Source organism: Phalangium opilio, unplaced genomic scaffold (assembly GCF_054372755.1).
Source record: "Phalangium opilio isolate 3A_F unplaced genomic scaffold, DU_Popi_V2 ptg000019l_1, whole genome shotgun sequence".
NCBI lineage: Eukaryota > Metazoa > Arthropoda > Arachnida > Opiliones > Phalangiidae > Phalangium > Phalangium opilio.
Window position 1 is genome coordinate 4,360,372 of NW_028324152.1, and position 71,789 is coordinate 4,432,160.

Here is a 71,789-nt window from a genome sequence, read left to right on the forward strand (position 1 = left end):
ATACTCAAAGGACATCCCCGTATCTCCAGTGGAAACAGAGTTACGAGCCTGCAAAATATAGTCTAACTCATTTCCTATGGAGGGGGTTTGTTTCTTTACGTTTTGCTTAAGTACTCGGCCCCTGTTTGTCATAGCCCAAAGTTTTTAGTATGGTTAGATGAAGGACAATTTGGACTATAACATATCCTAAGGACATCCCCGTATCTCTAGTAGACACAGAGTTATGGGCCTGCAAAGTATAGTCTAATGCATTTCCTATGGACGTTTTGTTTGTTTACGTTTAGCTTAATTACTCGGCCCCTGTTTGTCGTAGCTCAATGTTGTTAGTATGGTTAGATGAAGGACAAATTGGACTATAACATATCCTAAGGACATCCCGGTATCTCTAGTAGACACAGAGTTATGGGCCTGCAAAGTATAGTCTAATGCATTTCCTATGGTCGGGTTGTTTGTTTACGTTTAGCTTAATTACTCGGCCCCTGTTTGTCGTAGCTCAATGTTTTAAGTATGGTTAGATGGGGGACAAATTGGACTATAACATACTCAAAGGACATCCCCGTATCTCCAGTGGAAACAGAGTTACGAGCCTGCAAAATATAGTCTAACTCATTTCCTATGGAGGGGGTTTGTTTCTTTACGTTTTGCTTAAGTACTCGGCACCTGTTTGTCATAGCCCAAAGTTTTTAGTATGGTTAGATGAAGGACAATTTGGACTATAACATATCCTAAGGACATCCCCGTATCTCTAGTAGACACAGAGTTATGGGCCTGCAAAGCATAGTCTAATGCATTTCCTTTGGACGGGTTGTTTGTTTACGTTTAGCTTAATTACTCGGCCCCTGTTTGTCGTAGCTCAATGTTTTTAGTATGGTTAGATGGGGGACAAATTGGAATATAACATACTCAAAGGACATTGCCGTATCTACAGTAGAAACAGAGTTACGAGAATGCAAAGCATAGTCTAATGCATTTTCTATGGAGGGGTTTGTTTGTTCACGTATTGCTTAATTACTTGACCCTGTTCTTTCGATTAAAAATAATAGCATATCTTTAGTGTAGCGGTTATCGCATCCGCCTCACTCCCGGAAGGCCACAGGTTCGAAACCGCGAAGTTTTTTTTTTGCTTGGAACATGCAAAGACCTTTATAATTATCCGAACATTTGTGTCAAGGTCACATTATTTACATCCCCGTATCTCTGGTAGAACCAGAGTTACGAGCCTGCAAAGTTTATTTTCAAAAATCAAAAGTAACCTTCTAACAATAAGTGAGACAAAAAATAAGTTGACGACGATATTGAGGTAGCCTCAAGTTTAAAGTATCCTTGTATGGGGAGCAAAGAGTACTATAACATATCCAAAGGAGATCCCAGTATCTCTTGTAGAACAAGAGTTATGAGCCTCCAAAGTTTAGTGCAAAAATCATAAGTAACATAATAAAAATAAGTGAGACGATACCAAAGTTGACGAACATTTTGCTTAATATCTCGGCCCCTGTTTGTCGTAGCTCAATGTTTTTAGTATGGTTAGATGGGGGAGAATTTGGACTATATCACATCCTAAGGACATCCCCGTATCTCTAGTAGACACAGAGTTATGGGCCTGCAAAGTATAGTCTAATGCATTTCCTATAGACGTTTTGTTTGTTTATGTTTAGCTTAATTACTCGGCCCCTGTTTGTAGTAGCTCAATGTTTTTAGTATGGTTAGATGGGGGACAAATTGGACTATAACATACTCAAAGGACATCCCCGTATCTCCAGTTTAAACAGTTACGAGCCTGCAAAATATAGTCTAACTCATTTCCTATGGAGGGGGTTTGTTTCTTTACGTTTTGCTTAAGTACTCGGCCCCTGTTTGTCATAGCCCAAAGTTTTTAGTATGGTTAGATGAAGGACAATTTGGACTATAACATATCCTAAGGACATCCCCGTATCTCTAGTAGACACAGAGTTATGGGCCTGCAAAGCATAGTCTAATGCATTTCCTTTGGACGGGTTGTTTGTTTACGTTTAGCTTAATTACTCGGCCCCTGTTTGTCGTAGCTCAATGTTTTTAGTATGGTTAGATGGGGGACAAATTGGAATATAACATACTCAAAGGACATTGCCGTATCTACAGTAGAAACAGAGTTACGAGCCTGCAAAGGATAGTCTAATGCATTTTCTATGGAGGGGTTTGTTTGTTCACGTATTGCTTAATTACTTGACCCTGTTCTTTCGATTAAAAATAATAGCATATCTTTAGTGTAGCGGTTATCGCATCCGCCTCACTCCCGGAAGGCCACAGGTTCGAAACCGCGAAGTTTTTTTTTTGCTTGGAACATGCAAAGACCTTTATAATTATCCGAACATTTGTGTCAAGGTCACATTATTTACATCCCCGTATCTCTGGTAGAACCAGAGTTACGAGCCTGCAAAGTTTATTTTCAAAAATCAAAAGTAACCTTCTAACAATAAGTGAGACAAAAAATAAGTTGACGACGATATTGAGGTAGCCTCAAGTTTAAAGTATCCTTGTATGGGGAGCAAAGAGTACTATAACATATCCAAAGGAGATCCCAGTATCTCTTGTAGAACAAGAGTTATGAGCCTCCAAAGTTTAGTGCAAAAATCATAAGTAACATAATAAAAATAAGTGAGACGATACCAAAGTTGACGAACATTTTGCTTAATATCTCGGCCCCTGTTTGTCGTAGCTCAATGTTTTTAGTATGGTTAGATGGGGGAGAATTTGGACTATATCACATCCTAAGGACATCCCCGTATCTCTAGTAGACACAGAGTTATGGGCCTGCAAAGTATAGTCTAATGCATTTCCTATGGACGTTTTGTTTGTTTATGTTTAGCTTAATTACTCGGCCCCTGTTTGTAGTAGCTCAATGTTTTTAGTATGGTTAGATGGGGGACAAATTGGACTATAACATACTCAAAGGACATCCCCGTATCTCCAGTGGAAACAGAGTTACGAGCCTGCAAAATATAGTCTAACTCATTTCCTATGGAGGGGGTTTGTTTCTTTACGTTTTGCTTAAGTACTCGGCCCCTGTTTGTCATAGCCCAAAGTTTTTAGTATGGTTAGATGAAGGACAATTTGGACTATAACATATCCTAAGGACATCCCCGTATCTCTAGTAGACACAGAGTTATGGGCCTGCAAAGCATAGTCTAATGCATTTCCTTTGGACGGGTTGTTTGTTTACGTTTAGCTTAATTACTCGGCCCCTGTTTGTCGTAGCTCAATGTTTTTAGTATGGTTAGATGGGGGACAAATTGGAATATAACATACTCAAAGGACATTGCCGTATCTACAGTAGAAACAGAGTTACGAGCCTGCAAAGTATAGTCTAATGCATTTTCTATGAGGGGTTTGTTTGTTCACGTTATGCTTAATTACTTGACCCTGTTCTTTCGATTAAAAATAATAGCATATCTTTAGTGTAGCGGTTATCGCATCCGCCTCACTCCCGGAAGGCCACAGGTTCGAAACCGCGAAGTTTTTTTTTTTGCTTGGAACATGCAAAGACCTTTATAATTATCCGAACATTTGTGTCAAGGTCACATTATTTACATCCCCGTATCTCTGGTAGAACCAGAGTTACGAGCCTGCAAAGTTTATTTTCAAAAATCAAAAGTAACCTTCTAACAATAAGTGAGACAAAAAATAAGTTGACGACGATATTGAGGTAGCCTCAAGTTTAAAGTATCCTTGTATGGGGAGCAAAGAGTACTATAACATATCCAAAGGAGATCCCAGTATCTCTTAGAACAAGAGTTATGAGCCTCCAAAGTTTAGTGCAAAAATCATAAGTAACATAATAAAAATAAGTGAGACGATACCAAAGTTGACGAACATTTTGCTTAATATCTCGGCCCCTGTTTGTCGTAGCTCAATGTTTTTAGTATGGCTAGATGGGGGAGAATTTGGACTATATCACATCCTAAGGACATCCCCGTATCTCTAGTAGACACAGAGTTATGGGCCTGCAAAGTATAGTCTAATGCATTTCCTATGGACGTTTTGTTTGTTTACGTTTAGCTTAATTACTCGGCCCCTGTTTGTCGTAGCTCAATGTTGTTAGTATGGTTAGATGAAGGACAAATTGGACTATAACATATCCTAAGGACATCCCGGTATCTCTAGTAGACACAGAGTTATGGGCCTGCAAAGTATAGTCTAATGCATTTCCTATGGTCGGGTTGTTTGTTTACGTTTAGCTTAATTACTCGGCCCCTGTTTGTCGTAGCTCAATGTTTTTAGTATGGTTAGATGGGGGACAAATTGGAATATAACATACTCAAAGGACATTGCCGTATCTACAGTAGAAACAGAGTTACGAGCCTGCAAAGTATAGTCTAATGCATTTTCTATGGAGGGGTTTGTTTGTTCACGTATTGCTTAATTACTTGACCCTGTTCTTTCGATTAAAAATAATAGCATATCTTTAGTGTAGCGGTTATCGCATCCGCCTCACTCCCGGAAGGCCACAGGTTCGAAACCGCGAAGTTTTTTTTTTTGCTTGGAACATGCAAAGACCTTTATAATTATCCGAACATTTGTGTCAAGGTCACATTATTTACATCCCCGTATCTCTGGTAGAACCAGAGTTACGAGCCTGCAAAGTTTATTTTCAAAAATCAAAAGTAACCTTCTAACAATAAGTGAGACAAAAGATAAGTTGACGACGATATTGAGGTAGCCTCAAGTTTAAAGTATCCTTGTATGGGGAGCAAAGAGTACTATAACATATCCAAAGGAGATCCCAGTATCTCTTGTAGAACAAGAGTTATGAGCCTCCAAAGTTTAGTGCAAAAATCATAAGTAACATAATAAAAATAAGTGAGACGATACCAAAGTTGACGAACATTTTGCTTAATATCTCGGCCCCTGTTTGTCGTAGCTCAATGTTTTTAGTATGGTTAGATGGGGGAGAATTTGGACTATATCACATCCTAAGGACATCCCCGTATCTCTAGTAGACACAGAGTTATGGGCCTGCAAAGTATAGTCTAATGCATTTCCTATGGACGTTTTGTTTGTTTACGTTTAGCTTAATTACTCGGCCCCTGTTTGTCGTAGCTCAATGTTGTTAGTATGGTTAGATGAAGGACAAATTGGACTATAACATATCCTAAGGACATCCCGGTATCTCTAGTAGACACAGAGTTATGGGCCTGCAAAGTATAGTCTAATGCATTTCCTATGGTCGGGTTGTTTGTTTACGTTTAGCTTAATTACTCGGCCCCTGTTTGTCGTAGCTCAATGTTTTTAGTATGGTTAGATGGGGGACAAATTGGACTATAACATAATCAAAGGACATCCCCGTATCTCCAGTGGAAACAGAGTTACGAGCCTGCAAAATATAGTCTAACTCATTTCCTATGGAGGGGGTTTGTTTCTTTACGTTTTGCTTAAGTACTCGGCCCCTGTTTGTCATAGCCCAAAGTTTTTAGTATGGTTAGATGAAGGACAATTTGGACTATAACATATCCTAAGGACATCCCCGTATCTCTAGTAGACACAGAGTTATGGGCCTGCAAAGCATAGTCTAATGCATTTCCTTTTTACGGGTTGTTTGTTTACGTTTAGCTTAATTACTCGGCCCCTGTTTGTCGTAGCTCAGTGTTTTTAGTATGGTTAGATGGGGGACAAATTGGAATATAACATACTCAAAGGACATTGCCGTATCTACAGTAGAAACAGAGTTACGAGCCTGCAAAGTATAGTCTAATGCATTTTCTATGGAGGGGTTTGTTTGTTCACGTATTGCTTAATTACTTGACCCTGTTCTTTCGATTAAAAATAATAGCATATCTTTAGTGTAGCGGTTATCGCATCCGCCTCACTCCCGGAAGGCCACAGGTTCGAAACCGCGAAGTTTTTTTTTTTGCTTGGAACATGCAAAGACCTTTATAATTATCCGAACATTTGTGTCAAGGTCACATTATTTACATCCCCGTATCTCTGGTAGAACCAGAGTTACGAGCCTGCAAAGTTTATTTTCAAAAATCAAAAGTAACCTTCTAACAATAAGTGAGACAAAAAATAAGTTGACGACGATATTGAGGTAGCCTCAAGTTTAAAGTATCCTTGTATGGGGAGCAAAGAGTACTATAACATATCCAAAGGAGATCCCAGTATCTCTTGTAGAACAAGAGTTATGAGCCTCCAAAGTTTAGTGCAAAAATCATAAGTAACATAATAAAAATAAGTGAGACGATACCAAAGTTGACGAACATTTTGCTTAATATCTCGGCCCCTGTTTGTCGTTGCTCAATGTTTTTAGTATGGTTAGATGGGGGAGAATTTGGACTATATCACATCCTAAGGACATCCCCGTATCTCTAGTAGACACAGAGTTATGGGCCTGCAAAGTATAGTCTAATGCATTTCCTATGGACGTTTTGTTTGTTTACGTTTAGCTTAATTACTCGGCCCCTGTTTGTCGTAGCTCAATGTTGTTAGTATGGTTAGATGAAGGACAAATTGGACTATAATATATCCTAAGGACATCCCGGTATCTCTAGTAGACACAGAGTTATGGGCCTGCAAAGTATAGTCTAATGCATTTCCTATGGTCGGGTTGTTTGTTTACGTTTAGCTTAATTACTCGGCCCCTGTTTGTCGTAGCTCAATGTTTTTAGTATGGTTAGATGGGGGACAAATTGGACTATAACATAATCAAAGGACATCCCCGTATCTCCAGTGGAAACAGAGTTACGAGCCTGCAAAGTATAGTCTAATGCATTTTCTATGGAGGGGTTTGTTTGTTCACGTATTGCTTAATTACTTGACCCTGTTCTTTCGATTAAAAATAATAGCATATCTTTAGTGTAGCGGTTATCGCATCCGCCTCACTCCCGGAAGGCCACAGGTTCGAAACCGCGAAGTTTTTTTTTTTGCTTGGAACATGCAAAGACCTTTATAATTATCCGAACATTTGTGTCAAGGTCACATTATTTACATCCCCGTATCTCTGGTAGAACCAGAGTTACGAGCCTGCAAAGTTTATTTTCAAAAATCAAAAGTAACCTTCTAACAATAAGTGAGACAAAAAATAAGTTGACGACGATATTGAGGTAGCCTCAAGTTTAAAGTATCCTTGTATGGGGAGCAAAGAGTACTATAACATATCCAAAGGAGATCCCAGTATCTCTTGTAGAACAAGAGTTATGAGCCTCCAAAGTTTAGTGCAAAAATCATAAGTAACATAATAAAAATAAGTGAGACGATACCAAAGTTGACGAACATTTTGCTTAATATCTCGGCCCCTGTTTGTCGTTGCTCAATGTTTTTAGTATGGTTAGATGGGGGAGAATTTGGACTATATCACATCCTAAGGACATCCCCGTATCTCTAGTAGACACAGAGTTATGGGCCTGCAAAGTATAGTCTAATGCATTTCCTATGGACGTTTTGTTTGTTTACGTTTAGCTTAATTACTCGGCCCCTGTTTGTCGTAGCTCAATGTTGTTAGTATGGTTAGATGAAGGACAAATTGGACTATAATATATCCTAAGGACATCCCGGTATCTCTAGTAGACACAGAGTTATGGGCCTGCAAAGTATAGTCTAATGCATTTCCTATGGTCGGGTTGTTTGTTTACGTTTAGCTTAATTACTCGGCCCCTGTTTGTCGTAGCTCAATGTTTTTAGTATGGTTAGATGGGGGACAAATTGGACTATAACATAATCAAAGGACATCCCCGTATCTCCAGTGGAAACAGAGTTACGAGCCTGCAAAGTATAGTCTAATGCATTTTCTATGGAGGGGTTTGTTTGTTCACGTATTGCTTAATTACTTGACCCTGTTCTTTCGATTAAAAATAATAGCATATCTTTAGTGTAGCGGTTATCGCATCCGCCTCACTCCCGGAAGGCCACAGGTTCGAAACCGCGAAGTTTTTTTTTTTGCTTGGAACATGCAAAGACCTTTATAATTATCCGAACATTTGTGTCAAGGTCACATTATTTACATCCCCGTATCTCTGGTAGAACCAGAGTTACGAGCCTGCAAAGTTTATTTTCAAAAATCAAAAGTAACCTTCTAACAATAAGTGAGACAAAAAATAAGTTGACGACGATATTGAGGTAGCCTCCAGTTTAAAGTATCCTTGTATGGGGAGCAAAGAGTACTATAACATATCCAAAGGAGATCCCAGTATCTCTTGTAGAACAAGAGTTATGAGCCTCCAAAGTTTAGTGCAAAAATCATAAGTAACATAATAAAAATAAGTGAGACGATACCAAAGTTGATGAACATTTTGCTTAATATCTCGGCCCCTGTTTGTCGTAGCTCAATGTTTTTAGTATGGTTAGATGGGGGAGAATTTGGACTATATCACATCCTAAGGACATCCCCGTATCTCTAGTAGACACAGAGTTATGGGCCTGCAAAGTATAGTCTAATGCATTTCCTATGGACGTTTTGTTTGTTTACGTTTAGCTTAATTACTCGGCCCCTGTTTGTCGTAGCTCAATGTTGTTAGTATGGTTAGATGAAGGACAAATTGGACTATAACATATCCTAAGGACATCCCGGTATCTCTAGTAGACACAGAGTTATGGGCCTGCAAAGTATAGTCTAATGCATTTCCTATGGTCGGGTTGTTTGTTTACGTTTAGCTTAATTACTCGGCCCCTGTTTGTCGTAGCTCAATGTTTTTAGTATGGTTAGATGGGGGACAAATTGGACTATAACATAATCAAAGGACATCCCCGTATCTCCAGTGGAAACAGAGTTACGAGCCTGCAAAATATAGTCTAACTCATTTCCTATGGAGGGGGTTTGTTTCTTTACGTTTTGCTTAAGTACTCGGCCCCTGTTTGTCATAGCCCAAAGTTTTTAGTATGGTTAGATGAAGGACAATTTGGACTATAACATATCCTAAGGACATCCCCGTATCTCTAGTAGACACAGAGTTATGGGCCTGCAAATCATAGTCTAATGCATTTCCTTTGGACGGGTTGTTTGTTTACGTTTAGCTTAATTACTCGGCCCCTGTATGTCGTAGCTCAGTGTTTTTAAAATGGTTAGATGGGGGACAAATTGGAATATAACATACTCAAAGGACATTGCCGTATCTACAGTAGAAACAGAGTTACGAGCCTGCAAAGTATAGTCTAATGCATTTTCTATGGAGGGGTTTGTTTGTTCACGTATTGCTTAATTACTTGACCCTGTTCTTTCGATTAAAAATAATAGCATATCTTTAGTGTAGCGGTTATCGCATCCGCCTCACTCCCGGAAGGCCACAGGTTCGAAACCGCGAAGTTTTTTTTTTTTGCTTGGAACATGCAAAGACCTTTATAATTATCCGAACATTTGTGTCAAGGTCACATTATTTACATCCCCGTATCTCTGGTAGAACCAGAGTTACGAGCCTGCAAAGTTTATTTTCAAAAATCAAAAGTAACCTTCTAACAATAAGTGAGACAAAAAATAAGTTGACGACGATATTGAGGTAGCCTCAAGTTTAAAGTATCCTTGTATGGGGAGCAAAGAGTACTATAACATATCCAAAGGAGATCCCAGTATCTCTTGTAGAACAAGAGTTATGAGCCTCCAAAGTTTAGTGCAAAAATCATAAGTAACATAATAAAAATAAGTGAGACGATACCAAAGTTGACGAACATTTTGCTTAATATCTCGGCCCCTGTTTGTCGTAGCTCAATGTTTTTAGTATGGTAAGATGGGGGAGAATTTGGACTATATCACATCCTAAGGACATCCCCGTATCTCTAGTAGACACAGAGTTATGGGCCTGCAAAGTATAGTCTAATGCATTTCCTATGGACGTTTTGTTTGTTTACGTTTAGCTTAATTACTCGGCCCCTGTTTGTCGTAGCTCAATGTTGTTAGTATGGTTAGATGAAGGACAAATTGGACTATAACATATCCTAAGGACATCCCCGTATCTCTAGTAGACACAGAGTTATGGGCCTGCAAAGCATAGTCTAATGCATTTCCTTTGGACGGGTTGTTTGTTTACGTTTAGCTTAATTACTCGGCCCCTGTTTGTCGTAGCTCAGTGTTTTTAAAATGGTTAGATGGGGGACAAATTGGAATATAACATACTCAAAGGACATTGCCGTATCTACAGTAGAAACAGAGTTACGAGCCTGCAAAGTATAGTCTAATGCATTTTCTATGGAGGGGTTTGTTTGTTCACGTATTGCTTAATTACTTGACCCTGTTCTTTCGATTAAAAATAATAGCATATCTTTAGTGTAGCGGTTATCGCATCCGCCTCACTCCCGGAAGGCCACAGGTTCGAAACCGCGAAGTTTTTTTTTTTGCTTGGAACATGCAAAGACCTTTATAATTATCCGAACATTTGTGTCAAGGTCACATTATTTACATCCCCGTATCTCTGGTAGAACCAGAGTTACGAGCCTGCAAAGTTTATTTTCAAAAATCAAAAGTAACCTTCTAACAATAAGTGAGACAAAAAATAAGTTGACGACGATATTGAGGTAGCCTCAAGTTTAAAGTATCCTTGTATGGGGAGCAAAGAGTACTATAACATATCCAAAGGAGATCCCAGTATCTCTTGTAGAACAAGAGTTATGAGCCTCCAAAGTTTAGTGCAAAAATCATAAGTAACATAATAAAAATAAGTGAGACGATACCAAAGTTGACGAACATTTTGCTTAATATCTCGGCCCCTGTTTGTCGTAGCTCAATGTTTTTAGTATGGTAAGATGGGGGAGAATTTGGACTATATCACATCCTAAGGACATCCCCGTATCTCTAGTAGACACAGAGTTATGGGCCTGCAAAGTATAGTCTAATGCATTTCCTATGGACGTTTTGTTTGTTTACGTTTAGCTTAATTACTCGGCCCCTCTTTGTCGTAGCTCAATGTTGTTAGTATGGTTAGATGAAGGACAAATTGGACTATAACATATCCTAAGGACATCCCGGTATCTCTAGTAGACACAGAGTTATGGGCCTGCAAAGTATAGTCTAATGCATTTCCTATGGTCGGGTTGTTTGTTTACGTTTAGCTTAATTACTCGGCCCCTGTTTGTCGTAGCTCAATGTTTTAAGTATGGTTAGATGGGGGACAAATTGGACTATAACATACTCAAAGGACATCCCCGTATCTCCAGTGGAAACAGAGTTACGAGCCTGCAAAATATAGTCTAACTCATTTCCTATGGAGGGGGTTTGTTTCTTTACGTTTTGCTTAAGTACTCGGCCCCTGTTTGTCATAGCCCAAAGTTTTTAGTATGGTTAGATGAAGGACAATTTGGACTATAACATATCCTAAGGACATCCCCGTATCTCTAGTAGACACAGAGTTATGGGCCTGCAAAGCATAGTCTAATGCATTTCCTTTGGACGGGTTGTTTGTTTACGTTTAGCTTAATTACTCGGCCCCTGTTTGTCGTAGCTCAATGTTTTTAGTATGGTTAGATGGGGGACAAATTGGAATATAACATACTCAAAGGACATTGCCGTATCTACAGTAGAAACAGAGTTACGAGCCTGCAAAGCATAGTCTAATGCATTTTCTATGGAGGGGTTTGTTTGTTCACGTATTGCTTAATTACTTGACCCTGTTCTTTCGATTAAAAATAATAGCATATCTTTAGTGTAGCGGTTATCGCATCCGCCTCACTCCCGGAAGGCCACAGGTTCGAAACCGCGAAGTTTTTTTTTTTGCTTGGAACATGCAAAGACCTTTATAATTATCCGAACATTTGTGTCAAGGTCACATTATTTACATCCCCGTATCTCTGGTAGAACCAGAGTTACGAGCCTGCAAAGTTTATTTTCAAAAATCAAAAGTAACCTTCTAACAATAAGTGAGACAAAAAATAAGTTGACGACGATATTGAGGTAGCCTCAAGTTTAAAGTATCCTTGTATGGGGAGCAAAGAGTACTATAACATATCCAAAGGAGATCCCAGTATCTCTTGTAGAACAAGAGTTATGAGCCTCCAAAGTTTAGTGCAAAAATCATAAGTAACATAATAAAAATAAGTGAGACGATACCAAAGTTGACGAACATTTTGCTTAATATCTCGGCCCCTGTTTGTCGTAGCTCAATGTTTTTAGTATGGTTAGATGGGGGAGAATTTGGACTATATCACATCCTAAGGACATCCCCGTATCTCTAGTAGACACAGAGTTATGGGCCTGCAAAGTATAGTCTAATGCATTTCCTATGGACGTTTTGTTTGTTTATGTTTAGCTTAATTACTCGGCCCCTGTTTGTAGTAGCTCAATGTTTTTAGTATGGTTAGATGGGGGACAAATTGGACTATAACATACTCAAAGGACATCCCCGTATCTCCAGTGGAAACAGAGTTACGAGCCTGCAAAATATAGTCTAACTCATTTCCTATGGAGGGGGTTTGTTTCTTTACGTTTTGCTTAAGTACTCGGCCCCTGTTTGTCATAGCCCAAAGTTTTTAGTATGGTTAGATGAAGGACAATTTGGACTATAACATATCCTAAGGACATCCCCGTATCTCTAGTAGACACAGAGTTATGGGCCTGCAAAGCATAGTCTAATGCATTTCCTTTGGACGGGTTGTTTGTTTACGTTTAGCTTAATTACTCGGCCCCTGTTTGTCGTAGCTCAATGTTTTTAGTATGGTTAGATGGGGGACAAATTGGAATATAACATACTCAAGGGACATTGCCTTATCTACAGTAGAAACAGAGTTACGAGCCTGCAAAGTATAGTCTAATGCATTTTCTATGAGGGGTTTGTTTGTTCACGTTATGCTTAATTACTTGACCCTGTTCTTTCGATTAAAAATAATAGCATATCTTTAGTGTAGCGGTTATCGCATCCGCCTCACTCCCGGAAGGCCACAGGTTCGAAACCGCGAAGTTTTTTTTTTTGCTTGGAACATGCAAAGACCTTTATAATTATCCGAACATTTGTGTCAAGGTCACATTATTTACATCCCCGTATCTCTGGTAGAACCAGAGTTACGAGCCTGCAAAGTTTATTTTCAAAAATCAAAAGTAACCTTCTAACAATAAGTGAGACAAAAAATAAGTTGACGACGATATTGAGGTAGCCTCAAGTTTAAAGTATCCTTGTATGGGGAGCAAAGAGTACTATAACATATCCAAAGGAGATCCCAGTATCTCTTGTAGAACAAGAGTTATGAGCCTCCAAAGTTTAGTGCAAAAATCATAAGTAACATAATAAAAATAAGTGAGACGATACCAAAGTTGACGAACATTTTGCTTAATATCTCGGCCCCTGTTTGTCGTAGCTCAATGTTTTTAGTATGGCTAGATGGGGGAGAATTTGGACTATATCACATCCTAAGGACATCCCCGTATCTCTAGTAGACACAGAGTTATGGGCCTGCAAAGTATAGTCTAATGCATTTCCTATGGACGTTTTGTTTGTTTACGTTTAGCTTAATTACTCGGCCCCTGTTTGTCGTAGCTCAATGTTTTTAGTATGGTTAGATGGGGGACAAATTGGAATATAACATACTCAAAGGACATTGCCTTATCTACAGTAGAAACAGAGTTACGAGCCTGCAAAGTATAGTCTAATGCATTTTCTATGAGGGGTTTGTTTGTTCACGTTATGCTTAATTACTTGACCCTGTTCTTTCGATTAAAAATAATAGCATATCTTTAGTGTAGCGGTTATCGCATCCGCCTCACTCCCGGAAGGCCACAGGTTCGAAACCGCGAAGTTTTTTTTTTTGCTTGGAACATGCAAAGACCTTTATAATTATCCGAACATTTGTGTCAAGGTCACATTATTTACATCCCCGTATCTCTGGTAGAACCAGAGTTACGAGCCTGCAAAGTTTATTTTCAAAAATCAAAAGTAACCTTCTAACAATAAGTGAGACAAAAAATAAGTTGACGACGATATTGAGGTAGCCTCAAGTTTAAAGTATCCTTGTATGGGGAGCAAAGAGTACTATAACATATCCAAAGGAGATCCCAGTATCTCTTGTAGAACAAGAGTTATGAGCCTCCAAAGTTTAGTGCAAAAATCATAAGTAACATAATAAAAATAAGTGAGACGATACCAAAGTTGACGAACATTTTGCTTAATATCTCGGCTCCTGTTTGTCGTAGCTCAATGTTTTTAGTATGGCTAGATGGGGGAGAATTTGGACTATATCACATCCTAAGGACATCCCCGTATCTCTAGTAGACACAGAGTTATGGGCCTGCAAAGTATAGTCTAATGCATTTCCTATGGACGTTTTGTTTGTTTACGTTTAGATTAATTACTCGGCCCCTGTTTGTCGTAGCTCAATGTTGTTAGTATGGTTAGATGAAGGACAAATTGGACTATAACATAACAAACGAGTGCGAGAGGGTGGGTTAGCTAAACGAGTGCGACAGGGTGGGGTTAGCTAAACGTGTGCGACAGGGTGGGTTAGCTAAACGAGTGCGACAGGGTGGGTTAGCTAAACGAGTGCGACAGAGTGGGTTAGCTAAACGAGTGCGACAGGGTGGGTTAGCTAAACGAGTGCGACAGGGTGGGTTAGCTAAACGAGTGCGACAGGGTGGGTTAGCTAAACGAATGCGACAGGGTAGGTTAGCTAAACGAGTGCGACAGGGTGGGTTAGCTAAACGAGTGCGACAGGGTGGGTTAGCTAAACGAGTGCGACAGGGTGGGTTAGCTAAACGAGTGCGACAGGGTGGGTTAGCTAAACGAGTGCGACAGGGTGGGTTAGCTAAACGAGTGCGACAGGGTGGGTTAGCTAAACGAGTGCGACAGGGTGGGTTAGCTAAACGAGTGCGACAGGGTGGGTTAGCTAAACGAGTGCGACAGGGTGGGTTAGCTAAACGAGTGCGACAGGGTGGGTTAGCTAAACGAGTGCGACAGGGTGGGTTAGCTAAACGAGTGCGACAGGGTGGGTTAGCTAAACGAGTGCGACAGGGTGGGTTAGCTAAACGAGTGCGACAGGGTGGGTTAGCTAAACGAGTGCGACAGAGTGGGTTAGCTAAACGAGTGCGACAGGGTGGGTTAGCTAAACGAGTGCGACAGGGTGGGTTAGCTAAACGAGTGCGACAGGGTGGGTTAGCTAAACGAATGCGACAGGGTGGGTTAGCTAAACGAGTGCGACAGGGTGGGTTAGCTAAACGAGTGCGACAGGGTGGGTTAGCTAAACGAGTGCGACAGGGTGGGTTAGCTAAACGAGTGCGACAGGGTGGGTTAGCTAAACGAGTGCGACAGAGTGGGTTTAGCCAAACGAGAGAGCCATGTTTGTCGTAGCCGTAAGCTTTTTTTAAGGGTGGATGGGGGACAAATTGGACTATAACATACTCAAATGACATCCCCGTATCTCTAGTAAAACCAGAGTTATGGCATGTTTTGGAACATTTCGCTTAATTACTCGGCCCATGCTTGTCGTAGCACTTAGTTTATAGTATGGTTGGATGGGCGGACAAATTGGATTATAACACACTCAAAGGACATCCCTGTATCTCTTGTAGAACCAGAGGGTAAACGAGTGCGAGAGGGTGGGTTAGCTAAACGAGTGCGACAGGGTGGGGTTAGCTAAACGTGTGCGACAGGGTTGGTTAGCTAAACGAGTGCCACAGGGTGGGTTAGCTAAACGAGTGCGACAGGGTGGGTTAGCTAAACGAGTGCGACAGGGTGGGTTAGCTAAACGAGTGCGACAGAGTGGGTTAGCTAAACGAGTGCGACAGGGTGGGTTAGCTAAACGAGTGCGACAGGGTGGGTTAGCTAAACGAGTGCGACAGGGTGGGTTAGCTAAACGAATGCGACAGGGTAGGTTAGCTAAACGAGTGCGACAGGGTGGGTTAGCTAAACGAGTGCGACAGGGTGGGTTAGCTAAACGAGTGCGACAGGGTGGGTTAGCTAAACGAGTGCGACAGGGTGGGTTAGCTAAACGAGTGCGACAGGGTGGGTTAGCTAAACGAGTGCGACAGGGTGGGTTAGCTAAACGAGTGCGACAGGGTGGGTTAGCTAAACGAGTGCGACAGAGTGGGTTAGCTAAACGAGTGCGACAGGGTGGGTTAGCTAAACGAGTGCGACAGGGTGGGTTAGCTAAACGAGTGCGACAGGGTGGGTTAGCTAAACGAATGCGACAGGGTGGGTTAGCTAAACGAGTGCGACAGGGTGGGTTAGCTAAACGAGTGCGACAGGGTGGGTTAGCTAAACGAGTGCGACAGGGTGGGTTAGCTAAACGAGTGCGACAGAGTGGGTTTAGCCAAACGAGAGAGCCATGTTTGTCGTAGCCGTAAGCTTTTATTAAGGGTGGATGGGGGACAAATTGGACTATAACATACTCAAATGACATCCCCGTATCTCTAGTAAAACCAGAGTTATGGCATGTTTTGGAACATTTCGCTTAATTACTCGGCCCATGCTTGTCGTAGCACTTAGTTTATAGTATGGTTGGATGGGCGGACAAATTGGATTATAACACACTCAAAGGACATCCCTGTATCTCTTGTAGAACCAGAGGGTAAACGAGTGCGAGAGGGTGGGTTAGCTAAACGAGTACGACAGGGTGGGGTTAGCTAAACGAGTGCGACAGGGTTGGTTAGCTAAACGAGTGCGACAGGGTTGGTTAGCTAAACGAGTGCCACAGGGTGGGTTAGCTAAACAAGTGCGACATTGTGGGTTAGCTAAACGAGTGCGACAGGGTTGGTTAGCTAAACGAGTGCCACAGGGTGGGTTAGCTAAACAAGTGCGACAGGGTTGGTTAGCTAAACGAGTGCGACAGGGTGGGTTAGCTAATCGAGTGCGACAGGGTGGGTTAGCTAATCGAGTGCGACAGGGTGGGTTAGCTAATCGAGTGCGACAGGGTGGGTTAGCTAAACGAGTGCGACAGGGTGGGTTAGCTAAACGAGTGCGACAGGGTGGGTTAGCTAAACGAGTGCGACAGGGTGGGTTAGCTAAACGAGTGCGACAGGGTGGGTTAGCTAAACGAGTGCGACAGGGTTGGTTAGCTAAACGAGTGCGACAGGGTTGGTTAGCTAAACGAGTGCGACAGGGTTGGTTAGCTAAACGAGTGCGACAGGGTTGGTTAGCTAAACGAGTGCGACAGGGTTGGTTAGCTAAACGAGTGCGACAGGGTTGGTTAGCTAAACGAGTGCGACAGGGTTGGTTAGCTAAACGAGTGCGACAGGGTTGGTTAGCTAAACGAGTGCGACAGGGTGGGTTAGCTAATCGAGTGCGACAGGGTGGCTTAGCTAATCGAGTGCGACAGGGTGGGTTAGCTAAACGAGTGCGACAGGGTGGGTTAGCTAAACGAGTGCGACAGGGTGGGTTAGCTAAACGAGTGCGACAGGGTGGGTTAGCTAAACGAGTGCGACAGAGTGGGTTAGCTAAACGAGTGCGACAGGGTGGGTTAGCTAAACGAGTGCGACAGGGTGGGTTAGCTAAACGAGTGCGACAGGGTGGGTTAGCTAAACGAATTTGACAGGGTGGGTTAGCTAAACGAGTGCGACAGGGTGGGTTAGCTAAACGAGTGCGACAGGGTGGGTTAGCTAAACGAGTGCGTCAGGGTGGGTTAGCTAAACGAGTGCGACAGGGTGGGTTAGCTAAACGAGTGCGACAGGGTGGGTTTAGCCAAACGAGAGAGCCATGTTTGTCGTAGCCGTAAGCTTTTATTAAGGGTGGATGGGGGACAAATTGGACTATAACATACTCAAATGACATCCCCGTATCTCTAGTAAAACCAGAGTTACGAGCCTCCAAAATAAAGTGTAATGTTAATCCTATGGAGTGTATGTTCACGAACATTTTGCTTAATTACTCGGCCCTGATTTCCCTGAATTTTCCCTGAGGTTTTTGTCAACTATTTATTTCCCTGATTTTTCCCGATTTTCCCGGTTTTTCAGGTTTGTATGAGCCCTGATTCGAAATAAATTTATATTTTTGTTGTGGCTCGTTTTGTGAAGGAAAAATAGGGCAGATTTCAGAAGAATGCTTCGACTAGTGTAGAAGTTGCAGGTGAGTTCTCCTTGTTTGTCATTCAATGGTACTAATTACGTTGTTAGTTTATAATATTGAATATCGGTAATGGTATGGAAATGGTTCTCTGCTATATTTGATTTCGGTAATGGTTGGAAATGAGATAACGTTTCTTAATCGGGAATGGGAATGGTTGGTATTTGGAAACCACGGATCGGTAACGTATGGGGAGGTTGATGAAATCTATGGGTGGAATTGGTAAACAAAAATTTGAACAAGAGTGGTATGGAAATGGTAACGTTTGAAACTGAAATGCAGCTCTCTAAACCTTAGAGTATATCGTAGTGGTATCTATGCTCCTTGGTTTTCCGTTCCAAAACTTCCGTTGGCTGGGATCTCCGTCGAAAAGAAAAATGGCGATATGGTGGACGTAGAAACACGTTGCAATTCTTATATTAAAGATACTGGGAATAAATTTGTCCAAATCGTTTTAATTTAACCACGGAATTCTCACTCACACATATCACAACAAAACATCATTGACGATCGTTTAAATGTTTTGTAGAAAACTAGAAACCCCGACTAAAAGCCAACTTCTTAGCCAAGGCTTAATTTACACCGTTCCGACAGAAGCAGACGTGAGCCATTTTCGCTCCCAAAATCACAAGATAAAAATAGTTCTAAACCGGATGTGTGTAAGTTAATCCGTGTGGGCGCTAAAAAATGGGGTAACTATTTCTTTGGGAGTTAAGCGGTGTATGAATCCGCTGAGCTTTACGGCGAAACTTTGTTGTTACTGGCTTTTTAACCAGTTTCGTACTTCGGGTTATTATGAACTCCTGGTGGGACAAAGTTCAACTCCGGTACTAGCAAACGCAAAAACTAAACGCTAGTTCAGCATAACCAAAAACTAAACAGAAATTCGTTTACTGATCATAAACAAAACTACTAAAACATAGCACCAGCGATAGCGATTAAATGAAATCCAAAACTTATTTACTTGAAAAGTATTAATGTTCATCAAAATAATATCAAAAATAAACATAAGCAAATTATCATCTTAAAAACAGATCAAGAGCAGCGCTATCCAGTTAACTGTAACCTAAACAAAAGTCCACACGAATAATCAATCATTATATGGACTAACAAGATTATGATACTTTGCGAAATCATTTTTTAAAAAAATAGACTCTAGTCTTTAAACATATTAACCACAATACATAAAAAGAATAGAACAAAACACAAAATTTACAGAGCGCTCTAAATTAACTTCGAAGTGAATTCACATTAATCCATTTACTTTTTAATAACCCTACGCGTAACTAGATCTCTAGGTCGTAGTACTCTACTATCAATAAGATCATCACGATCATCCTGATCGTCATTATCGAATGGTTTAATTTCATTGTTTCCTATTAAACCTATACAGGTAAGGTGACTATCATTTTTCCGTTTAGTCGGTACCGAAATTTTGTCACCATTACCCGAATGCGTACTGTCAGCCTCGTAACCCTGCGCAAGGGCTGATACTGCCAGCCTTTGTCTTTCGACGTACGGTTTTAGCTCTGAAACATGATATGTTCCAGGCAATTCTTTGCCATTTGGGTGAGCCAACCTGTACGTTAGTTTTGATAACTTTTTCGAAATTTTAAAGGGACCTTCGTACTTATCCGCTAATTTCTTACTAAAGTCATCCGCAGCGCTGGATAAAAAATGTGTTTTACGTAACACAAAATTTCCATCCTGGAACTCGAAATCACGTTGACTTCGGTCATAGTACGCTTTTTGCTTTTGTTGAGCAATTTTAATGCGGTCTTTAGCCTTTTCAACAGCTTCCTCCACTACCGAAGCTACTCTGAGACCATAAAAACTCTCAGTCTCAGGCACTAAATATTCTTCCGGATTTTTATCTTTCAGAACGCTACTGGCCGTTCTCAGTTCGCGACCAAACATCAAGAACGCAGGGGTGTATCCTGTCGTCTCTTGACGAGCGGTCCTAATAGCCATGGCGAACTGGGAAATGCCTTTGTCCTAATCTTTGTGATTATCCTCTACATAGGATACTACCATAGTTCCTATGATTCTATTAAACCTTTCTGTTAGGTTACCCTGAGATGAATATAAGGACGTATAGCGTTGTTTGACCTGCAACGTCTCGAAAACCTTTTTGAAAATACGAGAAACAAACTGTCGGCCATTGTCGCTTACTACGCAGGTGGGCAATCCAAATCGCGTAAAAATGTCACCGATAAGATGACGCACAATAGGCTTAGTAGTAGCGGGCCTTAACGGGAATATCGCCACCCATTTGGTTAAGGTGTCTGACACCACTTATCATTTTCTAAATATTGAAAAATCGCGCTCATTTCTTTGTCGTTACGCTGTGCTTGTATAATGTCGTCGCGGTCAAACTTGACTAATACCGGGCTAGAATGAGGGGTGCTATATGTTATTGCACTAAGAATACCTATATCACAGTCGGAGTTACGCGTTAATTGTTCAACCCTATTTAGGATCCTTGATTGTTCAACTACCGCTGAAGTTTCGGTATGCTCGTCTTGTTCCGGTACCCGCGAGAGGTCGTCAGCTACAACACTATCTTTGCCGGGTATATGGTTTACGGTGAAATCAAAAGCTTGTAGCCTTGCGTTTCACCTGGCAAATTTGCCGGTGGGGTCTCGCGCGCGGTAAAGCCAGCGTATTGCACTGTGATCGGTAAAAACTTCAAATTTTGACCCTTTATGTATGGGCGGAACTTTTCTACTGCCCAGACGACAGCTAAACATTCCCGCTCAGTCGTGGAATATTTTCTTTCCGTGTCGCTAAGTGAGCGGCTAGCGAATTGGACGACGTGTCGCTTTCCCTTTATTTTCTGCGACAGCACTGCTTCCAATCCAAGGTAGGAAGCGTCCGTGTGTAGTATGAAGGGCTGTGTATAGTCCGTTGAACTTAACACTGAGGCCGACGATTAAAATAGTTAATTAAATTAAAACGATTTGGACAAATTTATTCCCAGTATCTTTAATATAAGAATTGCAACGTGTTTCTACGTCCACCATATCGCCATTTTTCTTTTCGACGGAGATCCCAGCCAACGGAAGTTTTGGAACGGAAAACCAAGGAGCATAGATACCACTACGATATACTCTAAGGTTTAGAGAGCTGCATTTCAGTTTCAAACGTTACCATTTCCATACCACTCTTGTTCAAATTTTTGTTTACCAGTTCCACCCATAGATTTCATCAACCTCCCCATACGTTACCGATCCGTGGTTTCCAAATACCAACCATTCCCATTCCCGATTAAGAAACGTTATCTCATTTCCAACCATTACCGAAATCAAATATAGCAGAGAACCATTTCCATACCATTACCGATATTCAATATTATAAACTAACAACGTAATTAGTACCATTGAATGACAAACAAGGAGAACTCACCTGCAACTTCTACACAAGTCGAAGCATTCTTCTGAAATCTGCCCTATTTTTCCTTCACAAAACGAGCCACAACAAAAATATAAATTTATTTCGAATCAGGGCTCATACAAACCTGGAAAACCGGGAAAATCTGGAAAAATCAGGGAAATAAATAGTTGACAAAAACCTCAGGGAAAATTCAGGGAAATCAGGGCCGAGTAATTAAGCAAAATGTTCGTGAACATACACTCCATAGGATTAACATTACACTTTATTTTGGAGGCTCGTAACTCTGGTTTTACTAGAGATACGGGGATGTCATTTGAGTATGTTATAGTCCAATTTGTCCCCCATCCACCCTTAATAAAAGCTTACGGCTACGACAAACATGGCTCTCTCGTTTGGCTAAACCCACCCTGTCGCACTCGTTTAGCTAACCCACCCTGTCGCACTCGTTTAGCTAACCCACCCTGTCGCACTCGTTTAGCTAACCCACCCTGTCGCACTCGTTTAGCTAACCCACCCTGTCGCACTCGTTTAGCTAACCCACCCTGTCGCACTCGTTTAGCTAACCCACCCTGTCGCACTCGTTTCGCTAACCCACCCTGTCGCATTCGTTTAGCTAACCCACCCTGTCGCACTCGTTTAGCTAACCCACCCTGTCGCACTCGTTTAGCTAACCCACCCTGTCGCACTCGTTTAGCTAACCCACTCTGTCGCACTCGTTTAGCTAACCCACCCTGTCGCACTCGTTTAGCTAACCCACCCTGTCGCACTCGTTTAGCTAACCCACCTGTCGCACTCGTTTAGCTAACCCACCCTGTCGCACTCGATTAGCTAACCCACCCTGTCGCACTCGTTTAGCTAACCCACCCTGTCGCACTCGATTAGCTAACCCACCCAGTCGCACTCGTTTAGCTAACCAACCCTGTCGCACTCGTTTAGCTAACCAACCCTGTCGCACTCGTTTAGCTAACCCACCCTGTCGCACTTGTTTAGCTAACCCACCCTGTGGCACTCGTTTAGCTAACCAACCCTGTCGCACTCGTTTAGCTAACCAACCCTGTCGCACTCGTTTAGCTAACCCACCCTGTCGCACTCGTTTAGCTAACCCACCCTATCGCACTCGTTTAGCTAACCCACCCTGTCGCACTCGTTTAGCTAACCCACCCTGTCGCACTCGTTTAGCTAACCCACCCTGTGGCACTCGTTTAGCTAACCAACCCTGTCGCACACGTTTAGCTAACCCCACCCTGTCGCACTCGTTTAGCTAACCCACACTCTCGCACTCGTTTACCCTCTGGTTCTACAAGAGATACAGGGATGTCCTTTGAGTGTGTTATAATCCAATTTGTCCGCCCATCCAACCATACTATAAACTAAGTGCTACGACAAGCATGGGCCGAGTAATTAAGCGAAATGTTCAAAAACATGCCATAACTCTGGTTTTACTAGAGATACGGGGATGTCCTTTGAGTAGGTTATAGTCCAATATGTTCCACATCCAATAGGTATTGTGGAAAAACTTTGACTTTATACGTCACGTCTGAGACTCCACAAAACCGCTCCGGGATGGGCTCGAACCACCAACCTTCCGGTTAACAGCCGAATGCGCTAACCATTGCGCCATGGAAGCTTAGAATTTAAAATGTTGTCAGGTATTGTGGAAAAACTTTTACTTTTTACGTCACATCTGAGACCTCACAACACCGCTCCCGGATGGGCTCGAACCATCAACCTTTCGGTTAAGAGCCGAACGCACTAAGCATTGCGCCACGGAAGCTTAGAATTTAAAATGTTGTCAGGTATTGTGGAAAAACTTTGACTTTTTACGTTACATTTGAGATCTCACAACACCGCTCCCGGGTGGGCTCGAACGACCAACCTTTCGGTTAACAGCCGACCGCGCTAATCATTGAGCCACGGAAGCTCAGAAATTATAGGGTTGTCAGGTATTGTGGAAAAACTTTGACTTTTTACGTCACATCTGAGACCACACAACACCGCTCCCGGATGGGCTCGAACCACCAACCTTTCGGTTAACAGCCGAACACACTAAGCATTGCATTAAGGAAAATTAGAATTTAAAATGTTGTCATGTATTGTGGAAAACTTATGACTTTGTACGCTACATCTGAGACGCTGAACGCGCTAACCATTGCGCCACGGAAGCCCAAAAATTAAATGTTCGTCAGGTATTGTGGAAAAACTCTGACTTTTTACGTTACATCTGATACCTCACAACACCGCTCCCAGGTGGGCTCGAACCACCAACCTTTTGAATAACAGCTGAGCGCGCTAACCATTGCCACACGGAAGCCCAAAAATGATATGGTCGTCAGGTATTGTGGGAAAACTTTGACTTTTTACGTCACATCAGAGACCTCACAACACCGCTCCCGGATGGTTTCGTACCACCAACGTTTCGGTTAACAGCCGAACGCGCTAACCATTGAGCCACGGAAACTCAGAAATTAAATGTTTTTCAGGTATTGTGGAAAAGTTATGACTTTTCACGCTACATCTGAGACCCCACAACACCTCTCCCGGGTGGGCTCGAACCACCAACCTATTGGTCAACAGCCGAACGCGCCAACCATTGAGCCACAGAAACTCAGAAATTAAATAGTTGTTAGGTATTGTGGAAAAGTTATGACTTTTCACGCTACATCTGAGACCCCACAACACCTCTCCCGGGTGAGCTCGAACCACCAACCTTTCGGTTAACAACTGAACGCGCTAACCATTGCGCCACGGAAGCCCAAAAATTAAATGTTCGTGAGGTATTGTGGAAAAACTCTGACTTTTTACGTCACATCTGAGACCTCACAACACCGCTCCCGGATGGGCTCGAACCTCCAACCTTCCAGTTAACAGCTGAGCGCGCTAACCATTGCCACACGGAAGCCCAAAAATTAAATGGTCGTCAGTTATTGTGGAAAAACTTTGGCTTTTTATGTTACATTTGAGATCCCAAAACACCGCTCCCGGGTGGGCTCGAACCACCAACCTATTGGTTTACAGCCGAACGCGCAAACCATTGAGCCACGGAAACTCAGAAATTAAATGTTTTTCAGGTATTGTGGAAAAGTTATGACTTTTCACGCTACATCTGAGACCCCACAACACCTCTCCCGGGTGGGCTCGAACCACCAACCTATTGGTCAACAGCCGAACGCGCCAACCATTGAGCCACAGAAACTCAGAAATTAAATAGTTGTTAGGTATTGTGGAAAAGTTATGACTTTTCACGCTACATCTGAGACCCCACAACACCTCTCCCGGGTGAGCTCGAACCACCAACCTTTCGGTTAACAACTGAACGCGCTAACCATTGCGCCACGGAAGCCCAAAAATTAAATGTTCGTGAGGTATTGTGGAAAAACTCTGACTTTTTACGTTACATCTGATGCCTCACAACACCGCTCCCAGGTGGGCTCGAACCACCAACCTTTTGAATAACAGCTGAGCGCGCTAACCATTGCCACACGGAAGCCCAAAAATGATATGGTCGTCAGGTATTGTGGAAAAACTTTGACTTTTTACGTCACATCAGAGACCTCACAACACCGCTCCCGGATGGGCTCGAACCTCCAACCTTTCAGTTAACAGCCGAACGTGCTAACCATTGAGCCACGGAAGCTCAGAAATTCAATGGTTGTCAGGTATTGTGGAAAATTTTGACTTTTTACGTCACATCTGAGACCTCACAACACCGCTCCCGGATGGGCTCGAACCACCAACCATTCGGTTAACAGCCGAAAGCACTAAGCATTGCGCCACGGAAAATTAGAATTTAAAATGTTTTCATGTATTGTGGAAAACTTATGACTTTTTACGCTACATCTGAGACCCCACAACACCGCTCCCGGGTTGGGCCCGAACCACCAACCTTTCGGTTAACAGATGAACGCGATAACCGTTGCGTAACGGAAGCCCAAAAATTATATCGTCGTCAGGTATTGTGGAAAAACTTTGACTTTTTACGTCACATCTGAGACCTCAACACCGCCCCCAGATGGGCTCGAACCACCAACCTTTCAGTTAACAGCCGAACGCGCTAACCATTGAGCCAAGGAAGCTCAGAAATTCAATGGTTGTCAGGTATTGTGGAAAAACTTTGACTTTTTACGTCACATCTGAGAACTCACAACACCGCTCCCGTATGGGCTCGAACCACCAACCTTTCGGTTAACAGCCGAACTCGCTAAACATTGCGCCACGGAAGCCCAAAAATTAAATGGCCGTCAGGTATTGTGGAAAAACTTTGAATTTTTACGTCACATATGAGACTCCACAACACCGCTCCGGGATGGGCTCGAACCACCAACCTTTCGGTTAACAGCCGAATGCGCTAACCATTGCGCCACGGAAGCCCAAAAAATAAATGTTCGTCAGGTATTGTGGGAAAACTTTGACTTTTTACGTCACATCTGAGGCCTCACAACACCGCTCCCGGGTGGGCTCGAACCACCGACCTTTCGGTTAACAGCCGAACGCACTAAGCATTGCGCCATGGAAGCTTAGAATTTAAAATGTTGTCAGGTATTGTAGAAAAACTTTGGCTTTTTACGTTCCTTCTGAGATCTCACAACACCGCTCCCGGGTGGGCCCGAACCACCAACCTTTCGGTTAACAGATGAACGCGATAACCGTTGCGCAACGGAAGCCCAAAAATTATATCGTCGTCAGGTATTGTGGAAAAACTTTGACTTTTTACGTCACATCTTAGACCTCACAACACCGCTCCCGGATGGGCTCGAACCACCAACCTTTCAGTTAACAGCCGAACGCGCTAACCATTGAGCCACGGAAGCTCAGAAATTCAATGGTTGTCAGGTATTGTGGAAAAACTTTGTCTTTTTACGTCATATCTGAGACCTCACAACACCGCTCCCGTTTGGGCTCGAACCACCAACCTTTCAGTTAACAGCCGAACGCGCTAACCATTGCGCCACGGAAGCCCAAAAATTAAATGGCCGTCAGGTATTGTGGAAAAACTTTGACTTTTTACGTCACATATACGTCCACAATACATGACAACATTTTAAATTCTAATTTTCCGTGGCGCAATGCTTAGTGCTTTCGGCTGTTAACCGAAAGGTTGGTGGTTCGAGCCCATCCGGGAGCGGTGTTGTGAGGTCTCAGATGTGACTTAAAAAGTCAAAGTTTTCCCACCATACCTGACAACCATTTAATTTCTGAGCTTCCGTGGCTCAATGGTTAGCGCGTTCGGCTGTTAACCGAAAGGTTGGTCGTTCGAGCCCACCCGGGAGCGGTGTTGCGAGATATCAAATGTAACGTAAAAAGTCAAAGTTTTTCCACAATACCTGGCAACGTTATAAATTCTAAGCTTCCGTGGCGCAATGCTTAGTGCGTTCGGCTGTTAACCGAAAGGTTGGTGGTTCGAGCCCAACCGGGAGCGGTGTTGTGAGGTCTCAGATGTGACGTAAAAAGTCAAAGTTTTTCCACAATACCTGACGACGATATAATTTTTGGGCTTCCGTTGCGCAACGGTTATCGCGTTCATCTGTTAACCGAAAGGTTGGTGGTTCGGGCCACCCGGGAGCGGTGTTGTGAGATCTCAGAAGGAACGTAAAAAGCCAAAGTTTTTCCACAATACCTGACAACATTTTAAATTCTAAGCTTCCATGGCGCAATGCTTAGTGCGTTCGGCTGTTAACCGAAAGGTCGGTGGTTCGAGCCCACCCGGGAGCGGTGTTGTGAGGCCTCAGATGTGACGTAAAAAGTCAAAGTTTTCCCACAATACCTGACAAACATTTATTTTTTGGGCTTCCGTGGCGCAATGGTTAGCGCGTTCGGCTGTTAACCGAAAGGTTGGTGGTTCGAGCCCATCCCGGAGCGGTGTTGTGGAGTTTCATATGTGACGTAAAAAGTCAAAGTTTTTCCACAGTACCTGACGGCCATTTAATTTTTGGGCTTCCGTGGCGCAATGGTTAGCGCGTTCGGCTGTTAACCGAAAGGTTGGTGGTTCGAGCCCATACGGGAGCGGTGTTGTGAGGTCTCAGATGTGACGTAAAAAGACAAAGTTTTTCCACAATACCTGACAACCATTGAATTTCTGAGCTTCCGTGGCTCAATGGTTAGCGCGTTCGGCTGTTAACTGAAAGGTTGGTGGTTCGAGCCCATCCGGGAGCGGTGTTGTGAGGTCTCAGATGTGACGTAAAAAATCAAAGTTTTTCCACAATACCTGACGACGATATAATTTTTGGGCTTCCGTTGCGCAAAGGTTATCGCGTTCATCTGTTAACCGAAAGGTTGGTGGTTCGGGCCCACCCGGGAGCGGTGTTGTGAGATCTCAGATGTAGCGTAAAAAGTCATAAGTTTTCCACAATGCATGAAAACATTTTAAATTCTAATTTTCCGTGGCGCAATGCTTAGTGCGTTCGGCTGTTAACCGAATGGTTGGTGGTTCGAGCCCATCCGGGAGCGGTGTTGTGAGGTCTCAGATGTGACGTAAAAAGTCAAAGTTTTTCCACAATACCTGACAACCATTGTATTTCTGAACTTCCGTGGCTCAATGGTTAGCGCGTTCGGCTGTTAACTGAAACGTTGGAGGTTCGAGCCCATCCGGGAGCGGTGTTGTGAGGTCTCAGATGTGACGTAAAAAGTCAAAGTTTTTCCACAATACCTGACGACGATATAATTTTTGGGCTTCCGTTCCGCAACGGTTATCGCGTTCATCTGTTAACCGAAAGGTTGGTGGTTCGGGCCACCCGGGAGCGGTGTTGTGAGATCTCAGAAGGAACGTAAAAAGCCAAAGTTTTTCCACAATACCTGACAACATTTTAAATTCTAAGCTTCCATGGTGCAATGCTTAGTGCGTTTGGCTGTTAACCGAAAGGTCGGTGGTTCGAGCCCACCCGGGAGCGGTGTTGTGAGGCCTCAGATGTGACGTAAAAAGTCAAAGTTTTCCCACAATACCTGACGAACATTTATTTTTTGGGCTTCCGTGGCGCAATGGTTAGCGCGTTCGGCTGTTAACCGAAAGGTTGGTCGTTCGAGCCCACCCGGGAGCGGTGTTGTGAGATATCAAATGTAACGTAAAAAGTCAAAGTTTTTCCACAATACCTGACGACGATATAATTTTTGGGCTTCCGTTGCGCAACGGTTATCGCGTTCATCTGTTAACCGAAAGGTTGGTGGTTCGGGCCCACCCGGGAGCGGTGTTGTGAGATCTCAGATGTAGCGTAAAAAGTCATAAGTTTTCCACAATACATGAAAACATTTTAAATTCTAATTTTCCGTGGCGCAATGCTTAGTGCGTTCGGCTGTTAACCGAATGGTTGGTGGTTCGAGCCCACCCGGGAGCGGTGTTGTGAGGCCTCAGATGTGACGTAAAAAGTCAAAGTTTTCCCACAATACCTGACGAACATTTATTTTTTGGGCTTCCGTGGCGCAATGGTTAGCGCGTTCGGCTGTTAACCGAAAAGTTGGTCGTTCGAGCCCACCCGGGAGCGGTGTTGTGACATATCAAATGTAACGTAAAAAGTCAAAGTTTTTCCACAATACCTGACGACGATATAATTTTTGGGCTTCCGTTGCGCAACGGTTATCGCGTTCATCTGTTAACCGAAAGGTTGGTGGTTCGGGCCCACCCGGGAGCGGTGTTGTGAGATCTCAGATGTAGCGTAAAAAGTCATAAGTTTTCCACAATACATGAAAACATTTTAAATTCTAATTTTCCGTGGCGCAATGCTTAGTGCGTTCGGCTGTTAACCAAATGGTTGGTGGTTCGAGCCCACCCGGGAGCGGTGTTGTGAGATATCAAATGTAACGTAAAAAGTCAAAGTTTTTCCACAATACCTGACAACATTTTAAATTCTAAGCTTCCATGGCGCAATGCTTAGTGCATTCGGCTGTTAACCGAAAGGTTGGTGGTTCCAGCCCACCCGGGAGAGGTGTTGTGGGGTCTAAGATGTAGCGTAAAAAGTCATAAGTTTTCCACAAGACCTGACAACCATTTAATTTCTGAGCTTCTGTGGCTCAATGGTTAGCGCGTTCGGCTGTTAATCGAAAGGTTGGTGGTTCGAGCCCACCTGGGAGCGGTGTTGTGAGGTCTCAAATGTAACTTCAAAAGACGAAGTTTTTCAACAATACCTGACGACATTTAATTTTTAGGGTTCCGTGGCGCAATGGCTAGCACGTTCATCTGTTAACCGAAAGGTTGGTGGTTCAAGCCCACCCGGGAGCGGTGTTGTGAAGTCTCATATGTAACGTAACAAGTCGGGAAAACCAAAATATTACCTCTCCGTGTCGAGAAGATTATATAACCTTAAGTATCCAATGAAAACGTCGACCTTTTGCCCTCATCCTTTCCCGCGCTTTGCGCTTCCGCATTTCATCCTTACTCTCAACATTATCTTCCTCCATTTTACATATAAAAATCAAATACTCACAAAAAGAAGTGGCAAAAACCTGCTGGCTCTTTACAACCACTTAATTTGACTTAATATCCAATTTCCAACAACAATAATATAAGGGTAGTTTAATTGACAACCTACTAGCATCGAAATTCTCATAAGGAATGGCTCCCGAGGATAAAAAACGGCAATTTTCAACTAGGTGGGCGTTATCTCATAAGATTTGAAAAATATCATTTGTCTTTTTTACCAATGCCTAACCGTTTGGATTTTTTAAAGCAGTCTTAGCACCAAAAAATATTTTTGAATGAGGATAAAAAAGGTCTGTCCTCTCGTAATTTTTTAAGCTTTTATCATGATTACTCTATACAACAGTAACAAGGAGTATAAACGCATTAGTGGAAGCAGTATTTTTTTCCCTAAACAATCTCGCTTATGTTTATGCAATGAATGAAATATATCACAATGCACGGGCCTTGATAGTTATAGGAGGCAATGAAGGAAATATATCGCATGCACGGGCCTTGGTAGATATAAGAGGCAATGATAATCTCTCTCTTTGCACGAGAGGTTTATCTTTAATATTTTAATAAATATAATTATTTTTAATTATTTTAATCTTCACTAATTAACATTAATAATAGTTAAATCGTTTAAAAAAAGTTATACTTATTATCTTCTCAAACTTTGCTAATATTGACGTTTAAAGTGAAGGGTACCCCTCTTCCCGCTTTCTTCAAATTTTGGGGTATATATACGATTCGTTTCCATTATAATAGTAAGGAAAAACCGCAAATGCGAAAACCTTTGGTAGCGATCCTACCTTAGGGAGGCTAGACGTTTCTCGTAACCCTAGCTGATCGCCGCGTATATCCTAAAACCAAACGATGATAATGGAGTAGAAGCCAATGATACAGATTGGTGTCTATGTGGAATAGACGGAAGACCAGTGGATGGTGGTGTTAGAAGGCAGTGTAAGTGCAGACTGGTGTCAATGTGGGATTGACAAAGAACAGAAGATGGTGGTGATTAGAAGCCAGTATGTACAGACTGGTGTCCACGTGGAATGGACGAAGACCAGAAGATGGTGGTGATTAGCAGCCAGTAAGAACAGACTAGTGTCCGTGTGGTATGGACAAAGACCAGAAGATTGGTGGTGTGAGAACTCAAGTAGAGGAGCCATTTCCGTGACTGTGAAAGCAGTTCGGAAATGGCGAACACGTTTGCTCCGATACGCAAACTGCGAACGCGGTCACGTGGGTGTAACAACGGACAGACAGACACACACACAGACAGACAGACACACACACAGACACACAGACACACAGACACACAGACACACACACAGACAGACAGACACACAGACACACAGACAGACACGGCCTTACAGAACCTCTCCTGGACTACGTCACACGGAGAGGTAAAAAGTCAGAGTCTTTCCACAATACCTGACGAACATTTAATTTTTGGCTTCCGTGGCGCAATGGTTAGCGCGTTCAGCGATTTCTACGCTGAATACACCGTTTCTCGTCCGATTACCGAAGTTAAGCAGCGTCGAGCGCAGTCAGTACTTGGGAGGGAGACCACTTAGGAACACTGCGTGCCGTTAGCTTTTTCACTTTTTTTTTCTCTTTTAAATTCCAATAGATATGAAAAAAGCAAACATATTTTCTTTTTGTTATTGTTTTAAAAAGATGAAGGTTAATTTGTCTCACTTAATTTAAATTCGAATTATTAACTAGCACTCTTGGCAACGGCCATATCACACTGAAAACACCGTTTCTCGTCCGATCACCATAGCTAAGCAGCGTCGAGCGCAGTCAGTACTTGGTAAAACAGCGTGCCGTTGGCTTTTTCCTTTTTGTTTCCTCTTTAAAATTCCACCAGATATGAAAAAAGCAAACATATCTTCTTTTTGTTATTGTTTTATAAAGATGAAGGTTAATTAAAATCAAATTAACTAGCACTCTCGGCAACGGCCATATCACTCTGAATATACCGTTTCTCGTCCGATCACCGAAGTAGAGCAGCGTCGAGTGCAGTCAGTACTTGGGAGGGAGACCACTTAGAAACACTGTGTTCCTTTGGTTTTTGACTTTTTTTTCCTCTTTTAAATTCCAATAGATATGAAAAAAGCAAAAGTATTATCTTTTTGTTATTGTTTTAAAAAGATGAAGGTTAATTTGTATCACTTAATTTAAATTCGAATTATTAACTAGCACTCTCGGCAACGGCCATATCACGCTGAAAACCCCGGTTCTCGTCCGATCACCGAAGTTAAGCAGCGTCGAGCGCAGTCAGTGCTAGGGAACACTGCGTGCCGTTGGCTTTTTCCTTTTTGTTTCCTCTTTTAAATTCCACCAGATATGAAAAAACCAAACATATCTTCATTTTGTTATTTTTTAAAAAGATGAAGGTTAATTTGTCTCACTTAATTTAAATTCGAATTATTAACTAGCACTCTTGGCAACGGCCATATCACACTGAAAACACCGTTTCTCGTCCGATCACCATAGTTAAGCAGCGTCGAGCGCAGTCACTACTTGGTAACACAGCGTGCCGTTGGCTTTTTCCTTTTTGTTTAATCTTTAAAATTCCACCAGATATGAAAAAAGCAAACATATCTTCTTTTTGTTATTGTTTTATAAAGATGAAGGTTAATTAAATTCAAATTAACTAGCACTCTCGGCAACGGCCATATAACTCTGATTACACCGTTTCTCGTCCGATCACCGAAGTTGAGCAGCGTCGAGTGCAGTCAGTACTTGGGAGGGAGATCACTTAGGAGCACTTTGTTCCTTTGGTTTTTGACTTTTTTTTCCTCTTTTAAATTCCAATAGATATGAAAAAAGCAAACATATTATCTTTTTGTTATTGTTTTATAAAGATGAAGGTTAATTTGTTTCACTTAATTTAAATTCGAATTATTAACTAGCACTCTTGGCAACGGCCATATCACGGTGAAAACCCCGGTTCTCGTCCGATCACCAAAGTTAAGCAGCGTCGAGCGCAGTCAGTGATTGGGAACACTGCGTGCCGTTGGCTTTTTCTTTTGTTTCCTCTTTTAAATTCCACCAGATATGAAAAAACCAAACATATCTTCATTTTGTTATTGTTTAAAAAGATGAAGGTTAATTTGTCTCACTTAATTTAAATTCGAATTATTAACTAGCACTCTTGGCAACGGCCATATCACACTGAAAACACCGTTTCTCGTCCGATCACCATAGTTAAGCAGCGTCGAGCGCAGTCAGTACTTGGTAACACAGCGTGCCGTTGGCTTTTTCCATTTTTTTTCCTCTTTAAAATTCCACCAGATATGAAAAAAGCAAACATATCTTCTTTTTAATATAGTTTTATAAAGATGAAGGTTAAATAAATTCAAATTATTAACTAGCACTCTCGGCAACGGCCATATCACGCTGAATACACCGTTTCTCGTCCGATCACCGAAGTTAAGCAGCGTCGGGCGCAGTCAGTACTTGGTAGGGAGACCACTTAGGAACACTGCGTGCCGTTAGCTTTTTCACTTTTTTTTCTCTTTTAAATTCCAATAGATATGAAAAAGCAAACATATTTTCTTTTTGTTATTGTTTTAAAAAGATGAAGGTTAATTTGTCTCACTTAATTTAAATTCGAATTATTAACTAGCACTCTTGGCAACAGCCATATCACACTGAAAACACCGTTTCTCGTCCGATCACCATAGTTAAGCAGCGTCGAGCGCAGTCAGTACTTGGTAACACAGCGTGCCGTTGGCTTTTTCCTTTTTGTTTCCTCTTTAAAATTTCACCAGATATGAAAAAAGCAAACATATCTTCTTTTTGTTATTGTTTTATAAAGATGAAGGTTAATTAAATTCAAATTAACTAGCACTCTCGGGAACGGCCATATAACTCTGAATACACCGTTTCTCGTCCGATCACCGAAGTTGAGCAGCGTCGAGTGCAGTCAGTACTTGGGAGGGAGACCACTTAGGAGCATTGTGTTCCTTTGGTTTTTGACTTTTCTTTCCTCTTTTAAATTCCAATAGATATGAAAAAAGCAAACATATTATCTTTTTGTTATTGTTTTAAAAAGATGAAGGTTAATTTGTTTCACTTAATTTAAATTCGAATTATTAACTAGCACTCTCGGCAACGGCCATATCACTCTGAAAACACCGGTTCTCGTCCGATCACGGAAGTTAAGCAGCGTCGAGTGCAGTCAGAACTTGGGAGGGAGACCACTTAGGAACACTGCGTTCCGTTGGCTTTTTGACTTCATTTTCCTCTTTTAAATTCCAATAGATATGAAAAAAGCAAACATATTTTCTTTTTGTTATAGTTTTAAAAAGATGAAGGTTAATTTGTTTCACTTAATTTAAATTCGAATTATTAACTAGCCCTCTTGGCAACGGCCATATCACGCTGATAAACCCCGGTTCTCGTCCGATCACCGAAGTTAAGCAGCGTCGAGCGCAGTCAGTGCTTGGGAACAGTGCGTGCCGTTGGCTTTTTCTTTTGTTTCCTCTTTTAAATTCCACCAGATATGAAAAAACCAAACATATCTTCATTTTGTTATTGTTTAAAAAGATGAAGGTTAATTTGTCTCACTTAATTTAAATTCGAATTATTAACTAGCACTCTTGGCAACGGCCATATCACACTGAAAACACCGTTTCTCGTCCGATCACCATAGTTAAGCAGCGTCGAGCGCAGTCAGTACTTGGTAACACAGCGTGCCGTTGGCTTTTTCCATTTTTTTTCCTCTTTAAAATTCCACCAGATATGAAAAAAGCAAACATATCTTCTTTTTAATATAGTTTTATAAAGATGAAGGTTAAATAAATTCAAATTATTAACTAGCACTCTCGGCAACGGCCATATCACGCTGAATACACCGTTTCTCGTCCGATCACCGAAGTTAAGCAGCGTCGAGTGCAGTCAGTACTTGGGAGGGAGACCACTTAGGAGCACTGTGTTCCTTTGGTTTTTGACTTTTCTTTCCTCTTTTAAATTCCAATAGATATGAAAAAAGCAAACATATTATCTTTTTGTTATTGTTTTAAAAAGATGAAGGTTAATTTGTTTCACTTAATTTAAATTCGAATTATTAACTAGCACTCTCGGCAACGGCCATATCACTCTGAAAACACCGGTTCTCGTCCGATCACGGAAGTTAAGCAGCGTCGAGTGCAGTCAGAACTTGGGAGGGAGACCACTTAGGAACACTGCATTCCGTTGGCTTTTTGACTTCATTTTCCTCTTTTAAATTCCAATAGATATGAAAAAAGCAAACATATTTTCTTTTTGTTATAGTTTTAAAAAGATGAAGGTTAATTTGTTTCACTTAATTTAAATTCGAATTATTAACTAGCCCTCTTGGCAACGGCCATATCACGCTGATAAACCCCGGTTCTCGTCCGATCACCGAAGTTAAGCAGCGTCGAGCGCAGTCAGTGCTTGGGAACAGTGCGTGCCGTTGGCTTTTTCTTTTGTTTCCTCTTTTAAATTCCACCAGATATGAAAAAACCAAACATATCTTCATTTTGTTATTGTTTAAAAAGATGAAGGTTAATTTGTCTCACTTAATTTAAATTCGAATTATTAACTAGCACTCTTGGCAACGGCCATATCACACTGAAAACACCGTTTCTCGTCCGATCACCATAGTTAAGCAGCGTCGAGCGCAGTCAGTACTTGGTAACACAGCGTGCCATTGGCTTTTTCCATTTTTTTTCCTCTTTAAAATTCCACCAGATATGAAAAAAGCAAACATATCTTCTTTTTAATATAGTTTTATAAAGATGAAGGTTAAATAAATTCAAATTATTAACTAGCACTCTCGGCAACGGCCATATCACGCTGAATACACCGTTTCTCGTCCGATCACCGAAGTTAAGCAGCGTCGAGTGCAGTCAGTACTTCGGAGGGAGACCACTTAGGAGCACTGTGTTCCTTTGGTTTTTGACTTTTCTTTCCTCTTTTAAATTCCAATAGATATGAAAAAAGCAAACATATTATCTTTTTGTTATTGTTTTAAAAAGATGAAGGTTAATTTGTTTCACTTAATTTAAATTCGAATTATTAACTAGCACTCTCGGCAACGGCCATATCACTCTGAAAACACCGGTTCTCGTCCGATCACGGAAGTTAAGCAGCGTCTAGCGCAGTCAGAACTTGGGAGGGAGACCACTTAGGAACACTGCGTTCCGTTGGCTTTTTGACTTTATTTTCCTCTTTTAAATTCCAATAGATATGAAAAAAGCAAACATATTTTCTTTTTGTTATAGTTTTAAAAAGATGAAGGTTAATTTGTTTCACTTAATTTAAATTCGAATTATTAACTAGCACTCTTGGCAACGGCCATATCACGCTGAAAACCCCGGTTCTCGTCCGATCACCGAAGTAAAGCAGCGTCGAGCGCAGTCAGTGCTTGGGAACAGTGCGTGCCGTTGGCTTTTTCTTTTGTTTCCTCTTTTAAATTCCACCAGATATGAAAAAACCAAACATATCTTCATTTTGTTATTGTTTAAAAAGATGAAGGTTAATTTGTCTCACTTAATTTAAATTCGATTTATTAACTAGCACTCTTGGCAACGGCCATATCACACTGAAAACACCGTTTCTCGTCCGATCACCATAGTTAAGCAGCGTCGAGCGCAGTCAGTACTTGGTAACACAGCGTGCCGTTGGCTTTTTCCATTTTTTTCCTCTTTAAAATTCCACCAGATATGAAAAAAGCAAACATATCTTCTTTTTGTTTTAGTTTTATAAAGATGAAGGTTAAATAAATTCAAATTATTAACTAGCACTCTCGGCAACGGCCATATCACGCTGAATACACCGTTTCTCGTCCGATCACCGTAGTTAAGCAGCGTCGGACGCAGTCAGTACTTGGGAGGGAGACCACTTAGGAACACTGCGTGCCGTTAGGTTTTTCACTTTTTTTCTCTTTTAAATTCCAATAGATATGAAAAAAGCAAACATATTTTCTTTTTGTTATTGTTTTAAAAAGATGAAGGTTAATTTGTCTCACTTAATTTAAATTCGAATTATTAACTAGCACTCTTGGCAACAGCCATATCACACTGAAAACACCGTTTCTCGTCCGATCACCATAGTTAAGCAGCGTCGAGCGCAGTCAGTACTTGGTAACACAGCGTGCCGTAGGCTTTTTCCTTTTTGTTTCCTCTTTCAAATTCCACCAGATATGAAAAAAGCAAACATATCTTCTTTTTGTTATTGTTTTATAAAGATGAAGGTTAAAAAATTCAAATTATTAACTAGCACTCTCGGCAACGGCCATATCACGCTGAATACACCGTTTCTTGTCCGATCACCGAAGTTAAGCAGCGTCGGGCGCAGTCAGTACTTGGGAGGGAGACCACTTAGGAATACTGCGTTCCGTTAGCTTTTTCACTTTTTTTTGTCTTTTAAATTCCAATAGATATGAAAAAAGCAAACATATTTTCTTTTTGTTATTGTTTTAAAAAGATGATGGTTAATTTGTCTCACTTAATTTAAATTCGAATTATTAACTAGCACTCTCGGCAACGGCCATATCACTCTGAAAACACCGGTTCTCGTCCGATCACGGAAGTTAAGCAGCGTCGAGCGCAGTCAGTACTTGGTAACACAGCGTGCCGTTGGCTTTTTCCATTTTTTTTCCTCTTTAAAATTCCACCAGATATGAAAAAAGCAAACATATCTTCTTTTTAATATAGTTTTATAAAGATGAAGGTTAAATAAATTCAAATTATTAACTAGCACTCTCGGCAACGGCCATATCACGCTGAATACACCGTTTCTCGTCCGATCACCGAAGTTAAGCAGCGTCGAGTGCAGTCAGTACTTGGGAGGGAGACCACTTAGGAGCACTGTGTTCCTTTGGTTTTTGACTTTTCTTTCCTCTTTTAAATTCCAATAGATATGAAAAAAGCAAACATATTATCTTTTTGTTATTGTTTTAAAAAGATGAAGGTTAATTTGTTTCACTTAATTTAAATTCGAATTATTAACTAGCACTCTCGGCAACGGCCATATCACTCTGAAAACACCGGTTCTCGTCCGATCACGGAAGTTAAGCAGCGTCTAGCGCAGTCAGAACTTGGGAGGGAGACCACTTAGGAACACTGCGTTCCGTTGGCTTTTTGACTTTATTTTCCTCTTTTAAATTCCAATAGATATGAAAAAAGCAAACATATTTTCTTTTTGTTATAGTTTTAAAAAGATGAAGGTTAATTTGTTTCACTTAATTTAAATTCGAATTATTAACTAGCACTCTTGGCAACGGCCATATCACGCTGAAAACCCCGGTTCTCGTCCGATCACCGAAGTTAAGCAGCGTCGAGCGCAGTCAGTGCTTGGGAACAGTGCGTGCCGTTGGCTTTTTCTTTTGTTTCCTCTTTTAAATTCCACCAGATATGAAAAAACCAAACATATCTTCATTTTGTTATTGTTTAAAAAGATGAAGGTTAATTTGTCTCACTTAATTTAAATTCGATTTATTAACTAGCACTCTTGGCAACGGCCATATCACACTGAAAACACCGTTTCTCGTCCGATCACCATAGTTAAGCAGCGTCGAGCGCAGTCAGTACTTGGTAACACAGCGTGCCGTTGGCTTTTTCCATTTTTTTCCTCTTTAAAATTCCACCAGATATGAAAAAAGCAAACATATCTTCTTTTTGTTTTAGTTTTATAAAGATGAAGGTTAAATAAATTCAAATTATTAACTAGCACTCTCGGCAACGGCCATATCACGCTGAATACACCGTTTCTCGTCCGATCACCGTAGTTAAGCAGCGTCGGACGCAGTCAGTACTTGGGAGGGAGACCACTTAGGAACACTGCGTGCCGTTAGGTTTTTCACTTTTTTTCTCTTTTAAATTCCAATAGATATGAAAAAAGCAAACATATTTTCTTTTTGTTATTGTTTTAAAAAGATGAAGGTTAATTTGTCTCACTTAATTTAAATTCGAATTATTAACTAGCACTCTTGGCAACAGCCATATCACACTGAAAACACCGTTTCTCGTCCGATCACCATAGTTAAGCAGCGTCGAGCGCAGTCAGTACTTGGTAACACAGCGTGCCGTAGGCTTTTTCCTTTTTGTTTCCTCTTTCAAATTCCACCAGATATGAAAAAAGCAAACATATCTTCTTTTTGTTATTGTTTTATAAAGATGAAGGTTAAAAAATTCAAATTATTAACTAGCACTCTCGGCAACGGCCATATCACGCTGAATACACCGTTTCTTGTCCGATCACCGAAGTTAAGCAGCGTCGGGCGCAGTCAGTACTTGGGAGGGAGACCACTTAGGAATACTGCGTTCCGTTAGCTTTTTCACTTTTTTTTGTCTTTTAAATTCCAATAGATATGAAAAAAGCAAACATATTTTCTTTTTGTTATTGTTTTAAAAAGATGATGGTTAATTTGTCTCACTTAATTTAAATTCGAATTATTAACTAGCACTCTCGGCAACGGCCATATCACTCTGAAAACACCGGTTCTCGTCCGATCACGGAAGTTAAGCAGCGTCGAGCGCAGTCGGTACTTGGGAACACTGCGTGCCGTTGGCTTTTTCATTTTTGTTTCCTCTTTTAAATTCCACCAGATATGAAAAAACCAAACATATCATCTTTTTGTTATTGTTTTATAAAGATGAAGGTTAATTAAATTCAAATTATTATCTAGCACTCTCGGCAACGGCCATATCACGCTGAAAACACCGGTTCTCGTCCGATCACAGAAGTTTAGCAGCGTCGAGCGCAGTCAGTACTTGGGAGGGAGACCACTTAGGAACACTGCGTGCCGTTGGCATTTTCACTTTTTTTTCCTCTTTTAAATTCCAATAGATATGAAAAAAGCAAACATATTTTCTTTTTGTTAATGTTTTAAAAGATGAAGGTTAATTTGTCTCACTTAATTTAAATTCGAATTATTAACTAGCACTCTCGGCAACGGCCATATCACTCTGAAAACACCGGTTCTCGTCCGATCACCGAAGTTAAGCAGCGTCGAGCGCAGTCAGTACTTGGGAGGTCTCTGATGTGACGTAAAAAGTCAAAGTTTTTCCACAATACCTGACGACCATATCATTTTTGAGCTTCCGTGGCGCAATGGTTAGCGCGTTCAGCTGTTATTCAAAAGGTTGGTGGTTCGAGTACACCTGGGAACCGTGTTGTGAGGTCTCAAATGTAACGTAAAAAGTCAAAGCTTTTCCACAATATGTGACAACCATTTAATTTCTGAGCTTCCGTGGCGCAATAATTAGCGCGTTCAGCTGTTAACCGAAAGGTTGGTGTTTCGAGCCCACCCGGGAGAGATGTTGTGGGGTCTCAGATGTAGCGTGAAAAGTCATAACTTTTCCACAATACCTGAAAAACATTTAATTTCTGAGTTTCCGTGGCTCAATGGTTGGCGCGTTCGGCTGTTGACCAATAGGTTGGTGGTTCGAGCCCACCCGGGAGAGGTGTTGTGGGGTCTCAGATGTAGCGTGAAAAGTCATAACTTTTCCACAATACCTGAAAAACATTTAATTTCTGAGTTTCCGTGGCTCAATGGTTTGCGCGTTTGGCTGTAAACCAATAGGTTGGTGGTTCGAGCCCACCCGGGAGCGGTGTTTTGGGATCTCAAATGTAACATAAAAAGCCAAAGTTTTTCCACAATACCTGACGACCATTTAATTTTTGGGCTTCCGTGGCGCAATGCTTAGTGCGTTCGGCTGTTAACCGAATGGTTGGTGGTTCGAGCCCATCCGGGAGCGGTGTTGTGAGGTCTCAGGTGTGACGTAAAAAGTCAAAATTTTTCCACAATACCTGACGGCCATTTAATTTTTGGGCTTCCGTGGCGCATGGTTAGCGCGTTCGGCTGTTAACCGAAAGGTTGGTGGTTCGAGCCCATACGGGAGCGGTGTTGTGAGGTCTCAGATGTGACGTAAAAAGACAAAGTTTTTCCACAATACCTGACAACCATTGAATTTCTGAGCTTCCGTGGCTCAATGGTTAGCGCGTTCGGCTGTTAACTGAAAGGTTGGTGGTTCGAGCCCATCCGGGAGCGGTGTTGTGAGGTCTCAGATGTGACGTAAAAAGTCAAAGTTTTTCCACAATACCTGACGACGATATAATTATTGGGCTTCCGTTGCGCAACGGTTATCGCGTTCATCTGTTAACCGAAAGGTTGGTGGTTCGGGCCCACCCGGGAGCGGTGTTGTGAGATCTCAGAAGGAACGTAAAAAGCCAAAGTTTTTCTACAATACCTGACAACATTTTAAGTTCTAAGCTTCCATGGCGCAATGCTTAGTGCGTTCGGCTGTTAACCGAAAGGTCGGTGGTTCGAGCCCACCCGGGAGCGGTGTTGTGAGGCCTCATATGTGACGTAAAAAGACAAAGTTTTCCCACAATACCTGACGAACATTTATTTTTTGGGCTTCCGTGGCGCAATGGTTAGCGCATTCGGCTGTTAACCGAAAGGTTGGTGGTTCGAGCCCATCCCGGAGCGGTGTTGTGGAGTCTCATATGTGACGTAAAAAGTCAAAGTTTTTCCACAATACCTGACGGCCATTTAATTTTTGGGCTTCCGTGGCGCAATGGTTAGCGCGTTCGGCTGTTAACCGAAAGGTTGGTGGTTCGAGCCCATACGGGAGCGGTGTTGTGAGTTCTCAGATGTGACGTAAAAAGTCAAAGTTTTTCCACAATACCTGACAACCATTGAATTTCTGAGCTTCCTTGGCTCAATGGTTAGCGCGTTCGGCTGTTAAAAGAAAGGTTGGTGGTTCGAGCCCATCTGGGAGCGGTGTTGAGGTCTCAGATGTGACGTAAAAAGTCAAAGTTTTTCCACAATACCTGACGACGATATAATTTTTGGGCTTCCGTTACGCAACGGTTATCGCGTTCATCTGTTAACCGAAAGGTTGGTGGTTCGGGCCCACCCGGGAGCGGTGTTGTGGGGTCTCAGATGTAGCGTAAAAAGTCGTAAGTTTTCCACAATACATGAAAACATTTTAAATTCTAATTTTCCGTGGCGCAATGCTTAGTGCGTTCGGCTGTTAACCGAATGGTTGGTGGTTCGAGCCCATCCGGGAGCGGTGTTGTGAGGTCTCAGATGTGACGTAAAAAGTCAAAGTTTTTCCACAATACCTGACAACCATTGAATTTCTGAGCTTCCGTGGCTCAATGGTTAGCGCGTTCGGCTGTTAACTGAAAGGTTGGAGGTTCGAGCCCATCCGGGAGCGGTGTTGTGAGGTCTCAGATGTGACGTAAAAAGTCAAAGTTTTTCCACAATACCTGACGACGATATAATTTTTGGGCTTCCGTTGCGCAACGGTTATCGCGTTCATCTGTTAACCGAAAGGTTGGTGGTTCGGGCCACCCGGGAGCGGTGTTGTGAGATCTCAGAACGAACGTAAAAAGCCAAAGTTTTTCCACAATACCTGACAACATTTTAAATTCTAAGCTTCCATGGCGCAATGCTTAGTGCGTTCGGCTGTTAACCGAAAGGTCGGTGGTTCGAGCCCACCCGGGAGCGGTGTTGTGAGGCCTCATATGTGACGTAAAAAGTCAAAGTTTTCCCACAATACCTGACGAACATTTATTTTTTGGGCTTCCGTGGCGCAATGGTTAGCGCATTCGGCTGTTAACCGAAAGGTTGGTGGTTCGAGCCCATCCCGGAGCGGTGTTGTGGAGTCTCATATGTGACGTAAAAAGTCAAAGTTTTTCCACAATACCTGACGGCCATTTAATTTTTGGGCTTCCGTGGCGCAATGGTTAGCGCGTTCGGCTGTTAACCGAAAGGTTGGTGGTTCGAGCCCATACGGTAGCGGTGTTGTGAGTTCTCAGATGTGACGTAAAAAGTCAAAGTTTTTCCACAATACCTGACAACCATTGAATTTCTGAGCTTCCTTGGCTCAATGGTTAGCGCGTTCGGCTGTTAACTGAAAGGTTGGTGGTTCGAGTCCATCTGGGAGCGGTGTTGAGGTCTCAGATGTGACGTAAAAAGTCAAAGTTTTTCCACAATACCTGACGACGATATAATTTTTGGGCTTCCGTTACGCAACGGTTATCGCGTTCATCTGTTAACCGAAAGGTTGGTGGTTCGGGCCCACCCGGGAGCGGTGTTGTGGGGTCTCAGATGTAGCGTAAAAAGTCATAAGTTTTCCACAATACATGAAAACATTTTAAATCCTAATTTTCCGTGGCGCAATGATTAGTGCGTTCGGCTGTTAACCGAATGGTTGGTGGTTCGAGCCCATCCGGGAGCGGTGTTGTGAGGTCTCAGATGTGACGTAAAAAGTCAAAGTTTTTCCACAATACCTGACAAAAATTTAATTTCTGAGCTTCCGTGGCTCAATGGTTAGCGCGTTCGGCTGTTAATCGAAAGGTTGGTCGTTCGAGCCCACCCGGGAGCGGTGTTGTGAGATATCAAATGTAACGTAAAAAGTCAAAGTTTTTCCACAATACCTGACAACATTTTAAATTCTAAGCTTCCGTGGCGCAATGCTTAGTGCGTTCGGCTGTTAACCGAAAGGTTGGTGGTTCGAGCCCATCCGGGAGCGGTGTTGTGAGGTCTCAGATGTGACGTAAAAAGTCAAAGTTTTTCCACAATACCTGACAACCATTGAATTTCTGAGCTTCCGTGGCTCAATGGTTAGCGCGTTCGGCTGTTAACTGGAAGGTTGGAGGTTCGAGCCCATCCGGGAGCGGTGTTGTGAGGTCTTAGATGTGACGTAAAAAGTCAAAGTTTTTCCACAATACCTGACGACGATATAATTTTTGGGCTTCCGTTGCGCAACGGTTATCGCGTTCATCTGTTAACCGAAAGGTTGGTGGTTCGGGCCACCCGGGAGCGGTGTTGTGAGATCTCAGAACGAACGTAAAAAGCCAAAGTTTTTCCACAATACCTGACAACATTTTAAATTCTAAGCTTCCATGGCGCAATGCTTAGTGCGTTCGGCTGTTAACCGAAAGGTCGGTGGTTCGAGCCCACCCGGGAGCGGTGTTGTGAGGCCTCATATGTGACGTAAAAAGTCAAAGTTTTCCCACAATACCTGACGAACATTAATTTTTTGGGCTTCCGTGGCGCAATGGTTAGCGCATTCGGCTGTTAACCGAAAGGTTGGTGGTTCGAGCCCATCCCGGAGCGGTGTTGTGGAGTCTCATATGTGACGTAAAAAGTCAAAGTTTTTCCACAATACCTGACGGCCATTTAATTTTTGGGCTTCCGTGGCGCAATGGTTAGCGCGTTCGGCTGTTAACCGAAAGGTTGGTGGTTCGAGCCCATACGGTAGCGGTGTTGTGAGTTCTCAGATGTGACGTAAAAAGTCAAAGTTTTTCCACAATACCTGACAACCATTGAATTTCTGAGCTTCCTTGGCTCAATGGTTAGCGCGTTCGGCTGTTAACTGAAAGGTTGGTGGTTCGAGTCCATCTGGGAGCGGTGTTGAGGTCTCAGATGTGACGTAAAAAGTCAAAGTTTTTCCACAATACCTGACGACGATATAATTTTTGGGCTTCCGTTACGCAACGGTTATCGCGTTCATCTGTTAACCGAAAGGTTGGTGGTTCGGGCCCACCCGGGAGCGGTGTTGTGGGGTCTCAGATGTAGCGTAAAAAGTCATAAGTTTTCCACAATACATGAAAACATTTTAAATCCTAATTTTCCGTGGCGCAATGATTAGTGCGTTCGGCTGTTAACCGAATGGTTGGTGGTTCGAGCCCATCCGGGAGCGGTGTTGTGAGGTCTCAGATGTGACGTAAAAAGTCAAAGTTTTTCCACAATACCTGACAACCATTTAATTTCTGAGCTTCCGTGGCTCAATGGTTAGCGCGTTCGGCTGTTAATCGAAAGGTTGGTCGTTCGAGCCCACCCGGGAGCGGTGTTGTGAGATATCAAATGTAACGTAAAAAGTCAAAGTTTTTCCACAATACCTGACAACATTTTAAATTCTAAGCTTCCGTGGCGCAATGCTTAGTGCGTTCGGCTGTTAACCGAAAGGTTGGTGGTTCGAGCCCATCCGGGAGCGGTGTTGTGAGGTCTCAGATGTGACGTAAAAAGTCAAAGTTTTTCCACAATACCTGACAACCATTGAATTTCTGAGCTTCCGTGGCTCAATGGTTAGCGCGTTCGGCTGTTAACTGGAAGGTTGGAGGTTCGAGCCCATCCGGGAGCGGTGTTGTGAGGTCTTAGATGTGACGTAAAAAGTCAAAGTTTTTCCACAATACCTGACGACGATATAATTTTTGGGCTTCCGTTGCGCAACGGTTATCGCGTTCATCTGTTAACCGAAAGGTTGGTGGTTCGGGCCACCCGGGAGCGGTGTTGTGAGATCTCAGAACGAACGTAAAAAGCCAAAGTTTTTCCACAATACCTGACAACATTTTAAATTCTAAGCTTCCATGGCGCAATGCTTAGTGCGTTCGGCTGTTAACCGAAAGGTCGGTGGTTCGAGCCCACCCGGGAGCGGTGTTGTGAGGCCTCATATGTGACGTAAAAAGTCAAAGTTTTCCCACAATACCTGACGAACATTTATTTTTTGGGCTTCCGTGGCGCAATGGTTAGCGCATTCGGCTGTTAACCGAAAGGTTGGTGGTTCGAGCCCATCCGGGAGCGGTGTTGTGAGGTCTCAGATGTGACGTAAAAAGTCAAAGTTTTTCCACAATACCTGACAACCATTGAATTTCTGAGCTTCCGTGGCTCAATGGTTAGCGCGTTCGGCTGTTAACTGGAAGGTTGGAGGTTCGAGCCCATCCGGGAGCGGTGTTGTGAGGTCTCAGATGTGACGTAAAAAGTCAAAGTTTTTCCACAATACCTGACGGCCATTTAATTTTTGGGCTTCCGTGGCGCAATGGTTAGCGCGTTCGGCTGTTAACCGAAAGGTTGGTGGTTCGAGCCCATACGGAAGCGGTGTTGTGAGTTCTCAGATGTGACGTAAAAAGTCAAAGTTTTTCCACAATACCTGACAACCATTGAATTTCTGAGCTTCCTTGGCTCAATGGTTAGCGCGTTCGGCTGTTAACTGAAAGGTTGGTGGTTCGAGCCCATCTGGGAGCGGTGTTGAGGTCTCAGATGTGACGTAAAAAGTCAAAGTTTTTCCACAATACCTGACGACGATATAATTTTTGGGCTTCCGTTACGCAACGGTTATCGCGTTCATCTGTTAACCGAAAGGTTGGTGGTTCGGGCCCACCCGGGAGCGGTGTTGTGGGGTCTCAGATGTAGCGTAAAAAGTCATAAGTTTTCCACAATACATGAAAACATTTTAAATCCTAATTTTCCGTGGCGCAATGCTTAGTGCGTTCGGCTGTTAACCGAATGGTTGGTGGTTCGAGCCCATCCGGGAGCGGTGTTGTGAGGTCTCAGATGTGACGTAAAAAGTCAAAGTTTTTCCACAATACCTGACAACCATTTAATTTCTGAGCTTCCGTGGCTCAATGGTTAGCGCGTTCGGCTGTTAATCGAAAGGTTGGTCGTTCGAGCCCACCCGGGAGCGGTGTTGTGAGATATCAAATGTAACGTAAAAAGTCAAAGTTTTTCCACAATACCTGACAACATTTTAAATTCTAAGCTTCCGTGGCGCAATGCTTAGTGCGTTCGGCTGTTAACCGAAAGGTTGGTGGTTCGAGCCCATCCGGGAGCGGTGTTGTGAGGTCTCAGATGTGACGTAAAAAGTCAAAGTTTTTCCACAATACCTGACGACGATATAATTTTTGGGCTTCCGTTGCGCAACGGTTATCGCGTTCATCTGTTAACCGAAAGGTTGGTGGTTCGGGCCACCCGGGAGCGGTGTTGTGAGATCTCAGAACGAACGTAAAAAGCCAAAGTTTTTCCACAATACCTGACAACATTTTAAATTCTAAGCTTCCATGGCGCAATGCTTAGTGCGTTCGGCTGTTAACCGAAAGGTCGGTGGTTCGAGCCCACCCGGGAGCGGTGTTGTGAGGCCTCATATGTGACGTAAAAAGTCAAAGTTTTCCCACAATACCTGACGAACATTTATTTTTTGGGCTTCCGTGGCGCAATGGTTAGCGCATTCGGCTGTTAACCGAAAGGTTGGTGGTTCGAGCCCATCCCGGAGCGGTGTTGTGGAGTCTCATATTTGACGTAAAAAGTCAAAGTTTTTCCACAATACCTGACGGCCATTTAATTTTTGGGCTTCCGTGGCGCAATGGTTAGCGCGTTCGGCTGTTAACCGAAAGGTTGGTGGTTCGAGCCCATCCGGGAGCGGTGTTGTGAGGTCTCAGATGTGACGTAAAAAGTCAAAGTTTTTCCACAATACCTGACAACCATTGAATTTCTGAGCTTCCGTGGCTCAATGGTTAGCGCGTTCGGCTGTTAACTGGAAGGTTGGAGGTTCGAGCCAATCCGGGAGCGGTGTTGTGAGGTCTCAGATGTGACGTAAAAAGTCAAAGTTTTTCCACAATACCTGACGACGATATAATTTTTGGGCTTCCGTTGTGCAACGGTTATCGCGTTCATCTGTTAACCGAAAGGTTGGTGGTTCGGGCCACCCGGGAGCGGTGTTGTGAGATCTCAGAACGAACGTAAAAAGCCAAAGTTTTTCCACAATACCTGACAACATTTTAAATTCTAAGCTTCCATGGCGCAATGCTTAGTGCGTTCGGCTGTTAACCGAAAGGTCGGTGGTTCGAGCCCACCCGGGAGCGGTGTTGTGAGGCCTCATATGTGACGTAAAAAGTCAAAGTTTTCCCACAATACCTGACGAACATTTATTTTTTGGGCTTCCGTGGCGCAATGGTTAGCGCATTCGGCTGTTAACCGAAAGGTTGGTGGTTCGAGCCCATCCCGGAGCGGTGTTGTGGAGTCTCATATGTGACGTAAAAAGTCAAAGTTTTTCCACAATACCTGACGGCCCTTTAATTTTTGGGCTTCCGTGGCGCAATGGTTAGCGCGTTCGGCTGTTAACCGAAAGGTTGGTGGTTCGAGCCCATACGGGAGCGGTGTTGTGAGTTCTCAGATGTGACGTAAAAAGTCAAAGTTTTTCCACAATACCTGACAACCATTTAATTTCTGAGCTTCCGTGGCTCAATGGTTAGCGCGTTCGGCTGTTAATCGAAAGGTTGGTCGTTCGAGCCCACCCGGGAGCGGTGTTGTGAGATATCAAATGTAACGTAAAAAGTCAAAGTTTTTCCACAATACCTGACAACATTTTAAATTCTAAGCTTCCGTGGCGCAATGCTTAGTGCGTTCGGCTGTTAACCGAAAGGTTGGTGGTTCGAGCCCATCCGGGAGCGGTGTTGTGAGGTCTCAGATGTGACGTAAAAAGTCAAAGTTTTTCCACAATACCTGACAACCATTGAATTTCTGAGCTTCCGTGGCTCAATGGTTAGCGCGTTCGGCTGTTAACTGGAAGGTTGGAGGTTCGAGCCCATCCGGGAGCGGTGTTGTGAGGTCTCAGATGTGACGTAAAAAGTCAAAGTTTTTCCACAATACCTGACGACGATATAATTTTTGGGCTTCCGTTGCGCAACGGTTATCGCGTTCATCTGTTAACCGAAAGGTTGGTGGTTCGGGCCACCCGGGAGCGGTGTTGTGAGATCTCAGAACGAACGTAAAAAGCCAAAGTTTTTCCACAATACCTGACAACATTTTAAATTCTAAGCTTCCATGGCGCAATGCTTAGTGCGTTCGGCTGTTAACCGAAAGGTCGGTGGTTCGAGCCCACCCGGGAGCGGTGTTGTGAGGCCTCATATGTGACGTAAAAAGTCAAAGTTTTCCCACAATACCTGACGAACATTTATTTTTTGGGCTTCCGTGGCGCAATGGTTAGCGCATTCGGCTGTTAACCGAAAGGTTGGTGGTTCGAGCCCATCCCGGAGCGGTGTTGTGGAGTCTCATATTTGACGTAAAAAGTCAAAGTTTTTCCACAATACCTGACGGCCATTTAATTTTTGGGCTTCCGTGGCGCAATGGTTAGCGCGTTCGGCTGTTAACCGAAAGGTTGGTGGTTCGAGCCCATCCGGGAGCGGTGTTGTGAGGTCTCAGATGTGACGTAAAAAGTCAAAGTTTTTCCACAATACCTGACAACCATTGAATTTCTGAGCTTCCGTGGCTCAATGGTTAGCGCGTTCGGCTGTTAACTGGAAGGTTGGAGGTTCGAGCCCATCCGGGAGCGGTGTTGTGAGGTCTCAGATGTGACGTAAAAAGTCAAAGTTTTTCCACAATACCTGACGACGATATAATTTTTGGGCTTCCGTTGTGCAACGGTTATCGCGTTCATCTGTTAACCGAAAGGTTGGTGGTTCGGGCCACCCGGGAGCGGTGTTGTGAGATCTCAGAACGAACGTAAAAAGCCAAAGTTTTTCCACAATACCTGACAACATTTTAAATTCTAAGCTTCCATGGCGCAATGCTTAGTGCGTTCGGCTGTTAACCGAAAGGTCGGTGGTTCGAGCCCACCCGGGAGCGGTGTTGTGAGGCCTCATATGTGACGTAAAAAGTCAAAGTTTTCCCACAATACCTGACGAACATTTATTTTTTGGGCTTCCGTGGCGCAATGGTTAGCGCATTCGGCTGTTAACCGAAAGGTTGGTGGTTCGAGCCCATCCCGGAGCGGTGTTGTGGAGTCTCATATGTGACGTAAAAAGTCAAAGTTTTTCCACAATACCTGACGGCCCTTTAATTTTTGGGCTTCCGTGGCGCAATGGTTAGCGCGTTCGGCTGTTAACCGAAAGGTTGGTGGTTCGAGCCCATACGGGAGCGGTGTTGTGAGTTCTCAGATGTGACGTAAAAAGTCAAAGTTTTTCCACAATACCTGACAACCATTTAATTTCTGAGCTTCCGTGGCTCAATGGTTAGCGCGTTCGGCTGTTAATCGAAAGGTTGGTCGTTCGAGCCCACCCGGGAGCGGTGTTGTGAGATATCAAATGTAACGTAAAAAGTCAAAGTTTTTCCACAATACCTGACAACATTTTAAATTCTAAGCTTCCGTGGCGCAATGCTTAGTGCGTTCGGCTGTTAACCGAAAGGTTGGTGGTTCGAGCCCATCCGGGAGCGGTGTTGTGAGGTCTCAGATGTGACGTAAAAAGTCAAAGTTTTTCCACAATACCTGACAACCATTGAATTTCTGAGCTTCCGTGGCTCAATGGTTAGCGCGTTCGGCTGTTAACTGGAAGGTTGGAGGTTCGAGCCCATCCGGGAGCGGTGTTGTGAGGTCTCAGATGTGACGTAAAAAGTCAAAGTTTTTCCACAATACCTGACGACGATATAATTTTTGGGCTTCCGTTGCGCAACGGTTATCGCGTTCATCTGTTAACCGAAAGGTTGGTGGTTCGGGCCACCCGGGAGCGGTGTTGTGAGATCTCAGAACGAACGTAAAAAGCCAAAGTTTTTCCACAATACCTGACAACATTTTAAATTCTAAGCTTCCATGGCGCAATGCTTAGTGCGTTCGGCTGTTAACCGAAAGGTCGGTGGTTCGAGCCCACCCGGGAGCGGTGTTGTGAGGCCTCATATGTGACGTAAAAAGTCAAAGTTTTCCCACAATACCTGACGAACATTTATTTTTTGGGCTTCCGTGGCGCAATGGTTAGCGCATTCGGCTGTTAACCGAAAGGTTGGTGGTTCGAGCCCATCCCGGAGCGGTGTTGTGGAGTCTCATATTTGACGTAAAAAGTCAAAGTTTTTCCACAATACCTGACGGCCATTTAATTTTTGGGCTTCCGTGGCGCAATGGTTAGCGCGTTCGGCTGTTAACCGAAAGGTTGGTGGTTCGAGCCCATCCGGGAGCGGTGTTGTGAGGTCTCAGATGTGACGTAAAAAGTCAAAGTTTTTCCACAATACCTGACAACCATTGAATTTCTGAGCTTCCGTGGCTCAATGGTTAGCGCGTTCGGCTGTTAACTGGAAGGTTGGAGGTTCGAGCCCATCCGGGAGCGGTGTTGTGAGGTCTCAGATGTGACGTAAAAAGTCAAAGTTTTTCCACAATACCTGACGACGATATAATTTTTGGGCTTCCGTTGTGCAACGGTTATCGCGTTCATCTGTTAACCGAAAGGTTGGTGGTTCGGGCCACCCGGGAGCGGTGTTGTGAGATCTCAGAACGAACGTAAAAAGCCAAAGTTTTTCCACAATACCTGACAACATTTTAAATTCTAAGCTTCCATGGCGCAATGCTTAGTGCGTTCGGCTGTTAACCGAAAGGTCGGTGGTTCGAGCCCACCCGGGAGCGGTGTTGTGAGGCCTCATATGTGACGTAAAAAGTCAAAGTTTTCCCACAATACCTGACGAACATTTATTTTTTGGGCTTCCGTGGCGCAATGGTTAGCGCATTCGGCTGTTAACCGAAAGGTTGGTGGTTCGAGCCCATCCCGGAGCGGTGTTGTGGAGTCTCATATGTGACGTAAAAACCTGTGGCCTTCCGGGAGTGAGGCGGATGCGATAACCGCTACACTAAAGATATGTTATTATTTTTAATCGAATGAACAGGGTCAAATAATTAAGCAATACGTGAACTAACAAACCCCTCCATAGAAAAGGCATTAGACTATACTTTGCAGGCTCGTAACTCTGTTTCTACTGGAGAAACGGGGATGTCCTTTTAGTATGTTGTAGTCCAATTTGTCCCCCATCTAACCATACTAAAAACATTGAGCTACGACAAACAGTAGTTGAGTAATTAAGCTAATCGTAAACAAACAAACCCCTCCATAGGAAATACATTAGACTAAATTCTGGAGGCTCGTAACTCTGGTTCTACCAGAGATACGGGAATGTAAATAATGTGACCTTGACACAAATGTTCGGATAATTATAAAAAAAAAACTTCGCGGTTTCGAACCTGTGGCCTTCCGGGAGTGAGGCGGATGCGATAACCGCTACACTAAAGATATGTTATTATTTTTAATCGAATGAACAGGGTCAAATAATTTAGCAATACGTGAACTAACAAACCCCTCCATAGAAAAGGCATTAGACTATACTTTGCAGGCTCGTAACTCTGTTTCTACTGGAGAAACGGGGATGTCCTTTTAGTATGTTGTAGTCCAATTTGTCCCCCATCTAACCATACTAAAAACATTGAGCTACGACAAACAGTAGTTGAGTAATTAAGCTAATCGTAAACAAACAAACCCCTCCATAGGAAATACATTAGACTAAATTCTGGAGGCTCGTAACTCTGGTTCTACCAGAGATACGGGGATGTAAATAATGTGACCTTGACACAAATGTTCGGATAATTATAAAAAAAAAACTTCGCGGTTTCGAACCTGTGGCCTTCCGGGAGTGAGGCGGATGCGATAACCGCTACACTAAAGATATGTTATTATTTTTAATCGAAAGAACAGGGTCAAGTAATTAAGCAATACGTGAACAAACAAACTTCTCCATAGAAAATGCATTATACTATACTTTGCAGGCTCGTAACTCTGTTTCTACTGGAGATACGGGGATGTCCTTTGAGTAAGTTATAGTCCAATTTGTCCCCCATCTAACCATACTAAAAACATTGAGCTACGACAAACAGGGGCCGAGTAATTAAGCTAAACGTAAACAAACAACCCGTCCATAGGAAATGCATTAGACTATACTTTGCAGGCCCATAACTCTGTGTCTACTAGAGATACGGGGATGTCCTTAGGATATGTTATAGTTCAAATTGTCCCCCATCTAACCATACTAAAAACTTTGGGCTAGGACAAACAAGGACCGAGTACTTAAGCAAAACGTAACGAAACAAACCCCCTCCATAGGAAATGCATTAGACTATACTTTGCAGGCTCGTAACTCTGTTTCTACTGGAGATGCGGGGATGTCCTTTGAGTATGTTATTGTCCAATTTGTCCCCCATCTAACCATACTAAAAACTTTGGGCTACGACAAACAGGGGCCGAGTACTTAAGCAAAACGTAAAGAAACAAACCCCTCCATAGAAAATGCATTAGACTATATTTGCAGGCTCGTAACTCTGTTTCTACTGGAGATACGGGGATGTCCTTTGAGTATGTTATAGTCCAATTTGTCCCCCATCTAACAATACTAAAAACTTTTGGGCTACGACGAACAGGGACCGAGTACTTAAGCAAAACGTAACGAAACAAACCCCCTCCATAGGAAATGCATTAGACTATACTTTGCAGGCTCGTAACTCTGTTTCTACTGGAGATACGGGGATGTCCTTTGATTATGTTTTAGTCCAATTTGTCCCCCATCTAACCATACTAAAAACATTGAGCTACGATAAACAGGGGCCGAGATATTAAGCAAAATGTTCGTCAATTTTGGTATCGTCTCACTTATTTTTATTATGTTACTTTTGATTTTTGCACTAAACTTTGGAGGCTCATAACTCTTGTTCTACAAGAGATACAGGGATCTCCTTTGGATATGTTATAGTACTCTTTGCTCCCCATACAAGGATACTTAAAACTTGAGGCTACCTCAATATCGTCGTCAACTTATTTTTTGTCTCACTTATTGTTAGAAGGTTACTTTTGATTTTTGAAAATAAACTTTGCAGGCTCGTAACTATGTTTCTACTGGAGATACGGGGATGTCCTTTGAGTATGTTATAGACCAATTTGTCCCCCATCTAGTCATACTAAGAATTAGGGCTACGACAAACAGTAGTCGAGTAATTAAGCTAATCGTAAACAAACAAACCCCTCCATAGGAAATACATTAGACTAAATTCTGGAGGCTCGTAACTCTGGTTCTACCAGAGATACGGGAATGTAAATAATGTGACCTTGACACAAATGTTCGGATAATTTTTGGGCTTCCGTTACGCAACGGTTATCGCGTTCATCTGTTAACCGAAAGGTTGGTGGTTCGGGCCCACCCGGGAGCGGTGTTGTGGGGTCTCAGATGTAGCGTAAAAAGTCAAAGTTTTTCCACAATACCTGACAACCATTTAATTTCTGAGCTTCCGTGGCTCAATGGTTAGCGCGTTCGGCTGTTAATCGAAAGGTTGGTCGTTCGAGCCCACCCGGGAGCGGTGTTGTGAGATATCAAATGTAACGTAAAAAGTCAAAGTTTTTCCACAATACCTGACAACATTTTAAATTCTAAGCTTCCGTGGCGCAATGCTTAGTGCGTTCGGCTGTTAACCGAAAGGTTGGTGGTTCGAGCCCATCCGGGAGCGGTGTTGTGAGGTCTCAGATGTGACGTAAAAAGTCAAAGTTTTTCCACAATACCTGACAACCATTTAATTTCTGAGCTTCCGTGGCTCAATGGTTAGCGCGTTCGGCTGTTAATCGAAAGGTTGGTCGTTCGAGCCCACCCGGGAGCGGTGTTGTGAGATATCAAATGTAACGTAAAAAGTCAAAGTTTTTCCACAATACCTGACAACATTTTAAATTCTAAGCTTCCGTGGCGCAATGCTTAGTGCGTTCGGCTGTTAACCGAAAGGTTGGTGGTTCGAGCCCATCCGGGAGCGGTGTTGTGAGGTCTCAGATGTGACGTAAAAAGTCAAAGTTTTTCCACAATACCTGACAACCATTGAATTTCTGAGCTTCCGTGGCTCAATGGTTAGCGCGTTCGGCTGTTAACTGGAAGGTTGGAGGTTCGAGCCCATCCGGGAGCGGTGTTGTGAGGTCTCAGATGTGACGTAAAAAGTCAAAGTTTTTCCACAATACCTGACGACGATATAATTTTTGGGCTTCCGTTGCGCAACGGTTATCGCGTTCATCTGTTAACCGAAAGGTTGGTGGTTCGGGCCACCCGGGAGCGGTGTTGTGAGATCTCAGAACGAACGTAAAAAGCCAAAGTTTTTCCACAATACCTGACAACATTTTAAATTCTAAGCTTCCATGGCGCAATGCTTAGTGCGTTCGGCTGTTAACCGAAAGGTCGGTGGTTCGAGCCCACCCGGGAGCGGTGTTGTGAGGCCTCATATGTGACGTAAAAAGTCAAAGTTTTCCCACAATACCTGACGAACATTTATTTTTTGGGCTTCCGTGGCGCAATGGTTAGCGCATACGGCTGTTAACCGAAAGGTTGGTGGTTCGAGCCCATCCCGGAGCGGTGTTGTGGAGTCTCATATTTGACGTAAAAAGTCAAAGTTTTTCCACAATACCTGACGGCCATTTAATTTTTGGGCTTCCGTGGCGCAATGGTTAGCGCGTTCGGCTGTTAACCGAAAGGTTGGTGGTTCGAGCCCATCCGGGAGCGGTGTTGTGAGGTCTCAGATGTGACGTAAAAAGTCAAAGTTTTTCCACAATACCTGACAACCATTGAATTTCTGAGCTTCCGTGGCTCAATGGTTAGCGCGTTCGGCTGTTAACTGGAAGGTTGGAGGTTCGAGCCCATCCGGGAGCGGTGTTGTGAGGTCTCAGATGTGACGTAAAAAGTCAAAGTTTTTCCACAATACCTGACGACGATATAATTTTTGGGCTTCCGTTGTGCAACGGTTATCGCGTTCATCTGTTAACCGAAAGGTTGGTGGTTCGGGCCACCCGGGAGCGGTGTTGTGAGATCTCAGAACGAACCTAAAAAGCCAAAGTTTTTCCACAATACCTGACAACATTTTAAATTCTAAGCTTCCATGGCGCAATGCTTAGTGCGTTCGGCTGTTAACCGAAAGGTCGGTGGTTCGAGCCCACCCGGGAGCGGTGTTGTGAGGCCTCATATGTGACGTAAAAAGTCAAAGTTTTCCCACAATACCTGACGAACATTTATTTTTTGGGCTTCCGTGGCGCAATGGTTAGCGCATTCGGCTGTTAACCGAAAGGTTGGTGGTTCGAGCCCATCCCGGAGCGGTGTTGTGGAGTCTCATATGTGACGTAAAAAGTCAAAGTTTTTCCACAATACCTGACGGCCCTTTAATTTTTGGGCTTCCGTGGCGCAATGGTTAGCGCGTTCGGCTGTTAACCGAAAGGTTGGTGGTTCGAGCCCATACGGGAGCGGTGTTGTGAGTTCTCAGATGTGACGTAAAAAGTCAAAGTTTTTCCACAATACCTGACAACCATTTAATTTCTGAGCTTCCGTGGCTCAATGGTTAGCGCGTTCGGCTGTTAATCGAAAGGTTGGTCGTTCGAGCCCACCCGGGAGCGGTGTTGTGAGATATCAAATGTAACGTAAAAAGTCAAAGTTTTTCCACAATACCTGACAACATTTTAAATTCTAAGCTTCCGTGGCGCAATGCTTAGTGCGTTCGGCTGTTAACCGAAAGGTTGGTGGTTCGAGCCCATCCGGGAGCGGTGTTGTGAGGTCTCAGATGTGACGTAAAAAGTCAAAGTTTTTCCACAATACCTGACAACCATTGAATTTCTGAGCTTCCGTGGCTCAATGGTTAGCGCGTTCGGCTGTTAACTGGAAGGTTGGAGGTTCGAGCCCATCCGGGAGCGGTGTTGTGAGGTCTCAGATGTGACGTAAAAAGTCAAAGTTTTTCCACAATACCTGACGACGATATAATTTTTGGGCTTCCGTTGCGCAACGGTTATCGCGTTCATCTGTTAACCGAAAGGTTGGTGGTTCGGGCCACCCGGGAGCGGTGTTGTGAGATCTCAGAACGAACGTAAAAAGCCAAAGTTTTTCCACAATACCTGACAACATTTTAAATTCTAAGCTTCCATGGCGCAATGCTTAGTGCGTTCGGCTGTTAACCGAAAGGTCGGTGGTTCGAGCCCACCCGGGAGCGGTGTTGTGAGGCCTCATATGTGACGTAAAAAGTCAAAGTTTTCCCACAATACCTGACGAACATTTATTTTTTGGGCTTCCGTGGCGCAATGGTTAGCGCATTCGGCTGTTAACCGAAAGGTTGGTGGTTCGAGCCCATCCCGGAGCGGTGTTGTGGAGTCTCATATTTGACGTAAAAAGTCAAAGTTTTTCCACAATACCTGACGGCCATTTAATTTTTGGGCTTCCGTGGCGCAATGGTTAGCGCGTTCGGCTGTTAACCGAAAGGTTGGTGGTTCGAGCCCATCCGGGAGCGGTGTTGTGAGGTCTCAGATGTGACGTAAAAAGTCAAAGTTTTTCCACAATACCTGACAACCATTGAATTTCTGAGCTTCCGTGGCTCAATGGTTAGCGCGTTCGGCTGTTAACTGGAAGGTTGGAGGTTCGAGCCCATCCGGGAGCGGTGTTGTGAGGTCTCAGATGTGACGTAAAAAGTCAAAGTTTTTCCACAATACCTGACGACGATATAATTTTTGGGCTTCCGTTGTGCAACGGTTATCGCGTTCATCTGTTAACCGAAAGGTTGGTGGTTCGGGCCACCCGGGAGCGGTGTTGTGAGATCTCAGAACGAACGTAAAAAGCCAAAGTTTTTCCACAATACCTGACAACATTTTAAATTCTAAGCTTCCATGGCGCAATGCTTAGTGCGTTCGGCTGTTAACCGAAAGGTCGGTGGTTCGAGCCCACCCGGGAGCGGTGTTGTGAGGCCTCATATGTGACGTAAAAAGTCAAAGTTTTCCCACAATACCTGACGAACATTTATTTTTTGGGCTTCCGTGGCGCAATGGTTAGCGCATTCGGCTGTTAACCGAAAGGTTGGTGGTTCGAGCCCATCCCGGAGCGGTGTTGTGGAGTCTCATATGTGACGTAAAAAGTCAAAGTTTTTCCACAATACCTGACGGCCCTTTAATTTTTGGGCTTCCGTGGCGCAATGGTTAGCGCGTTCGGCTGTTAACCGAAAGGTTGGTGGTTCGAGCCCATACGGGAGCGGTGTTGTGAGTTCTCAGATGTGACGTAAAAAGTCAAAGTTTTCCCACAATACCTGACGAACATTTATGTTTTGGGCTTCCGTGGCGCAATGGTTAGCGCATTCGGCTGTTAACCGAAAGGTTGGTGGTTCGAGCCCATCCCGGAGCGGTGTTGTGGAGTGTCATATGTGACGTAAAAAGTCAAAGTTTTTCCACAATACCTGACGGCCATTTAATTTTTGGGCTTCCGTGGCGCAATGGTTAGCGAGTTCGGCTGTTAACCAAAAGGTTGGTGGTTCGAGCCCATACGGGAGCGGTGTTGTGAGTTCTCAGATGTGACGTAAAAAGTCAAAGTTTTTCCACAATACCTGACAACCATTGAATTTCTGAGCTTCCTTGGCTCAATGGTTAGCGCGTTCGGCTGTTAACTGAAAGGTTGGTGGTTCGAGCCCATCTGGGAGCGGTGTTGAGGTCTCAGATGTGACGTAAAAAGTCAAAGTTTTTCCACAATACCTGACGACGATATAATTTTTGGGCTTCCGTTACGCAACGGTTATCGCGTTCATCTGTTAACCGAAAGGTTGGTGGTTCGGGCCCACCCGGGAGCGGTGTTGTGGGGTCTCAGATGTAGCGTAAAAAGTCATAAGTTTTCCACAATACATGAAAACATTTTAAATTCTAATTTTCCGTGGCGCAATGCTTAGTGCGTTCGGCTGTTAACCGAATGGTTGGTGGTTCGAGCCCATCCGGCTACCTCAATATCGTCGTCAACTTATTTTTTGTCTCACTTATTGTTAGAAGGTTACTTTTGATTTTTGAAAATAAACTTTGCAGGCTCGTAACTCTGTTTCTACTGGAGATACGGGGATGTCCTTTGAGTATGTTATAGACCAATTTGTCCCCCATCTAGCCATACTAAGAATTAGGGCTACGACAAACAGGGGCCGAGTAATTAAGCTAAACGTAAACAAAAAACCCCTCCATAGGAAATGCATTAGACTATACTTTGCAGGCTCGTAACTCTGTTTCTACTGGAGATACGGGGATGTCCTTTGAGTATGTTATAGTCCAATTTGTCCCCCATCTAACCATACTAAATACATTGAGCTACGACAAACAATAGTCGAGTAATTAAGCTAATCGTAAACAAACAAACCCCTCCATAGGAAATACATTAGACTAAATTCTGGAGGCTCGTAACTCTGGTTCTACCAGAGATACGGGAATGTAAATAATGTGACCTTGACACAAATGTTCGGATAATTATAAAAAAAAAACTTCGCGGTTTCGAACCTGTGGCCTTCCGGGAGTGAGGCGGATGCGATAACCGCTACACTAAAGATATGTTATTATTTTTAATCGAATGAACAGGGTCAAATAATTAAGCAATACGTGAACTAACAAACCCCTCCATAGAAAAGGCATTAGACTATACTTTGCAGGCTCGTAACTCTGTTTCTACTGGAGAAACGGGGATGTCCTTTTAGTATGTTGTAGTCCAATTTGTCCCCCATCTAACCATACTAAAAACATTGAGCTACGACAAACAGTAGTTGAGTAATTAAGCTAATCGTAAACAAACAAACCCCTCCATAGGAAATACATTAGACTAAATTCTGGAGGCTCGTAACTCTGGTTCTACCAGAGATACGGGAATGTAAATAATGTGACCTTGACACAAATGTTCGGATAATTATAAAAAAAAACTTCGCGGTTTCGAACCTGTGGCCTTCCGGGAGTGAGGCGGATGCGATAACCGCTACACTAAAGATATGTTATTATTTTTAATCGAATGAACAGGGTCAAATAATTAAGCAATACGTGAACTAACAAACCCCTCCATAGAAAAGGCATTAGACTATACTTTGCAGGCTCGTAACTCTGTTTCTACTGGAGAAACGGGGATGTCCTTTTAGTATGTTGTAGTCCAATTTGTCCCCCATCTAACCATACTAAAAACATTGAGCTACGACAAACAGTAGTTGAGTAATTAAGCTAATCGTAAACAAACAAACCCCTCCATAGGAAATACATTAGACTAAATTCTGGAGGCTCGTAACTCTGGTTCTACCAGAGATACGGGGATGTAAATAATGTGACCTTGACACAAATGTTCGGATAATTATAAAAAAAAAACTTCGCGGTTTCGAACCTGTGGCCTTCCGGGAGTGAGGCGGATGCGATAACCGCTACACTAAAGATATGTTATTATTTTTAATCGAAAGAACAGGGTCAAGTAATTAAGCAATACGTGAACAAACAAACTTCTCCATAGAAAATGCATTATACTATACTTTGCAGGCTCGTAACTCTGTTTCTACTGGAGATACGGGGATGTCCTTTGAGTAAGTTATAGTCCAATTTGTCCCCCATCTAACCATACTAAAAACATTGAGCTACGACAAACAGGGGCCGAGTAATTAAGCTAAACGTAAACAAACAACCCGTCCATAGGAAATGCATTAGACTATACTTTGCAGGCCCATAACTCTGTGTCTACTAGAGATACGGGGATGTCCTTAGGATATGTTATAGTTCAAATTGTCCCCCATCTAACCATACTAAAAACTTTGGGCTAGGACAAACAAGGACCGAGTACTTAAGCAAAACGTAACGAAACAAACCCCCTCCATAGGAAATGCATTAGACTATACTTTGCAGGCTCGTAACTCTGTTTCTACTGGAGATGCGGGGATGTCCTTTGAGTATGTTATTGTCCAATTTGTCCCCCATCTAACCATACTAAAAACTTTGGGCTACGACAAACAGGGGCCGAGTACTTAAGCAAAACGTAAAGAAACAAACCCCTCCATAGAAAATGCATTAGACTATATTTGCAGGCTCGTAACTCTGTTTCTACTGGAGATACGGGGATGTCCTTTGAGTATGTTATAGTCCAATTTGTCCCCCATCTAACAATACTAAAAACTTTTGGGCTACGACGAACAGGGACCGAGTACTTAAGCAAAACGTAACGAAACAAACCCCCTCCATAGGAAATGCATTAGACTATACTTTGCAGGCTCGTAACTCTGTTTCTACTGGAGATACGGGGATGTCCTTTGATTATGTTTTAGTCCAATTTGTCCCCCATCTAACCATACTAAAAACATTGAGCTACGATAAACAGGGGCCGAGATATTAAGCAAAATGTTCGTCAATTTTGGTATCGTCTCACTTATTTTTATTATGTTACTTTTGATTTTTGCACTAAACTTTGGAGGCTCATAACTCTTGTTCTACAAGAGATACAGGGATCTCCTTTGGATATGTTATAGTACTCTTTGCTCCCCATACAAGGATACTTAAAACTTGAGGCTACCTCAATATCGTCGTCAACTTATTTTTTGTCTCACTTATTGTTAGAAGGTTACTTTTGATTTTTGAAAATAAACTTTGCAGGCTCGTAACTATGTTTCTACTGGAGATACGGGGATGTCCTTTGAGTATGTTATAGACCAATTTGTCCCCCATCTAGTCATACTAAGAATTAGGGCTACGACAAACAGTAGTCGAGTAATTAAGCTAATCGTAAACAAACAAACCCCTCCATAGGAAATACATTAGACTAAATTCTGGAGGCTCGTAACTCTGGTTCTACCAGAGATACGGGAATGTAAATAATGTGACCTTGACACAAATGTTCGGATAATTATAAAAAAAAAACTTCGCGGTTTCGAACCTGTGGCCTTCCGGGAGTGAGGCGGATGCGATAACCGCTACACTAAAGATATGTTATTATTTTTAATCGAATGAACAGGGTCAAATAATTAAGCAATACGTGAACTAACAAACCCCTCCATAGAAAATGCATTAGACTATACTTTGCAGGCTCGTAACTCTGTTTCTACTGGAGAAACGGGGATGTCCTTTTAGTATGTTGTAGTCCAATTTGTCCCCCATCTAACCATACTAAAAACATTGAGCTACGACAAACAGTAGTTGAGTAATTAAGCTAATCGTAAACAAACAAACCCCTCCATAGGAAATACATTAGACTAAATTCTGGAGGCTCGTAACTCTGGTTCTACCAGAGATACGGGGATGTAAATAATGTGACCTTGACACAAATGTTCGGATAATTATAAAAAAAAAACTTCGCGGTTTCGAACCTGTGGCCTTCCGGGAGTGAGGCGGATGCGATAACCGCTACACTAAAGATATGTTATTATTTTTAATCGAAAGAACAGGGTCAAGTAATTAAGCAATACGTGAACAAACAAACTTCTCCATAGAAAATGCATTATACTATACTTTGCAGGCTCGTAACTCTGTTTCTACTGGAGATACGGGGATGTCCTTTGAGTATGTTATAGTCCAATTTGTCCCACATCTAACCATACTAAAAACATTGAGCTAGGACAAACAAGGACCGAGTACTTAAGCAAAACGTAACGAAACAAACCCCCTCCATAGGAAATGCATTAGACTATACTTTGCAGGCTCGTAACTCTGTTTCTACTGGAGATACTGGGATGTCCTTTGATTATGTTTTAGTCCAATTTGTCCCCCATCTAACCATACTAAAAACATTGAGCTACGACAAACAGGGGCCGAGATATTAAGCAAAATGTTCGTCAACTCTGGTATCGTCTCACTTATTTTTATTATGTTACTTATGATTTTTGCACTAAACTTTGGAGGCTCATAACTCTTGTTCTACAAGAGATACTGGGATCTCCTATGGATATGTTATAGTACTCTTTGCTCCCCATACAAGGATACTTTAAACTTGAGGCTACCTCAATATCGTCGTCAACTTATTTTTTGTCTCACTTATTGTTAGAAGGTTACTTTTGATTTTTGAAAATAAACTTTGCAGGCTCGTAACTATGTTTCTACTGGAGATACGGGGATGTCCTTTGAGTATGTTATAGACCAATTTGTCCCCCATCTAGCCATACTAGGAAAAATAGGGCTACGACAAACAGTAGTCGAGTAATTAAGCTAATCGTAAACAAACAAACCCCTCCATAGGAAATACATTAGACTAAATTCTGGAGGCTCGTAACTCTGGTTCTACCAGAGATACGGGGATGTAAATAATGTGACCTTGACACAAATGTTCGGATAATTATAAAAAAAACTTCGCGGTTTCGAACCTGTGGCCTTCCGGTAGTGAGGCGGATGCGATAACCGCTACACTAAAGCTATGTTATTATTTTTAATCGAAAGAAAAGGGTCAAGTAATTAAGCAATACGTGAACAAACAAACCCCCTCCATAGGAAATGCATTAGACTATACTTTGCAAGATCGTAACTCTGTTTCTACTGGAGATACGAGGATGTCCTTAGGATATGTTATAGTCCAAATTGTCCCCCATCTAACCATACTAAAACTTTGGGCTACGACAAACAGGGGCCGAGTAATTAAGCTAAACGTAAAAAAACAACCCCTCCGTAGGAAATGCATTAGACTATATTTTGCAGGCTCGTAACTCTGTTTCTACTGGAGATACGGGGATGTCCTTTGAGTATGTTTTAGTCCAATTTGTCCCCCATCTAACCATACTAAATACATTGAGCTACGACAAACAGGGGCCGAGATATTAAGCAAAATGTTCGTCAACTTTGGTATCGTCTCACTTATTTTTATTATGTTACTTATGATTTTTGCACTAAACTTTGGAGGCTCATAAGTATAGTCTAATGCATTTGCTATGGACGGCTTGTTTTTTTACGTTTAGCTTAATTACTCGGCCCCTGTTTGTCGTAGCTCAATGTTTTTAGAATGGTTAGATGGGGGACAAATTGGACTATAACATACTCAAAGGACATCCCCAAATCTCCAGTAGAAACAGAGTTACGAGCCTGCAAAGTATAGTCTAATGCATTTTCTATGGAGGGGTTTTTTTGTTCACGTATTGCTTAATTACTTGACCCTGTTCTTTCGATTAAAAATAATAACATATCTTAAGTGTAGCGGTTATCGCATCCGCCTCACTCCCGGAAGGCCACAGGTTCGAAACCGCGAAGTTTTTTTTTATAATTATCCGATCATTTGTGTCAAGGTCACATTATTTACATCCCCGTATCTCTGGTAGAACCAGAGATACGAGCCTCCAGAATTTAGTCTAATGTATTTCCTATGGAGGGGTTTGTTTGTTTACGATTAGCTTAATTACTCGACTACTGTTTGTCGTTGCCCTAATTCTTAGTATGGCTAGATGAGGGACTAATTGGTCTATAACAAACTCAAAGGACATCCCCGTATCTCCAGTAGAAACAGAGTTACGAGCCTGCAAAGTTTATTTTCAAAAATCAAAAGTAACCTTCTAACAATAAGTGAGACAAAAAATAAGTTGACGACGATATTGAGGTAGCCTCAAGTTTAAAGTATCCTTGTATGGGGAGCAAAGAGTACTATAACATATCCAAAGGAGATCCCAGTATCTCTTGTAGAACAAGAGTTATGAGCCTCCAAAGTTTAGTGCAAAAATCATAAGTAACATAATAAAAATAAGTGTGACGATACCAAAGTTGACGAACATTTTGCTTAATATCTCGGACCCTGTTTGTCCTAGCTCAATGTTTTTAGTATGGTTAGATGGGGGACAATTTGGACTATAACAAATCCGAAGAACATCCCCGTATCTCTAGTAGACACAGAGTTATGGGCCTGCAAAGTATAGTGTAATGCATTTGCTATGGACGGGTTGTTTGTTTACGTTTAGCTTAATTACTCGGCCCCTGTTTGTCGTAGCTCAATGTTTTTAGAATGGTTAGATGGGGTACAAATTGGACTATAATATACTCAAAGGACATCCCCAAATCTCCAGTAGAAACAGAGTTACGAGCCTGCAAAGTATAGTCTAATGCATTTTCTATGGAGGGGTTTGTTTGTTCACGTATTGCTTAATTACTTGACCCTGTTCTTTCGATTAAAAATAATAACAAATCTTTAGTGTAGCGGTTATCGCATCCGTCTCACTCCCGGAAGGCCACAGGTTCGAAACCGCGAAGTTTTTTTTATAATTATCCGATCATTTGTGTCAAGTTCACATTATTTACATCCCCGTATCTCTGGTAGAACCAGAGTTACGAGCCTCCAGAATTTAGTCTAATGTATTTCCTATGGAGGGGTTTGTTTGTTTACGATTAGCTTAATTACTCGACTACTGTTTGTCGTAGCTCAATGTTTTTAGAATGGTTAGATGGGGAACATATTGGACTATAACATACTCAAAGGACATCCCCGTATCTCCAGTAGAAATAGAGTTACGAGCCTGCAAAGTATAGTCTAATGCATTTTCTATGGAGGGGTTTGTTTGTTCACGTATTGCTTAATTACTTGATCCTGTTCTTTCGATTAAAAATAATAACATAGCTTTAGTGTAGCGGTTATCGCATCCGCCTCACTCCCGGAAGGCCACAGGTTCGAAACCGCGAAGTTTTTTTTTATAATTATCCGATCATTTGTGTCAAGGTCACATTATTTACATCCCCGTATCTCTGGTAGAACCAGAGTTACGAGCCTCCAGAATTTAGTCTAATGTATTTCCTATGGAGGGGTTTGTTTCTTTACGTTTTGCTTAAGTACTCGGCCCCTGTTTGTCGTAGCCCAAAGTTTTTAGTATGGTTAGATGAAGGACAAATTGGACTATAACATATCCTAAGGACATCCCGGTATCTCTAGTAGACACGGAGTTATGGGCCTGCAAAGTATAGTCTAATGCATTTTCTATGGAGGTGTTTGTTTGTTCACGTATTGCTTAATTACTTGATCCTGTTCTTTCGATTAAAAATAATAACATAGCTTTAGTGTAGCGGTTATCGCATCCGCCTCACTCCCGGAAGGCCACAGGTTCGAAACCGCGAAGTTTTTTTTTTTTTTTTGCTTGGAACATGCAAAGACCTTTATAACTATCCGAACATTTGTGTCATGGTCACATTATTTACATCCCCGTATCTCTGGTAGAACCAGAGTTACGAGCCTCCAGAATTTAGTCTAATGTATTTCCTATGGAGGGGTTTGTTTGTATACGATTAGCTTAATTACTCGACTACTGTTTGTCGTAGCCCTAATTCTTAGTATGGCTAGATGGGGGACAAATTGGTCTATAACATACTCAAAGGACATCCCCGTATCTCCAGTAGAAACAGAGTTACGAGCCTGCAAAGTTTATTTTCAAAAATCAAAAGTAACCTTCGAACAATAAGTGAGACAAAAAATAAGTTGACGACGATATTCAGGTAGCCTCAAGTTTAAAGTATCCTTGTATGGGGAGCAAAGAGTACTATAACATATCCAAAGGAGATCCCAGTATCTCTTGTAGAACAAGAGTTATGAGCCTCCAAAGTTTAGTGCTAATATCATAAGTAACATAATAAAAATAAGTGAGACGATACCAAAGTTGACGAACATTTTTCTTAATATCTCGGCCCCTGTTTGTCGTAGCTCAATGTTTTTAGTATGGTTTGATGGGGGACAATATGGACTATAACATATCCTAAGGACATCCCCGTATCTCTAGTAGACACAGAGTTATGGGCCTGCAAAGTATAGTCTAATGCATTTCCTATGGACGGGTTGTTTGTTTACGTTTAGCTTAATTACTCGGCCCCTGTTTGTCGTAGCTCAATGTTTTTAGTATGGTTAGATGGGGGACAAATTGGACTATATCATACTCAAAGGACATCCCCTATCTCCAGTAGAAACAGAGTTACGAGCCTGCAAAGTATAGTCTAATGCATTTTCTATGGAGGGGTTTGTTTGTTCACGTATTGCTTGATTACTTGACCCTGTTCTTTCGATTAAAAATAATAACATATCTTTAGTGTAGCGGTTATCGCATCCGCCTCACTCCCGGAAGGCCACAGGTTCGAAACCGCGAAGGTTTTTTTTATAATTATCCGAACATTTGTGTCAAGGTCACATTATTTACATCCCCGTATCTCTGGTAGAACCAGAGTTACGAGCCTTCAGAATTTAGTCTAATGTATTTCCTATGGAGGGGTTTGTTTTTTTACGATTAGCTTAATTACTCGACTACTGTTTGTCGTAGCTCAATGTTTTTAGTATGGTTAGATGGGGGACAAATTGGACTATAACATACTCAAAGGACATCCCCGTATCTCCAGTAGAAACAGAGTTACGAGCCTGCAAAGTTTATTTTCAAAAATCAAAAGTAACCTTCTAACAATAAGTGAGACAAAAAATAAGTTGACGACGATATTGAGGTAGCCTCAAGTTTAAAGTATCCTTGTATGGGGAGCAAAGAGTACTATAACATATCCAAAGGAGATCCCAGTATCTCTTGAAGAACAAGAGTTATGAGCCTCCAAAGTTTAGTGCAAAAATCATAAGTAACATAATAAAAATAAGTGAGACGATACCAAAGTTGACGAACATTTTGCTTAATATCTCGGACCCTGTTTGTCCTAGCTCAATGTTTTTAGTATGGTTTGATGGGGGACAATATGGACTATAACATATCCTAAGGACATCCCCGTATCTCTAGTAGACACAGAGTTATGGGCCTGCAAAGTATAGTCTAATGCATTTCCTATGGACGGGTTGTTTGTTTACGTTTAGCTTAATTACTCGGCCCCTGTTTGTCGTAGCTCAATGTTTTTAGTATGGTTAGATGGGGGACAAATTGGACTATATCATACTCAAAGGACATCCCCTATCTCCAGTAGAAACAGAGTTACGAGCCTGCAAAGTATAGTCTAATGCATTTTCTATGGAGGGGTTTGTTTGTTCACGTATTGCTTGATTACTTGACCCTGTTCTTTCGATTAAAAATAATAACATATCTTTAGTGTAGCGGTTATCGCATCCGCCTCACTCCCGGAAGGCCACAGGTTCGAAACCGCGAAGGTTTTTTTTATAATTATCCGAACATTTGTGTCAAGGTCACATTATTTACATCCCCGTATCTCTGGTAGAACCAGAGTTACGAGCCTTCAGAATTTAGTCTAATGTATTTCCTATGGAGGGGTTTGTTTTTTTACGATTAGCTTAATTACTCGACTACTGTTTGTCGTAGCTCAATGTTTTTAGTATGGTTAGATGGGGGACAAATTGGACTATAACATACTCAAAGGACATCCCCGTATCTCCAGTAGAAACAGAGTTACGAGCCTGCAAAGTTTATTTTCAAAAATCAAAAGTAACCTTCTAACAATAAGTGAGACAAAAAATAAGTTGACGACGATATTGAGGTAGCCTCAAGTTTAAAGTATCCTTGTATGGGGAGCAAAGAGTACTATAACATATCCAAAGGAGATCCCAGTATCTCTTGAAGAACAAGAGTTATGAGCCTCCAAAGTTTAGTGCAAAAATCATAAGTAACATAATAAAAATAAGTGAGACGATACCAAAGTTGACGAACATTTTGCTTAATATCTTGGACCCTGTTTGTCCTAGCTCAATGTTTTTAGTATGGTTTGATGGGGGACAATATGGACTATAACATATCCTAAGGACATCCCCGTATCTCTAGTAGACACAGAGTTATGGGCCTGCAAAGTATAGTCTAATGCATTTCCTATGGAGGGGTTTTTTGTTTACGTTTAGCTTAATTACTCGGCCCCTGTTTGTCGTAGCTCAATGTTTTTAGTATGGTTAGATGGGGGACAAATTGTACTATAACATACTCAAAGGACATCCCCGTATCTCCAGTAGAAACAGAGTTACGAGCCTGCAAAGTATAGTCTAACTCATTTCCTATGGAGGGGGTTTGTTTCTTTACGTTTTGCTTAAGTACTCGGCCCGTGTTTGTCGTAGCCCAAAGTTTTTAGTATGGTTAGATGAAGGACAAATTGGACTATAACATATCCTAAGGACATCTCGGTATCTCTAGTAGACACGGAGTTATGGGCCTGCAAAGTATAGTCTAATGCATTTCCTATCGAGGGGTTGTTTGTTTACGTTTAGCTTAATTACTCGGCCCCTGTTTGACGTAGCTCAATGTTTTTAGCCACGGAAGCTCAGATATTAAATGGTCGTCAGGTATTGTGGAAAAACTTTGACTTTTTACGTAACATCTGAAACCTCACAGCACCGCCCCCGGGTGTGCTCGAACCACCAACCTTTCGGTTAACAGCTGAACGCGCTAACCATATCGCCACGGAAGCCCAAAAATTAGATGTTCGTCAGGCATTGTGGAAAAACACCGACTTTTTACGTTACATCTGAGACCTCACAACACCGCTCCCTGATGGGCTCGAACCACCAACCTTTCGGTTAACAGCCGAACGCACTAACCATTGCGCAACGGAAGCCCAAAAATTTCACGTTCGTCTTTTATTGTGGAAAAACTCTGACTTTTTACGTTACATCTGAGACCTCACAATACCGCTCCCGGATGGGCTAGAACCACCAAACTATCGGTTAAAAGCCGAACGCGAATTTCATTGAGCCACGGAAGCTCAGATATTAAATGGTCGTCAAGTATTGTGGAAAAACTTTGACTTTTTACGTAACATCTGAAACCTCTCAGCACCGCTCCCGGGTGTGCTCGAACCACCAACCTTTCGGTTAAAAGATGAACGCGATAACCATTGCGCCACGGAAGCCCAAAAATTAAATGTTCGTCAGGCATTGTGGAAAAACACTGACTTTTTACGTTACATCTGAGACCTCACAACACCGCTCCCGGATGGGCTCGAACCACCAACCTTTCGGTTAACAGCCGAACGCGCTAACCATTGCGCAACGGAAGCCCAAAAATTAAATGTTCGTCTGGTATTGTGGAAAAACCCTGACTTTTTACGTTACATCTGAGACCTCACAACGCTTGTAGGTCAAAATAGCGAAATCCAAAATGTCGAAGGCACAATATCGACGGTCAAAATAGCGAAAACAAAAACAGCGAAATGCAATAATAGCGAAATATCTTTATAGCGATAGCAAAGTTAGCGAACTACAATTACCTTGAAATCGTTAAACGCTAAATACATTTTTAGCGAACTTAATAACAGCTAAATATTAAGTCGAATACTCTTTATGAACCATGGGATATTACCTGGGCCAAGGCATCCGTGCGGCGGCTTGTAATTTTTTAAGGGTGTCCTGTGGGTAGTAAAGTAGGTATTTGACATGTGCCTATGTACACGTCCGCGATTTAAGCACGTGAGAGTCGGTCACTACGGCATTGAGCTGCAGGCTAACGTACAAGGCTTGTCCTAATTCCCTTCCGCACCCATTAAAGCCCAAGCCATGGGGTGTTGAAACAACTATGGTCTCTGGCAAACCCAACAACCTGAATGAAAGTACGACCTACCAGAAGTTCAGTGTTATTGCTCGGTTAGCGTATTGAATTTTATATCTCGTCTTTCAATGGAGGAGATGCCGTACCGAAATATCGCAGGCGCAGCAGCGCGCGCATTATACAACTATCCAGTGAACGAGGGTAACGTTTGCCCTAGATGTCCGCCGGACTTAGTATTTATGGGCCATGTATCCATAAAGATTCGAAAACTACCAAATTGAATGCACATGCGATGAAGATAGCATCTTTATTATAACATAATCAAAGCATTGGTCGAGTAATCCTCAAACTATAATGCAGCCCGCCATTAATGGTCTAGACTGTTTCGAGAACCTTTTGAAATCATAGCTTAAAGACCGTCGAAAGCTTCTTCAGAGCTAAATCCCACCATAAGAGAAAAAATGGACACAATCCCCTCTCGTAGGCGACAATATCCCCCGGACAATTCCCCCCCCAGGCCACACTTCAAATGCCCCCGAGCCCCAGGACAAATTCCCACCAAACTGTGATTGACAGGGAGGGAAATCTCTATTATATTAAGTATATAAAATAAAGAACATTATTATGCAAAAAGGAGAAATGTTATATCGGAAGGAAATATAAAATGTAATTTTTTGGAAAAGGCATGTTATTATGGGAAGTCATTGAAGATAAACAACAATATTTTGGAAAAGGCATGTTATTATGGGAAGTCATTGAAGATAAACAACAATATTTTGGAAAAGGCATATTATTTTGGGAAGTCAATGAAGATACACAACAATATTTTGGAAAAGGCATAATATTTTGGGAGGTGAATGAAAAAAATCAACAATATTTTGGAAAAATCATATTATTTTGGGAAGTGAATGAAGATAACCAACAATATTTTGAGAAAAGCATATTATTTTGGGAAGTCAATGAAGATAAACAACAATATTTTGGAAAAGGCATATTATTTTGGGAAGTCAATGAAGATTCACAACAATATTTTGGAATAGGCATAATATTTTGGGGAGTGAATGAAAATAATCTACAATATTTTGAAAAAAGCATATTATTTTGGGAAGTGAATGAGGATAAAGAACAATATTTTAGAATAGGCATAATATTTTGTGAAGTGAATGAAAATAATCAACAATATTTTGAAAAAAGCATATTATTTTGGGAAGTGAATGAAGATAAAGAACAATATTTTGGAAAAGGCATATCATTTTGGAAAGTGAATGAAGATAATCAAGAATATTTTGGAAAAGGCATATTATCTTTGAAGTCCATGAAGATAAACAACAATATTTTGGAAAAGGCATATTATTTTGGAAAGTTAATGAAGATAAACCATATTATTTTGGAAAGGCATATTATTTTGGGAACTCAATGAAGATAAAGAACAATATTTTGGAAAAGGCATATTATTTTGGAAAAAGCATATTATTTTGGGAAGTCAATGAAGATAAACCACATTATTTTGGAAAAGGCATATTATTTTGGGAAGTCATTGAAGATAAACAACAATATATTGGAAAAGGCATATTATTTTGGGAAGTCATTGGAGATAAACAACAATATTTTGGATAAGGCATATTATTTTGGGAAGTCAATGAAAATAAAATACAATATTTTGGAAAATGCGTAAAATATTAAAGTTATTTATAAAATATTACTAACCTAACCTAATCCAATCGAACCTAACATAACCCAACCTAACCGAACAAAACCTAACCTAATCCAACGTAAATATTGCATGTCATTGACACTACCAATTAACCAATTCAAAGAAAAAATGTTTCGTATTGGCAAATTTTCACCATATTTACGCTAATAACTTTTACGTACACCTATTTTTGCCCTAGAACTGAATGAAAGTCCAAAATTAATTTGAGATAAGTCAAATTGTATTTTAATAATATTTATTTACCTTCGGCGAAACGAACCCACCATCCTTCACTCCGCTGTTCAACGCCTTATCCACTATGCCACCAGATCGCTGACTCTGCTAGTGTTTTAGATAATTTTGATATTGTATTTTTTACGACCTTTTTATTAAACACTGTCGGGGGATTATGACTGGAGGATTTTGTCTAGAGCGTGGGGGGTTTTGTACTCTTTCCTCGGATAGGGGGAAAAATGACCGGGGGATTTTGTCATGAGAAAGCGGGGATTTTGTAAGTTTTCAAAAATGGGGGATTATGACCGGGGTTCTTTTGTCTTGGGGGTATTTAGTCCGTATACCCTCTTTTTTGAATTTCCTGTTACGGGGGATTATTCTGTGTTTTATCTTTTAGTATAGAGTACGTATGCATT

At 42.3% G+C, this 71,789-nt stretch overlaps 2 non-coding genes and 14 pseudogenes across 2 annotated transcripts; 15 read left to right on the forward strand and 1 right to left on the reverse strand.

Annotated features, from left to right (window-relative positions):
- Window positions 1–23,027: 23,027 nt before the first annotated feature.
- On the reverse strand, window positions 23,028–23,100 carry TRNAK-CUU (transfer RNA lysine (anticodon CUU)). The gene has a single exon. It is a non-coding gene; the product is annotated as a tRNA-Lys (tRNA).
- An 8,827-nt stretch (window positions 23,101–31,927) lies between these two features.
- Window positions 31,928–32,030, forward strand: LOC149700218 (5S ribosomal RNA; annotated as a pseudogene).
- Window positions 32,031–33,105: 1,075 nt separating this feature from the next.
- On the forward strand, window positions 33,106–33,224 carry LOC149700219 (5S ribosomal RNA; annotated as a pseudogene).
- A 612-nt stretch (window positions 33,225–33,836) lies between these two features.
- Window positions 33,837–33,955, forward strand: LOC149700220 (5S ribosomal RNA; annotated as a pseudogene).
- Window positions 33,956–34,555: 600 nt separating this feature from the next.
- LOC149700221 (5S ribosomal RNA) lies at window positions 34,556–34,674 on the forward strand (annotated as a pseudogene).
- A 136-nt stretch (window positions 34,675–34,810) lies between these two features.
- On the forward strand, window positions 34,811–34,929 carry LOC149700222 (5S ribosomal RNA; annotated as a pseudogene).
- Window positions 34,930–35,529: 600 nt separating this feature from the next.
- On the forward strand, window positions 35,530–35,648 carry LOC149700223 (5S ribosomal RNA; annotated as a pseudogene).
- Window positions 35,649–35,784: 136 nt separating this feature from the next.
- Window positions 35,785–35,903, forward strand: LOC149700224 (5S ribosomal RNA; annotated as a pseudogene).
- A 598-nt stretch (window positions 35,904–36,501) lies between these two features.
- On the forward strand, window positions 36,502–36,620 carry LOC149700225 (5S ribosomal RNA; annotated as a pseudogene).
- Window positions 36,621–36,979: 359 nt separating this feature from the next.
- LOC149700226 (5S ribosomal RNA) lies at window positions 36,980–37,098 on the forward strand (annotated as a pseudogene).
- A 361-nt stretch (window positions 37,099–37,459) lies between these two features.
- On the forward strand, window positions 37,460–37,578 carry LOC149700227 (5S ribosomal RNA; annotated as a pseudogene).
- A 136-nt stretch (window positions 37,579–37,714) lies between these two features.
- On the forward strand, window positions 37,715–37,833 carry LOC149700228 (5S ribosomal RNA; annotated as a pseudogene).
- A 598-nt stretch (window positions 37,834–38,431) lies between these two features.
- On the forward strand, window positions 38,432–38,550 carry LOC149700229 (5S ribosomal RNA; annotated as a pseudogene).
- A 359-nt stretch (window positions 38,551–38,909) lies between these two features.
- Window positions 38,910–39,028, forward strand: LOC149700230 (5S ribosomal RNA; annotated as a pseudogene).
- A 361-nt stretch (window positions 39,029–39,389) lies between these two features.
- Window positions 39,390–39,508, forward strand: LOC149700231 (5S ribosomal RNA; annotated as a pseudogene).
- Window positions 39,509–40,234: 726 nt separating this feature from the next.
- On the forward strand, window positions 40,235–40,307 carry TRNAY-GUA (transfer RNA tyrosine (anticodon GUA)). Its single transcript has one exon. It is a non-coding gene; the product is annotated as a tRNA-Tyr (tRNA).
- Window positions 40,308–71,789: the final 31,482 nt, after the last annotated feature.